The 71,453-nt window shown below is 45.9% G+C and overlaps 3 protein-coding genes across 6 annotated transcripts; 2 read left to right on the top strand and 1 right to left on the bottom strand.

Annotated features, from left to right (window-relative positions):
- Nucleotides 1-11,279: 11,279 nt before the first annotated feature.
- thrap3a (thyroid hormone receptor associated protein 3a) lies at nt 11,280-27,271 on the top strand. Of its 2 annotated transcripts, XM_056591503.1 has the most exons (12): nt 11,280-11,577; nt 17,065-17,242; nt 20,145-21,110; nt 21,574-22,212; nt 22,821-23,005; nt 23,529-23,637; nt 23,910-23,994; nt 24,631-24,815; nt 24,922-25,108; nt 25,259-25,396; nt 25,647-25,713; nt 25,747-27,271. In XM_056591503.1, exons 2-12 carry the CDS (start codon nt 17,091-17,093, stop codon nt 25,878-25,880), a joined length of 2,847 nt encoding a protein of 948 aa, XP_056447478.1. In that variant the 5' UTR covers nt 11,280-11,577; nt 17,065-17,090; the 3' UTR covers nt 25,881-27,271. The 2 variants fall into 2 exon arrangements, with proteins under 2 accessions (XP_056447478.1, XP_056447479.1); XM_056591504.1 differs by lacking the exons at nt 11,280-11,577; nt 17,065-17,242 and adding an exon at nt 17,253-18,490.
- A 199-nt stretch (nt 27,272-27,470) lies between these two features.
- Nucleotides 27,471-39,661, top strand: sh3d21 (SH3 domain containing 21). The gene is made up of 17 exons (XM_056591505.1): nt 27,471-27,779; nt 28,466-28,623; nt 28,767-28,821; nt 29,710-29,819; nt 30,833-30,923; nt 31,061-31,122; nt 31,229-31,274; nt 33,120-33,214; nt 33,782-33,880; nt 34,285-34,336; nt 35,253-35,300; nt 35,407-35,515; nt 36,282-36,417; nt 37,104-37,178; nt 37,492-37,628; nt 37,928-37,991; nt 38,320-39,661. Exons 1-17 carry the CDS (start codon nt 27,776-27,778, stop codon nt 38,350-38,352), a joined length of 1,374 nt encoding a protein of 457 aa, XP_056447480.1. The 5' UTR covers nt 27,471-27,775; the 3' UTR covers nt 38,353-39,661.
- Nucleotides 39,662-39,790: 129 nt separating this feature from the next.
- On the bottom strand, nt 39,791-53,768 carry eva1ba (eva-1 homolog Ba (C. elegans)). Of its 3 annotated transcripts, none has more exons than XM_056591506.1 (4): nt 53,462-53,765; nt 45,119-45,250; nt 43,246-43,334; nt 39,792-43,035 (listed from the first exon to the last, which is right to left on the bottom strand). In XM_056591506.1, the coding sequence occupies exons 3-4, from the start codon at nt 43,310-43,312 to the stop codon at nt 42,578-42,580; spliced, it is 525 nt and encodes a 174-aa protein (XP_056447481.1). In that variant the 5' UTR covers nt 43,313-43,334; nt 45,119-45,250; nt 53,462-53,765; the 3' UTR covers nt 39,792-42,577. The 3 variants fall into 3 exon arrangements, with proteins under 3 accessions (XP_056447483.1, XP_056447481.1, XP_056447482.1); XM_056591507.1 differs by lacking the exon at nt 53,462-53,765 and adding an exon at nt 46,654-49,965; XM_056591508.1 differs by lacking the exon at nt 45,119-45,250 and having other exon boundaries at nt 39,791-43,035; nt 53,462-53,768.
- Between the last annotated feature and the right edge of the window lie 17,685 nt (nt 53,769-71,453).

The raw sequence follows: 71,453 nt of genomic DNA, 5'->3' as shown, positions 1-71,453 counted from the left end.
GGGGAATTGGTTAGCCTAGCGATTGTTGTACTTGCCCTTGGTTCTATGAACATCCTTTCTGTACCGACAGCGATATATTGATGCACTTCTTATGACAAATGTACTTATTGTAAGTCGCTTTGGATAAAAGCGTCTGCTAAATGCCCTGAATGTAAATGAGAGGAGGAGGAGAGGAGGAGAGGGGGAGAAGAGAAATAGAAGAGGAGGAGAGGAGGAGGAGGAGGAGGAGAGGGAGAAGGAGAGGAGAAGGAGAGGAGGAGAGGAGGAGGAGAGGAGGAGAGGGGGAGAAGAGAAATAGAAGAGGAGGAGAGGAGGAGGAGGAGGAGAGGGAGAAGGAGAGGAGAAGGAGGGGAGAAGGAGGCGAGAAGGAGGGGAGGGAGGGAGGAGGTGAGAAGGAGGGGAGGGAGGGAGGAGGTGAGAAGGAGGGGAGGGAGGGAGGAGGTGAGAAGGAGGGGAGGAGGTGGATGCAGGTTAGAGAGCGCAAAAACATGTGTGTCTGTTTGTTGGCTTCCCTTCAACCCTTTAACATACACACACACACACACACACACACACACACACACACACACACACACACACACACACACACACACACACACACACACACACACACACACACACACACACACACACAGTATGTGTGTGTGTGTATCAACTCGAGGAGGAGGAGGAGGAGGAGGAGGAGGAGGAGGAGGAGGAGGAGGAGGAGGAGGGGGAGGAGGCGGAGGAGAAGAAGGAGGGGGAGGAGAAGAAGGAGGGGGACGACTAGAAGCTCCTGCGCTTGGAGCGCTCCCAAAAACCACAGAGTGATTCTGGATCCCAGACCCGGCTGGGACATGCAGTGGTCTAGAACAGAGGTTCCATTCAGCGAGCTCCCCTGGCATCGCGCTGGCCAGCCCTCCGCAGAATCTACAACACCCAAATGGAAAGAATACATTTCCATCTTCCAACACGGCCGCCCAGGTTATTGTTGTTCTGGGGGGACGGAGGGAGGAATGGAAGGAGGCAGAGTGTGGCAGAGAGGGAGGGGGGGGGGGGGAAGGAGGCAGAACGAAGAGGCTTGCGTTTGATTCTGTGGGAAATGAAACTCACTTGGTTGTGCTGGCCCTGGGTGCCTTCTGGAAGTGGAGGAGATGAAACTGAAGAGCTCTCACTTACACTTAATCTTATCTCATTTCCCGACCCAGACAATTTCGATTCCAAACCCTTCTCCTCTTCCTCGCTAAACGTCTCGGAAACGAGCAGGAATCACGGCAGAAATGGAGTAAGAAATAACCTCGGAAACAGCCGGCTGCCTTTGTGAAGCGAACTGATTATCGTTCCCACCAGATAATCACAACACATTATATTGTTCTGAATGTTATAATCTGCCATATTCTCCCTGCAGAATTGTGATGTGGGTAAGGCAGGAGTCACCCGCTACATCATTGATACCCCAGCTGACAAACAATAGGCTCACTACCCCACGGCCTTTAACAAACCCACAATTAATGGAGAGAGTCCATCTAATAAAGATTAGATAAGATATTACCCCTCCAAACCGACTTGTTTCTATCTGTCATCTGGTAACAGTGTGACGTGGGGGTTGTCTTTGGTCTGATAAATGATATCTCTGGAGTGAAGTGACTCAAAGGCAGATGGGAAACTCTGGATGGGATTCAGTTCAGGAACGCCTCGAGGAAACAAGCCAGTGGATTTAGTTTCAAGTCTTGCCTGCCGTGTTGAAATCTCACCCCTGATTGGCAGTCGTGTTAAAGCCCTTCACGGATTGATTGATTGACAAGCAGTCTTCTGCCAGTGACAAAGAAATGCACGATAAGATAAGATAAGATAAAGGAATGCCTTTGTTAATCTATGCTTTAGGAGCACTGCTGTGAAACCACAAAATACTGCAGTAGTCACACTAAACACTGCAGTACAATCACAAAGTACTACACTACACAAACACAAAAAATGACAGTAGCTACGAACGATAACCCTAACAACTCAGACATTGTGTCTTTATCTAGTTGTTATCTAGTTGTTATCTTGTCGTATCTTGTAAGTTGTCTTCACTCTGTGTGGGGAGCTTCATGCTGGAGAGAGAATTCTCCATCTGCTTTCAATTAAATCCACAAATACAAAACCACAACAAGCATTGCATGCGTCGTCTGTCTCCTTATATGTTGGTTTTGATTGAGGGGAAAGCTTTTCATTTCTTTCATTGACACGCATCCCTGTCAGGGAACATCTCAGTCCTAAGTCCTACAACCATCAGAACGCTTCCAGCCACTGCTGAACCAATCAGAGCCGACCTAAACACGTTCAAACCGTTTCTGTTTTAGATGACTTGGAAGATCCTTTATCGACGTCTCCAGGTCTCTCTGTAGCTCTTCAGCATCAGCCGTGTATCTGTGTGTGTGCGTGTGTGTGTGTGTGTGTGTGTGTGTGTGTGTGTGTGTGCACTGTGGCAGCCAGCTGAATGTGTGTGTGTATGTGTGTGTGTGTGTGTGTGTGTGTGTGTGTGTGTGTGTGTGTGTGTGTGTGTGTGTGTGTGTGTGTGTGTGTGTATGTTGTTGTTGTTTTGACATCGTCTGGCCTACCGCACACCTGGTGTCTGCTCAGGAGAAATAAAAAAAACGGTCTCTCACGAGAGAAGAGAGAGAGAGAGAGAGAGAGAGAGAGAGAGAGAGAGAGAGAGAGAGAGAGAGAGAGAGAGAGAGAGAGAGAGAGAGAGAGAGAGAGAGAGAGAGAGAGAGAGAGAGAGAGAGAGAGAGAGAGAGGGAGGGAGAGAGAGAGAGAGAGAGAGAGAGAGAGAGAGAGAGAGAGAGAGAGAGAGAGAGAGAGCGGAAGAGAGAGAGAGAGAGAGAGAGAGAGAGAGAGAGAGAGAGAGAGAGAGAGAGAGAGAGAGAGGGGGAGAGGGACAGAGAGAGAGAGAGAGAAAGAGAGAGAGAGAGAGAGAAAGAAAGAGAGAGAGAGAGAGAGAGAGAGAGAGAGAGAGAGAGAGAGAGAGAGAGAGGGGGAGAGGGACAGAGGGAGAGGGACAGAGAGAGAGAGAGAGAAAGAGAGAGAGAGAAAGAAAGAGAGAGAGAGAGAGAGAGAGAGAGAGAGAGAGAGAGAGAGAGAGAGAGAGAGAGAGAGAGAGAGAGAGAGAGAGAGAAAGAGAGAGAGGGAGAGTTGGAGCGGAGAACTGGCTAGACAAAGAGAGATGGTGGGGGGGAAGAAGAATAAGAGAAAAAGCTATTGATGGAGAAAGATGAAGGTTTAGATTTAAAGGGAGAATAAGAGAGTGACGAGGCGTGATATAAAGAGAGGTGGAAGGAATGGAGGAATGGAAGAGACAGAGACAAGTATACATGTGTGCAGCACATGACGAGACGTCTGACGATGAATCAACCATTCAACTCATCTGAAACGAATGTCCTTGTGGTAACGGTTGCCGATGGCGATATGGTCATGTCTAGGCATAGAGAAAGAGAAGGGTGTCATGACGGGCATCACCTGATGCCCCTGAGCAAGGCCAGCATCATAGTCCCCCTGCCCCCTATAAAAAACAAACTGGAAGGCTTCACGAGAATGACCAGAAAACTGGCGGCCATTTCTTGCCATTGTTATTACCTTTATTTTATATGCCTAGTGTTTTATTTGTTTAATTATAGATAAATACATGCTCGAGTTTGACCCAGCTCCATATTACGACATTTCATGACAGTGTATGCTTTGTTGTTGCCTATATTGATCAGTGTTTTGCAGCCAAAGCTGTTATTAATTCATTGCTTGGCTCTGTTGCAGGTAGCAAGCTTAGCAGTGAAGCATCTAGCATAGCGATGTCAGCGGGTGGACCATTTTCGTTGACACAGAGAGAGAGAGAGAGAGAGAGAGAGAGAGAGAGAGAGAGAGAGAGAGAGAGAGAGAGAGAGAGAGAGAGCTAGCGAGAGAGAGAGAGAGAGAGAGAGAGCAGGGGAGAGAGAGAGAGAGAGGGGGAGAGAGAGAGGGGGAGAGAGAGAGAGAGAGAGAGAGAGAGAGAGAGAGAGAGAGAGAGAGAGAGAGAGAGAGAGAGAGAGAGAGAGAGAGAGAGAGAATGTCTTGTCACTCCGGCAGCTCCGGTGGAAACACCATTCCAATCTGCGGTGAAAACATCACGTGCAGGAGCGCCAGTCCTGCGTCAACCCAGGTCGGTTGCATCCATGCTGGTTGGTGTTCTGGAGTGAGGCATACCTCTGTTCAGGTCAGACAGCGAGACCAGGGCTACTGGAAACACCGTCTACACAGCACCAGAGAACATCAGTAATGATCATGTTACGCAACCAAAAGGAACACGCTGCCTTCCACGGACACTTATACGATTCTTATGGCTCCTGATTTGTTAATTACCTTAAAAGTCAAAAGCCTTAATGAATCTGTATCCCTAGGCTACTATGCAGTTTATTTGCATGACGCAGTAATTTAATGATACATTTGAGTGTCACCGACATCATTGAACTATTATACAATTAAAACACCTTTCACAATTGTTCGTAAACGATCGTGAACATTCTCATGTACTCATAAAGACTCGTATTTAAGGATACTACTGCTTCCTATGTGTGGAGGGTGGGGACAAGAGGAGTGGACAGCGTGCGTCGGTCGGACTCCAAGCGACCAGGCCGCCACAGCCAGTGGACAAACACGTCCATCCCCTCGCTCCGAAAACACACACCCGTAATACAAACATCACCACAGAAATATAACATAACTGTTTTTCCTGGACAGCCCTATAGCAACATCCACCATTTTTATTGCCTGTGTTTCAGGGTTGCGTTCAAGTCCATGGGTGGCTACTAGACGGGTTGAGGTTTTCCAAAGGCATTCTTGCGTGTTCCCTTCTTCCTGCTGGAAAAGCGTTTTCCCTTCTTCTTCTTTAGTGACTGGCTCTCAGGAGAGGAAGCCACAGAAGCAGAAATGTGTTTTCATGTGATTGCAGGTCACAGTTGCAGCCACTGCCAAGCCAGCTGCTTCCAATTTTGCGTATTTATTCCAAGCTTTATAAAGCGTCTGTTTGTTTGCGAGTGCTTTCTTCTGACATAGCATTTTATTATGTTTGCTGTACTTCTCAGAGTGAAGAGAAGGTTGTGTAATGTTGCATCTGCCTCCGTTTAGTATGTAGTCTACTCATCTCTATTTCATTGCGCCTGTGTGTATACATGCCCCCTGTGTGTGTGTGTGTTAACCTGTGGCATCGTGTCTCGGCGGTGAGAACATCTCGTTCCCCGCTCGCATATCTCACAGGTTTAGTATGTTCTTAGTAGCTTGTTCTTTGGGGTTCCTCAGTAAACTCCGTAGAGTTCTCCGCCCTGGATTCAGAACCGGAGACAGTCGTTTATCCACCATTCCCTGGGATCTGGTTTCAAACCACACGATAATGTGTCTATAAAAGGTAAATAAAAGATTGCCATGTTCCTGTTCCATTCCTCTGATCTGTCACAGATGGTTCAGTCCAGGAAAACTCTGCCCGTTGGTTCCAACTCAGACTTTCAAGAGTCACCAAATAAAGTGAAAGTCTAAGGGGGAGGTGATGGCGCCGAGTGATGTCACTTCCTTGGCAATTCTCCTTCGTCTCTCGCACAAGACCACGCTTCATTGACTCATATCATCGGAATCGCCAAAGTGGGGATAAAGGGTTATATTACCACAAAGATACTTGGAACACGAACAACGATTGACTTGATCTTCCAGCAAAAGCTTCCTTCCTGAAGATGGTCATTTCAATTTCACCGTTCACCCTCGCTAGGTCCAACATCCAGAGTCCTGTATTCTCTGTGGGCGCGACATGCCCCTTTGGGAAACCGTGCTCCAGCTTCTGGCCGTTGAAGTGATGTCTTGGCCGTTGAAAATAGTTTGCAGGGCCATAGCTCTCCGAGGTGAAACATCACACATCTTACCGCTGTTAGACGTGTAAACCTCCCCCAGACCAGTGTGATCGTGTCTCATATTATTGTAAGTGCTTTGAAGCTAAAAGTGTCCATGTGATGGTTAGGACTTTTAATCTTTCAGATTTTATTTGCTTGGCACAAACTAGAATTAAATCATTTTCAGATACACATTTTTCCTTTCTTTTTATTTTTTACTCAAAATAAACCCTGTTTCAATTTGGTATTGCTGCATCTGTTTTCCCCACAGAGAAGGTGTTTGCTTCTGTGTTCTCTGGATTCACCGCTCGGAGGGGAGCAGTTTCACAGAAAGGTCTTACATTTGTACCGGGCTTGCTCATGGACACTACAGTAGCTGGGATTATGTCAGGATGGTGAACAAGCAGGAGGGGGGGGGGGGGGCCTAAAGCCCTTGGAGACTGTAACTGTGATTAAGGGCTTTATAAATACGATAAATGAGAAGGCCTTTGGAAATATCCATCATAAAACCTGCTTGGAAAATATCTCCAGATAGAGCCGTGCCGCCTGGTGTTGGTTTCACAGTTGTTACGCGGCCATTTTGTGTGTCAGGGGTGTCAGAGATGAGCAACACAATCTGTTTTATGCACTTTTCATATCTGCTGCCCTCAGCAAGAAACAGGAGGCTAAGTGTTCGGAGAGCAGCCAGACATGAGCGGCACTTTAAATGTTGCTATTTCGAACCGAAACGTTTGTTATTCCACACGACGCTAAGAGCATTTAATTGTCCGCGTCTCCTCCTCCTCTCCTCCCTCCCGGCTTCCCCCACCAGGACCCCTCCGGGACCGGGACGTCCCCCAAAGCCGCCGACTCCGATGTCGGGCCAACGCCGAAAGCGAAACGTTACGATTGGAAACCTCAGTGGCCTTTATATCCTGCTGCTCCATCTCTGGCCAGCGCGGTCTCGGGTTACCACGGCGACACTGGAACGCGGGGTTGGTAAGCGAGACCCCGTTAACAGCCGGGGGGCCGGGGCGACACGGCGGGGCCGATACGGTCGCCCGTCCGGGGTTAGGTGGATTTACCGGCGCACTAATTTTACCCACAGTGCCGAGGGGAGGAGGGGGTGGGGGGGGGGGTTGGTTGCACCTGTGTGGGGATTAGTGCAGATAGCATATGGTGTGTGTGTGTGTGTGTGTGTGTGTGACGTGTGTGTGTCCTCGAGAAGTGCACGAGGGGGTGAAGTGTCACTGGTGACGTCCCCCCTGATCCGTCCTGGCACAGGGTGGGCGGGGCTTGTTCTGTTCCGTACCTGCACATCCTGCGCTCCCACACAGCAGTGTGGGGCGGACTGTAAAGTTGAACCCTTCTGTCTTGGTTTCCACCCCTACCCTGAATCAGCCGATTTGACGTCTTTACAACTCCCTCCGGGCCCCGTGACCACCGCGACCACCTCCCGATGGTTCCCTCCAAACTCTGGAGACTGGATTCTGTGTCTCTAGGAACCGGAGTTTAGTTCCTTATGAAAATGTAGCCACCCATTAGCCACTGGAGACCCGGCCAAGGTATTTCCACTGGAAGGGTTGTGTGGATGCTGACAGGCTCTCAGCAGCAGGCCCCGGAGTGGGTCTGCTCTTCAGGGGGGAAATCCTGGGGGACTTCGGGGGCCCTGGTGGTGCAGCTGGGCACTCAGGAAAGTTATTTTCTCCGCTGCCGTTTTCCCCTTGAGTCTTCCACAAGCCAAAATAACACGCACAAAGACCGAGAAACACACGCACCCAACGCACACGGGCGTGTCAACTAAACACACACGCATGCGGTTTGCGCACGCACAAACACACCGAAACACACTCTCGTACAAACGCACTCACACCAGTCATACAGCAACTGCAGTATGACTGGTGTGAGTGGATGCTAATATATTAGCATCCGTATCATTCTAGTCATCTCTGTTGCTAGACCAGGTGTGTGTGTATGTGTGTGTGTGTGTGTGTAGACACTTCTTGAGAAGCCCGCCGACTGTTCAGTTGAACCCATCTCTCAGTCAGGGACCGGGAAACCTCGCATGTCACGTTCGAGCGTCGCAAGCCACACATCTGTCCCCCTCCACTCACTGCGGCAAAAAACACACCCTCAAACACCGCCGTTTCCCTGGCGACCGAAATGCCAGGGCCCATCCATCACCAGTCGACGCGCCCGTCTCTCCATGACAAGAAGCGCTGCACCGGCTCTCGAAAGCACCTGATCACATGTCACAGCAGAGGATTCAAAGAAGGAGCGGAAGGGTCTTGAACAAGCCGGTGTCCCATTGCCCCGCCGTCCCCTACACTTTCCTCCTGAGTTGACGTTCTTATTATTCATTACCGTCTTCCCAGGAGACCCTTTGAAAGACGTTAGCAGATGTACCCTGCAGAGTTCAGGCTCAAACAACAGCGAAACCAGTCCCACGTGGTGTGCAGGCTGTTTACCGCCAGACTTGTGATACCCGTGTCCCCTACGTTCTGCTCAGCCCCCCCGGTCTTTACACCAACTCGACCGCCTTCCTGCCGTAGCATTATCGACGCCGTGTGACATGATTTCAATGGAAGGTCAATATTGATCAATATTGTAAATAAGAAACTGTTCTTAATGTTTTATCTGGAAAAATAAAGGTTAAAAAAAAAATTAAAAAAAGGTTTAGAAAAGGTTTTTGGGAGTGAACCTCACTCAACACACCGATTATTAGGGTTTCTGTAGCTCTTTGATTGTATGTTCATGTCAGGGGGGGGGGGGGGTCAGGGTAGTCTAATGGTTGGTCAGTCTGACTCACAGCTGAAGAGGTCTGTGCCCAATGTCCCCAGCATAGGCATCGTTGAGCCAGATGTCCCCTAGCCACCAACTGCTCCTAATGACATGTATCTGAATACACTCTAAGTAGCTTTGGATTAAAGCGTGATGCATGACTCAACAGTAAATAAAGTTATCGTATCATCCGGTGTGTACTTGTAAGCACATGCGTGTTAGTCCTGGTGCCTCTCCCCTCTAACTAGACCTACCGAGGTTCACCCCCTCCCTCTCCTTCATCTGAAGCTCTGAAGCACTCTCAGCGATAAGGTTGAGGCGACTGACCTCGCCGTCGCCCCTTGTGTGTGAGAGCGTTTCTGTTTTACGATCGAGCCGTGCTATTTCGGTTCTGTTGGCCCACAGGGGGGGAGGGCTATCAGCTCTCTGTCTTTCCCGTTCTTATACAAGACATGCTAGCAGCAGTGCTGGTCTTATACAAGACGTCTTAGCAGTCACACTATTCTTATTAAAGACATGTTATCATTTGTGCAGTTCTTATTCAAGACATGTTAAAAAATGATACTGTTCTTATGCAAGAGATGTTAAAAATTATACTGTTTTTATGCAAAACATGTTAACAGTCATGCTGTTCTTCTGAAAGAGATGTAAACAATTATTCTGTTCTTATGCAAGACATGTTAACAGTCATGTTTTTCTTATGCAAGACATGTTAACAGTCATTCTGTTCTGATGCAATACATGTTAACAGTCCAGCTGTTACTATGCAGGACATGTTAACAGTCCTACTGTTACTATGCAGGACATGTTAACAGTCATGCTATTCTTATGCATTACATGTTAACAGTCATGCTTTTCTTATGCAAGACAAGTTAACAGTCATGCTGTTTGAGTTATATACAATACATGTTGGTAGTCATGCTGCTCTCATTCAACACATGCTAGCAGTCATGCTGTTGTTCCGCGACACATGAGAGAGATAAGATAATGAGGATGCTTTGATTATCCCTGAGGGGGAATATGTTGTGGCAGCAGCGCACAATATGAAAAATATCAATATAAAACCGCGATTACTTTAACAATCTGCATAAGAATAGGTTGAAAAACAACATGTATCGTGGCCATTAGCATGACATTTTCAGTGAATCTGTGGAATTTTCCAGTAGAAATATTTAATATTTCTTACCGGATACCGTACACTTAAATAAAAAGATCTCTTGGCTTCTTCATTTTACTACAACTCCCATCATGCAACGGCCTGTTGTCAGAACAGAGACGCTGTGGGTCTCCATGACAACTGGTTCCCCATCAAGAGGCCGCCCTTGGAGTTGCTAATGGCATCTGGATGAGGGGTCGCAACCCCCCGTGGGTCCCCCCGGCAGCTGCCTGCCTTACACTCCGATCTGGTTCAACCCAGTCCTGACCGCAATAAAGGCTCCTTCGGACCCCCCATGGAGTCGGATGACTCGACATTTATAGATAAGAGAAGGGTGAGGACAATTCATATCTGGGACATCTCCACTGGAGCCGCTGCCAAGCCCACAGTTTACAAGTTGGACATGTTGGACGTTGTTAAAGTTGGACGTTGTGTCGAAATGAACTAACGTTGCATCCCAGAATACAATGCTCGTAAACACCATCTTACTCTGATATTGATAGGAGCGATGAGTGATTCACAACATGACGAATTTATATCACAGCGAATTTGTAACACAAAACCAATCTCCAACGGTTTGCTTGTGAACACACTATTCGTTTAGCTCTGTCAGACAAGTCTCAGTCTATTTATGTGCATCCATTGATTGGTGAAAACCAAAATCTATTTTATTTGTTTAAATTCTAACATGTATTGATGTATATTAATGTAAGATTGTGTGGTGGCATATATATATATATATATATATATATATATATATATATATATATATATATATATATATATATATATATATATATATATATATATATGCCACCACACAATCTTACATTGCACAACATTTTGCATGTTGTAGTAGGCTGTTTCAGACTTGTACGTTTGGAAAACTAACTATCCTCTAAAACTAGAGGATGGAAAAGGTCGGCTGGAGTGGAGTCTGAGGAGCAAAATGGACGGATCTGACTGCTGAGAGAGAGAGAGAGAGAGAGAGAGAGAGAGAGAGAGAGAGAGAGAGAGAGAGAGAGAGAGAGAGAGAGAGAGAGAGAGAGAGAGAGAGATGGATCTCTGTTATCCAGGAAAAAGGCTCATTCCTTAAAATACCTCCATATATCTCTGCCAAGGACAACTGTGCCAGGGCTAGGGAAGGCCTTGAACGAACCAGCCAGGAGATGACCTGGAACCGGATCAGAGTGGATCTGGAGCAGGACCATAGAGATGGAGGAATAAGGACATCTGAGAGAAAAGGGATGCACCTCTACACCTCCCCGACGTAGCAGCAGGAACATCTGGCGTTGGCAGAGTTTCACATAACGTATACGTTCAATTATAATTGTTCTGTCTTATTCTCTTTCTAGCAATGTTTCGTTCGTCCTTTCTTTCCATTATTTTTTTATTGAATAACTTTGAGACGGAGTTAAATAATCTTTGATTTGGAGGGCGGTGTTATTAGAGCGCCTGCGCGTGTCTGCGCGGTCACACCCATTCGCCCAGTTTACGCATCTGGTGCGCGCAGGCACGGGCTCTCCATCCGATGGGATTGTCAACCAAACTCGTCGTTGGTCGCACAGGAGGCAGAACTATGACTTTGCCCTCCACCCAACAACACACTGGCAATAAGGAATGAAGACTCCGTGATTTGGATGCTGGCAAATACTTTGCCTGGCAAACCTATTTATGCACAAAAAGACATCCCAGTTACGGTGACATTGTTTTCGTGTGACTCGATTTGGACGTCAGAGTCCCTGTCTCTCTTGAAAGAAGCTCACATCTTGATCTTGAAGCCGACTGAAAAAGGTACGTAGCGTAACACACGTGTAACATAAGTTATAGGTTAAATATTTAGACATTGTGGAGTCTGATGTGCTAACGCCAATGAACGCGTCTCTACGTTGTTGAATGAACTAGAGATGCGTCAGCAACAGTTTAACTGAGAGCGCATGTGTGAGCTCCTCTCACAAGGATCTCTCCCGCTGAACAAACACTTCAGCAAACAAGGACGTGAGGCAGAACTAGGAGCGTCAGGAGTCACACACATTTTTTCACTTTTGACGTGGATGTGTGTGTGTGTGTGCATGTGTGTGTGTGTGTGTGTGTGTGTGTGTGTGTGTGTGTGTGTGTTGCGCGTGCGAGTATCTGTGTTTTCTGCTGTTTTCAGAAACATTTTTCCTGCTTCATTCTCAATAGGAATAAGATTCATATGTAACCTTATTATAACTTGGCTTCCGAGATTTCCAGGGACAGACTCGCTCAGGTTAAAACAACGCGAAACTAACACCACACACTGAGGGCTCACCGCAGGAGACCAAAATAGAGAGGACCTTTAGATGAGGTGATGTCAAACTAAGAGATGCAGAGAGAGGAGATGACAGCCGTTTGTCATCCCCTTGTTTTTCATCCCCTTGTCCTTCTTCAAACAGACAGGACTAGTAGTTGAACAACCAGTGAAAAGGAATGTTTGTCATAATTATGTTTGTTCAACGCTATACAGTCTGGCTCTATTACTGTAAAATGTATCATGAAATTAGGATAGAAACACAGCCGAATTACACATTGAGATGTATGCATGGTACAATGAAGTCAGGATCAACAAATGACAGCGTTCTAACCAGGGGCGTAGCCACGTGGGGGCCATGGGGGGCCACGGCCCCTCCTGGTCAGAGGACGTCCACCCCGCTGCCCCCCCCCCCCCAGTATATATATATATATATTAAAAAAAAAAAACGTTTCCTACACGGAAACGGTCTAAAGAGAGCTGAAACATTTGCATTATTAATTTGATCTAACTTTGACTTATCATTCTTATTTAAAGTATTATAATCCGACGTTATGAATAAATATTGCACTTAAAATACCCCCCCCCCCCTCCTGGCTACGCCCCTGGTTCTAACCATAGGTCATACCACACTGAAGATTGAATTGTACTGAATATCATCAGAATCAGAAAACTTTATTAATCCCAGGGGGGAATTGTTTCGTTCCAGGTGCTCCGAACAAAAGTAAATTACAAGCATAGAAGATAAGACTATAAAATAGAAAATTATAAATAAAATATATTAAAATAAAAGTAAGACTAAAGTAAGAAGTGGACATCTCTAAGTGGAAGTGGACATCTCTTAGTGGGTTATATTCACTCATTCATAATATCTTATCCCCACTACGGAATTGCAGAACATATTGTATCGGCATCGGAATAAAATAGTATCGTGAGGTCCCTGCAGATTCCCATCACTACTAGCCCGGTTGTTTCAGCGCTAGTATGGTTACTCTGCCTGTCATAGCCGGTTTATAAGCCTGACTACTAGCCAAGTTGTTCTAGCATAAGCCTGGTGACTAGCCTGGTTACTAGCCTGGTTACTAGCCTGCTTGTTCTTACTCTGGCCTGGTTATAAGCCCGTTTACGAGCCATGTTGTTTTAACGTAAGCCTGGTTATTAGCCTGGTTACTAGCCTGGTTACTAGCCTGGTTACTAGCCTGCTTGTTCTTACTCTGGCCTGGTTATTAAGCCCGGCTACGAGCCATGTTGTTTTAACGTAAGCCTGGTTATTAGCCTGGTTACTAGCCCGGCTGTTCTAACTCTAGCCTGGTTACCTACCAGCCTGGGGTAACAGGCCAGGTTACGGGCCCAGCTGTTTTAGGATAGTTGTGTGAAATCTCTCGAGGGATAGCGGTGCTAACAGACGCTGCGCAGGGCTGCCAGCCAATGATGACAGTTGGTGTAGCAGCGTGGCAGAGGGACGGGGAAGTTTGTGTGTGTGTGTGTGTGTGTTTGTACATGTACTCAGTGTGGCATGAAGAAAGCAAGTGGGATTCCAGCTGTCTCTGTGGAATGCTAGTCTGTATGCTAGTGGAGGCGATGTTAGCAAGATGCTTGTGACGGTAATTGATTGTTGAGTTAGTGAGATGCTAGTGTAGATGTTGGGGTTCAGCCTTAGTGAGATGCTAGTGGAGATGATTGGGTTTAGCGTTAGTGAGATGCTAGTGGAGATGATTGGGTTCGGCCTTAGTGAGATGCTAGTGGAGATGATTGGGTTAAGCCTTAGTGAGATGCTAGTGGAGATGATTGGGTTCGGCCTTAGTGAGATGCTAGTGGAGATGATTGGGTTCGGCCTCAGTGAGATGCTAGTGGAGATGATTGGGTTCAGCGTTAGTGAGATGCTAGTGGAGATGATTGGGTTCAGCCTTAGTGAGATGCTAGTGGAGATGATTGGGTTCAGCCTTAGTGAGATGCTAGTGGAGATGATTGGGTTCAGCCTTAGTGAGATGCTAGTGGAGATGATTGGGTTCGGCCTTAGTGAGATGCTAGTGGAGATGATTGGGTTCGGCCTTAGTGAGATGCTAGTGGAGATGATTGGGTTCGGCCTTAGTGAGATGCTAGTGGAGATGATTGGGTTCGGCCTTAGTGAGATGCTAGTGGAGATGATTGGGTTCAGCCTTAGTGAGATGCTAGTGGAGATGATTGGGTTCAGCGTTAGTGAGATGCTAATGGAGATGATTGGGTTCGGCCTTAGTGAGATGCTAGTGGAGATGATTGGGTTCGGCCTTAGTGAGATGCTAGTGGAGATGATTGGGTTCAGCCTTAGTGAGATGCTAGTGGAGATGATTGGGTTCAGCCTTAGTGAGATGCTAGTGGAGATGATTGGGTTCGGCCTTAGTGAGATGCTAGTGGAGATGATTGGGTTCGGCCTTAGTGAGATGCTAGTGGAGATGATTGGGTTCGGCCTTAGTGAGATGCTAGTGGAGATGATGGGATGTCGTCTGGATGCTGGCTCTGGCGATGTGCTGCTACAGGTGATGGGAGTTACCTGGATGCTAGTTCTGGTGATGTGAGAGTAAAGCTAATTGTAATGAGGGTTAGCCGCATGCTAGTGCAGGGGATGTTAGCTTGATGCTAATGGAGTCCATGACATCAGCGTCATTGGATGGCGTCAAACAAACAGGAGGCAGAGAGCAGCTGTTTCTTAAGCTCCATCACTGTGTCTGTGTGTGTGTGTGTGTGTGTGTGTGTGTGTGTGTGTGTGTGTGTGTGTGTGTGTGTGTGTGTGTGTGTGTGTGTGTGTGTGTGTGTGTGTGTGTGTGTGTGTGTGTGTGATGGAGCCCGGGAGAGTATTTTTATGTGTCTGTGTGTGTGTCAGTGATTGATCCATGAGGTTGTGAAGCATATGTTTGTGCATATCTGATTGTCTAGTGGCACATGTGTGTGAACATGTGTGTGTGTGTGTGTGTGTGTGTGTGTGTGTGTTTGTGTAACCCAAGTAGAGAATGATTACAGAATAAGGCCGCCTTGTTTTTTATAGACTCCATCACAGTGATTAGGGAGGCTTGATAGCAGCTGCCGCTTGCTAGTTAGCTACCAGTTCGCAATGTTACAATTTTCTTGGTTAGCAGCTAAATGCATCTGAACCAATCTCCGGTGTTTAGTTAGCATTACTTCATATATAGTTTTGTGCTGTAACATTTTTATTGCATTACTCAATGTCTATTCTCTCAGTGTAGTTCAACTTTGTTTCACCCAAAGCTGCCTTTAAGAGCCAATAAAAGTGTCTAAAGATGTACTTTTCAGTCTCTTCTAATGTACTTTTGGCATTTTAAAGTTTTTAACGACTACCTTAACAAATGGCAGATGAGAGCAATACAATAGTCTTCCTAACAACACTGCTTATATAATGCCCGACTGTGTGGCGAGGGAACTTTTATTTACTTTGCCCCGTGCTTCACGAAACCCCTCTGTAAGCAGAAAATCTGTTTCAATGAAGGAGAAGTCCTCAGGAAATTATTCTTCTGGAGCCAAACACAACAAGCCAGCTGGAATGAGGAGATGGAGGTGGAGGAGGAGGTGGAGGAGGAGGAGGGGGAAGGACGGATTCATTTCAATACGCTCCAAAATAGTAGCCTGAATACACAGTGGGACCACCATGTGTTCTCTACGCTTAGCATGTCCTCTGATGTTGGTTCCTCTCGTCAGAGGAACTATAGATGCCGTGACCATCAATTGTCATACTTTAACTCGGTGCAGATATTCGTGAAATAAATGTGTCCGGTCTAGTCTCGTCTAGTCTGGGTCGAATCGTAGAGAGAAGAATAGTGTCAGAGGATGTGACTGATGGGACACCCAAAAATTCCGGTCTGGGATTGATCAAGTTCTCTCCTAGTTCTCCTCTTGAGGATTTTTATTTTTTTATGTCAAATTACATTACTGTTCTGTACTGTCTGCTGTGAATACGAATTTCCCATCTCAAAATCAAGAGAGAACAATCAAATTTCATCCTCTCGGCTTAGTATCTGAAACGTGGTGAGGAGATCTCTGGAGATATCGTGTTATTCACGCCGACATTGTTTACATGCGTTCATGGAGCAGACTAATGTGAGCAGGGCCGGTAACCAGATGACAAATACAGATAACCGTTTACAGTTCGATATTCATGAAGGATCGCTCAAAGCACGTTAACACCAAGAAATGTGAATATTTGAATAATCATGAGTAATAAGCATATGTACAACTTGTTTCAACTGCACTGGGAAAATGTCCGGCCCACAGGTTCTTCTTCTCCCGTCTGGGTCCCAGGGGTTTTGACGTTCTTTGTGGTCTCAGGGTTAGGGGATGTGGTCCAAATGTGGACCACATCCAATAACCCATGAACTGTATATGGTTAAATTAAAGTTGACCTGAGCAAGACTAATTCTGCCCTATATGTAACTGAGCAGATTGGTATATAAACAGGTTACATATAAGTATTTACAGTTAGATAAAGTACAGTACTTCTACTATCTAACTGTAGATAGAGTTAGTCAAATGTAGTCGATACAGGATAATACTGGTAAATACAGGTAGTTAAAGATTGATATAAATGGTTACAGGTGGCAGATACAGGTGGTTACAGACATACACAGGTAGATAGAAGTAGTAACGGATAGTTACAGGTAGATAAAGGTAGAAACAGGTAGTGAGTTGTGGGTGGTTACTTTCAGATGGTTACACAAAGTTAAAGATAGATACAGACATATACACATACAGTAGATACAAGTAGATACAGGCAATTGGATTCAGATAGTTAGTTTCGGTGGATACAGGAAGAAGTAGGTCAGGTACAGCTTCCTCAGTTTCTGGTGCTGCTACTTCTACTTCTACTACTACTACTACCACCACTACTACCACTACTACGATTACGACTGCGATTACTACTGCAATCACTACTATTACTTTGATCGATGTGCCGGATCCTTCCTGGTGTAGTATGACTCTGGTCAGAAGCCTCACCTTCCAATCTCCTGGTTGTCTTTCAGCTTGACAAGGCCCCCTCTCCGCAGTGATGTCAAAAACCACCAGATCAGAATCCAAGTCCTGCTCACGGTCTCGCTCCAGGTCAAGCCAGAGATCCCGTTCAAGGTCTCGTTCCAGGTCCCGTTCCACCTCACGGTCCAGGAGTCCCTCCAGGTCTCGGGGGAGGAAGCATCACTACAGGTGGGTGGGTCCGAGGAACCAGAGGTCGAAGAACAATTCGTGGCCTCAGGCCTTTTGGTGTTCGTGATTGGTTGTGCGATCTGCTGTTGTCTTGTCTAGTTGTGTTGCTTTGAACTGATTGTGGTACGTTGCGCTCTGTTGTGTTGTGTTTTTGTGTGTGTCATGTGTTGTGGTTTCCAGTCTCCTCTTCATTGTGTATCTCTGACCATGTATGAGTTTGTCTCTGTGTTGCGCAGCAGAACTCAAGTCAGGAGACGGAGCTCATCTGGTCTTTGTAGCTCGATTCACTTATTTTGTTTAGTGTGATTTTTTCACTGCCTTGTGTTCTATAAGGGGCTAAGAACTCGATGACGCACGGAAATATATTTTTAAGATAATCTGTTGGTTTTCTTTGGAGGCCGAATGGAAATTTATTGGCGTGGATATCTTCCACTGGCCGTGATCACTCACTCCCAGAGAAGCGACTGGTTTCACTGTCTCGACTGCAGTACTGGTATACCGGTGTACCGTCACTACTACTGAACTACTGGTGCACTGTGGTTTAATCAAAAGCACACAAACACACACCGATGCACTCTCCACACACACACCCACCCACATGAAAACACACCCACTTAAACAAACATTCTCAAGGATATTCTTATAACTTGATGACTCACGGTTCCTGATTGATCTTCAAATATTCTGCTCTCACCTCAGTAACACAAACTCTCACTAAGTAGAAATAATACATTTATTAAGTAGCCTAATTCATACCACATATTTTCACAAACTACATTACGTTTATAGAAGATACTTTACTCAATGAAAGAGGGAGAACAGTTCCGATTTTTAGCCCGTCAATTTGATAGGACCAAGTTACAGCAGGTCTAAATACAGATCCGTGTGTAAAACGCCTCTAAATAATACCATCAGTGGTAACAGCCTGAGGCGGCTGCTAGATATGTTTGTTGAACGTTTTTTGTATCTCTCCGGATATTTCTAGCTTTAGTTCTTAGTTATATTCCCGTTCAACACTATCATACCTCTATAATGTCTGGTTGGCGCTTCAGTCTTGGCTGTGTGTGTAGTTGGCACCGGCACCTTGGCGTTGTGGTAGCGGAAGGCTGAGCTTTCTCCTCCCGGCCCATGTGACCACAGGACGGGCTACTGGTACTCAGCAGACTCGCTCTCAGATCTCACTCCGACGTGCGTTTCGATGCGCTGCTGTCTTTAAACCCTCTTTATTCCGATGAAAAAACGTGCCCGGTGAGTTTTCCACGCCTTTTCGTTTTATTTACGTGGCAAATATGCTAGTATTTTACAAAGTGGATATTTTTCATTTCAGACAGTGTTCCGAATTACATAGCCTATGTTCCTCTTGTCCTCAAATAGTAGGCTATTGAGATGTCGGTCTTAAACTAAGACTGGATGCAGGTAATTTTGAATTGCATTTTATTAATTTAAATAGTTTTAGGTTGGAAATCAGTAGACTGAAATTAAATCAGTGTCAATGGAAACGGAAAGTATCGGTCATTAAGGAAGCATGATGCATGTTGTGTAAACGCAGCGAGTTCAGTGGTAGACCTGCATAACGCAACGCTTGTTTTTGATGGTCGAATAAAAACTCAAAATAGAACTTTAAATAGAACTTAAAAAATGCTGTGGAGAACCCGGCGACCCTGACTCATGTATAGTCCATAGAGATGGAATGGCATTAAACTTGAGTGAGCTTTGAAATAATTTCCAGCGATGCGCCAGTGACATCATGTGGTCAGAACTGGGATGATTGGTTCATTTTAGCCCATGATTGTAATTCTTTTTTAATCGTTTCTACTTGGTAACATCCGTGACAATTTGACGATTTCTTATCCTTCCGTCACTGTGCAAGTCTTTGAACCTAGTGCAACATTACTCGTCTATCAGGTGTTTTTATTCTTTAGTCTGTGTTTTTGTGCAACTCACCAATTAGCCAGCAGGTGACACTCTTTATTAGCACATGCAAGTTACGTTCATTAGGAAATTTAGACTTCTACCTTCTGAACTTTAGTTTAATCTCAGTACCACTCAGGAAAAGTTCAGTGTCTTTTGTTATGGTCGAGCTGGACATTGAAGGGGTCTTATTGTTTTTGATTTTCCTTTGTTGACCAGAGGTCCCTTGATTTATTCTTATTTATTATTTATATATAATTATTATTCATCATTAATACACTCATCTTGTTGAAATGTGAAAAGAAATGAGGAATCTTTAATGATTAAACCAAAAAAATTAACTAAATCGTTTTTAGATCTCCTTTGTACACATTCTATTATCTGTATTTCATATTACAGTTGCTGCATTTTATCATGTGTGAAGTGAAAAAAACTCACTTTCTGACAACATATACTGCTGATGCATCACCATGTGTTGAACATAACTTGTGATTCCTTTCTACCATGTAATGGTCCCAGTGGTTCCTCAACCCTCCCCCTGCATCCCAAACCTCTTATTGTTCATGGATCTGCTTCCCCCACACATCGTTTTAATCCAAAATCTGGCTGTAATATGAGTGTCCCACTGGATTTGGTCACATCCCAAAAGTAATAGTTTGTGGCTAAGTCAATCATTATTCAGTCTGTTCATATTGACAGACCTTCCCTCGACATCTGCATTTTTATAAGCTAATATACATAGCTTATAAATCAGGCAGGACTTCCCTGGCTGATTCACAGACCGTCCTGGCTGATTTACAGACAGGACGTTCCTGATTTATAAGCTATATCTGCTATCTGATATTAGCTATCCTGGCAGGACCCAATACGCATATCAGGGGACCACAAGTGAGACCTCAACCCAACGGTCATGGTCACCCGCACAAACAGCACCCGGTCGGGATGCATTGGGCGCCTTTCCGAAGTTTTTCCCTTCTTCCTCTCTCCTCAGCTCCAGATCCCGGTCTCGCTCCAGGTCCCGATCCCCCTCCTCCAAGCCCCGCGAGCGGAAGTACGCCAAGGACCACCAGGCCCGGGGCCCGGGGCCCCGCGAGGCCCGGGGGTACCAACACCGTGGCTTCCAGAGGCCCTTCAACTTCAGGGGCCGAGGACGGGGCTTCTTCCCCCGCGGGCGATTCCAGCGGGGGGGCGGAGGAGGAGGAGGCGGCGGCGGCTGGGGCTACAACCACCACAACTTCCGCAACAACTGGAGGAACTTCAGACAATGTCCGCCGCAGAGACAGCAGTACCCCCACCCCCAGTGGCATCAGCAGCAGCAGCATCAGCAGCAGCAGCAGCAGCAGCAGCAGCCGCCGCAACAGCAGCAGCAGTACCCCCGGGGGCGCTCTGCCAGCCCCCGTAAACGCCCGGGCGTGACCCCCCCGAGGGCCGTCCCCCGCTCAGACCACTCCTCCTCCTCCCCCAAGTCCAGACGCTCAGCTCGCTCCTCCTCCTCTCACTCCCCTTGCTCCCCAAAACAGAACGCCACCTCTGAGTCGGCCAATAAGATCCTCTCAAGCAATGGCAAGGAGGAGCTGCTGGCCTCCAAGGAGGCTGGAGAAGAGGAGGAGGAGGAGGAGGAGGAAGAGGAGGAGGTGGGAGGAGGAGTTAATAAAGATGGCGCTATTGCAGGGAAGTGGCGGAGTTTGAGTGTCTGTAGCTCTGTAGTGAAGAAGTGTAATCCACCAGAAAGTTCTGCTGATGACGGTCAGATGACTCTGACGTCTGCTGACCAGTCCAGCCCTGCCCACAAAATCACAGCCAGTGGGGTGAACAGCGGCGCCCCCTCCTGGCAGGGAGTGGAAAACAAAAGCCCACCTCAAAAAAACACCAAAGCCGTTATTTCTGGTTTTGGAATCTTCTCTAAAAAGAACAACCTGGATGGAGGTAGTTCCAACATCCCTGCTGCCTTTAGAAAGTAAGACTTTCATCTATTTTAATCCTGAACAAACTCGTACTGAAAAGTGTTTTTGAGGATAGTTTTCGACCTAATTGTTTTCACATGGTTTCTTGTTCTTTCATTTGCCGCTAAGAAGTCTAGCTCACGTTTCATTCTCAAACCACACATTTTCTGTATTTTCCTTCCCCATTCGCCCTCTGGGAACATGTGGCGGTCGTCATAACAGACTCAAATACGAGGAAGAAAAAGACCAATAAATACTAGATTGGCCCATTTGCGCAACCGCCTGGCATCACATGCTGTGCCAGATATTATTTAGTCGGTCGCTCAGATACTTAAGTGCCATTTATAGTATAGTATCCTTTGTTTATTGTTATAATAATAAGCGATGGAAAGCCTCTTCATACACATGGTATAATAATATGTCCTTGTGTTAAATGTGTGCCTGGACTCCTAAAGTGCGATTCTTTGGTACTTTCAGGTTCCTGGAGGACCAGAGTAACGGGTCCGGGCTGGGCCGGGAGAAAGGGTCTGAGGCGAGCGGTCAGGTCCCTCTGGAGGGCGGGGCTAACGGGAAGACGGGCGGCTGCGTCTCCAACCCATCGCCGCGCCGAGCGAGCGCCGAAATGACTCTGAGGAGCTTCTTAAAAGCTTCTCCCTTTCAGTCCGGCACGGACGCTCACGAGGACGATGAGGAGGTGGAGGCGGAGGAGGAGGAGGAGGGCGGGCCTCGTGCCAAGCCCCAGAAAGGGGAGGAGCCCTCTAAGACGAAGGTGAAGACCTCGGCGCTCGCCGTGTTCGCCGAGCGCCTCAGTCAGTGGGAGAGCGCCGGGCGCCGGCCGTTCGTGGCCCCGAACCACCCCGACCTCATACAGGTGTACCGCGGCCAGGACCCAGGCGCCGCCGCTGCGGGGGCCAGACCCGCGGGGGGGTTCTCCTCTCCGGAGAAAGACCCCGGGAGGTTCACAAGGACGGAGACGCATGACTCCTCCCCCCCCGCCGCCAAGAGCGCCGCCCCCCGGGAGATGCTCAGAGGGGAAGGGGCGGCGGCTTCCCCCTCTGGCTCCAGGGAGGCCAAGTGTAGCGTTGTGATGGACTTCCTGAGGGATCGGATGACCAGGTGAGCATCAAGAACACCCCCTTCCATGATGTGTGAGCCTAGCATGTGACTCGCTGTGAGCGGTTCTGTCTCGACCAAAACCTCTCGCTAGTCCATCTAGATCAGGGGTTCTAAGAGTTTTGACAACTGAGGGCCAATTTAGGAACCCAAAATTTGACAGAGGGCCGCCAAAGGAAAAAACAAATTGGCGGGAAACGCCGCCAGCATCCCAGTGTTAAAAAAAAACATTGCACCGTGGACCTCCGGGAGTGAGGTCAAGTGAGGTCTAAATCACGAAACTGAGGTTCAGCCTTTCAAAGTAATGTACAGTCGGATTAAAACTAACAAATGTAAAAGGGTTTAATTGAAAGCTAGAGAGAGTCAACTTTTCTCTTTGCATTCATTTATTTTTGTTTAAATTAATATTGATATAATAAATAAAATAAAAAAGATGTATGTATGTATGTCATTGCGGGCCGCCAGGAATGATTCCGCGGGCCGCCACTGGCCCGCGGGCCGCACTTTGAGAACCAATGATCTAGATTGACAAATTGCAGCATACACCGCCTCCTGAGGTGGTTTTGACCGCGATCCAGGTGTTTGAGCTGTCCCTGCACTGCTATGAATAGATCTGCTCCCAGCTCGTCGGATGTGTTGGCGGGGGAGCGTCAGCTATCCCAGGACCTGGTCCAGTCCTGCAGGAAGGAGCAGGAGTTTCGCTCCATCTTCCAACACGTGGACACCAGCAAGGTCCAGAGGAGCCCCTCGGAGCTCTTCACCCAACACATCCTCACCATCGTACACCACGTCAACGGTGAGCGATGACTCCCCCCCGCGCTGTCACCCCCCGCGCTGACTCCCCCCGCGCTGACTCCCCCCCGCGCTCTCGCTTCTCTCTCGGTTTTCACTCTCTTCTCACTCGCCCTGCCGGTCGTCACTAATCGTCTCTCTCCTCGCCCCGCCCTCTCTCTCTCTCTCCCCCCTACGCTTTCTTTATGATCTCTCCTCTTCACTCTCTTTTCTTCTCACTAGTTGATCACTTCTGTGCATGCAACGTGACAATTTTTTTCCTCAAGGCCTGTATCTGTATGACCCATCCAGATACAGGTCTTGAGAAAGAAATGAAGCACTCGTCATTCAAGGCCTTGAGAGAGGCTCAAGGCCTTGATATTAGCTTCTCTCAAGAGCTTGACTCTCTCAAGGGCCTCTGGTTCAAAATGATGCTACACTGTTTCCCCCCACCTGCATCACTGCGTATACCCATTGCTGTAAATCTCCAGTAGTACCCTGTGAAGCTAAGTGGCTAATGCTAAACTGACCCCTGACCTTCCGTGCAGCCCAGTACTTCCCGTCATCAGGAGGAAGTCTTAGCGAGCGCTTTGCGACGTACCAGCGAAACGCCGCCCAGCAAGGGGAGAGGAGGAGGAAGAGTCCGGAAATACACAGGTAGCTTGACCTACGACCTCTCTGAGAGGTGTGACCTCACCTCGGCTGGTTACCAGGTCAAAGGTCAGGCGGCGGTGTTGCCCGCTCGCCTGATAAAAAAAAAAAAGAGCTACTTGGCTTTGTGTGTCGATGGGGTGTGGTTGGTGGAGGTCAGGTGATTCAGCTATGCATTTGTTCATTCAATCATTTCTTTGTTCGTTTTCTATCTAAGATTGCGTCTTCTGATTGTACCGACTGCGTTAATAATCAACTTTTCCTTTCCCCCCATTCAGGAGAATAGATGTTTCCCCGAGTGCCTTTAAGAAACACTCTCATCTCTTTGAGGCCATGAAAAGCTCGGAGGAGGGCAGTTACAAGGTGACCAAATATTTTGCAATATGATGCATAAAATGGGGAGAAAACAGAGCACCCAGAACGATGGGCTGAGCCAGCCAGACGTCTGTAGACCGCTGACTTGACCGCCATCAATGGCACAGAGTCTAAGGGAGTCAAACTCATTGAGTATGTTGTGAGTTGTGCACCCCCTCCACATACGTTCTTTAAAAAGTGGCTACCTGGGCGCTACAAGGCTAATCAATCACATAATTTGAGATCAATAATGGAAGCGAGAGTTGCTCCCGTGCCCACGCTGTTCGAAGGACTCTGAAGGTTCATAGTAAGTATTATTCTTCTCCAGATAAGGAACAGAATTTATCAACCGCAGCCCCAAATGAATCGTGGCTCTTCTCCCATTTAACTGTCTTTCCGATATCATTGTGCATGGTAACCAAAGACTGACCAAAGCCGACGTTAAAAGCAACTAACTCAAACTAGCATCTCTGTCCATGCTTGTTGTCTAGCGCCCTGGGGAGATTCTTCCAGCTTCACACTCCGAGTCTTAACCACCTCCTAAACGTCTCCAAACATCCCCCTCAAATCCCTAAACGTATCTTGGAGTGCACCTCTATGCAGACTGGAAGTCCACAGCGCGTTCTTCTGTCTCGTTTTGCTCAGGACGGGGGAGAGAAAGCGATGAAAGGTGACCCGTCCGACCTTCGCTTGGACATCGAGCGCCGTAAAAAGATCTCCGTCGGAGAGCAGGATTGTGATCAGGACAAGGAGAAGGGCACAGGGGATGCACCCCTCCCTAGCAAAGGGAAAAGTTCGGAAAAATCTTCCAAACGTCACAAGAAAGCCAAGTATGTTCCAGCGATTTCAACACTTTGAAACATGGTGTTTAAACTGTCACCCCTCCCCTTGGTCCTCCTGCCTGTTAAAGAGCTTCTCTTTCTGCACTCCTTCAAGGAAAAGGAAGAAGAAACGTTCTCGCTCCAGTTCCTCCTCTTCTTCCTCATCCTCCTCGACCGTATCCAAGCACAAGGCCCATTCTTCCTCCCAGAGCCGGTCTGCTGACCAGGACTTCAGCAAGCCCCACCTGGCCCAGAGAGACATCTCTCAACCCCCTGAGGGAGAGGAACAACAAGGAGGATTTGTAAGTTGATTAATATGTTTTCTTTAAACCATTTGTTTTTGAAAGGAGAATTTTCAGTTCGCCTACTGCTTTAGACGGATCCTATTCAGATTTCTATTCAGTTGATCCTCTCAAGATGTCTGCATTTCTTCTTCTCCTCCTTTAATGCAGCAGTTCACTGTTCGGGGGCGGGGCTGGAACGGGGGCAATCACCATGGAAACGGCGTCCATAGCCAGCCCTCAGCCACGGCAACTCATAATGAGGACTGGGATCCCGAGTTCACTCCTAAGAGCAAGAAATACTTCTTGGTAGGGGGGAAAGAACCACAATAGAACCACAATAGTCGCGCAATAATAACAGACATTACACAACACTAGTGGTACTATAGTGCAGCATAGCAAACATTTCGCTGTCGAGTTCTACAGCGCAGTACAGTATATTACACTGTGTCACGGCGTGGTACAGAATTGTACCACTGTTTTACTTTATATATAAAGTAAAAGAGCTATACAACAGTACCTGTGCTAATGCCGGCCCTGTCCCTCCTTCGTCTCGCAGCACGACGACCGCGAGGGCGAGAGAGAGAGAGAGAGATGTTCGTCGGACGCCCGGGGACGCGGCGGCGGCGGCGGCGGCGGCGGCGGCGGCGGCGGCGGCGTCTTCGCCCACGGGCGGCCGCGCTTCATCATCCGCAGAGCGGTGCAGGGCGGCAACAACCACTTCCAGCTCAACGGGAAGCCAAAGGTCGACGAGGACGCCGAGGCCGGACGCGAGCACGCCGACAACACTTAACCCCCGGCGCTGAAGCGACGCTTAACGTTGCCACGCAAGCACAAAGCCTTAATGTCCCCTGTACTTTAAACAGAGTTGAAACTAGCGTCAGACACAGGCTAAATGGCAAACTCGAAGCTCCGCATTGGGCGTCCATTGCCAAGCCTTGTCCCGATGCGAATCCAGGCATTAAAACGTACAGCAAGCACATCAAAGTGACTATATTGTACCGCTACAATGGCCGGGTTCATCTGCAGTTTGACGGTCAATGCAAACATGCCGATTTCGGCTTTGTTTGAAGTACACTGAGGCGAGTAGGCCGTTCAACACCTTCTCAAAATCACAACACTTCAATAGAGGAAAATCATTTTGAGATGTTACAGTTAATTTCAGGGCGTAACGTCAGGGATTGACTTTGTTCTGTAGTAAGTACTGCTAGCAGTACGTCACCTTCATGTTGTTGGTAGGGAGGTAACTCGGAGGGCGGAAAACCTGACCGTCTTGTGGTGGTGGGTTTGTGTTGGTGTCTGTGTTTTTATATTTGAAATGATTATGAATAGAACGCTGCATCTCACCTGTACTAGATCATCCAGGTAACCAGACAACCTGCTGTTGATTTTCTAAAGGCGCTTGATATGAAATTATAAATATTTTTAAAGACTTTTGAATGAATGTATCTTAGTGCTAGGTAACCAATCATTAATAAATTCAGATTCATTTTGAGGTGTATCCCACTAGGTAGGCTATGCAGGGAGATTACAGGTGTTCCAGTTTACAACGTCACAGTAGCGGTTAAAATATGTGTTTACTGCCAGAACTATCTTCGAAGCAAGCAGCAAAGAATGAAATATTACAATACATCAGTGATGTATTAGGCTCCGCCCCTTCTCACCACGGGACCAAACAACAACGCGCTAGGAAACAACTACTTATGACGTGAACTAGCCTTATAATTGACTGTTCATTTAGTTTTTTTCTGTTGACGAAACATTCTAACAACAGTCTAGATGTTAATATGAAACGACAGCCTCTTGTCGGCTACTAAAGAAGATTAAATATGTGATATGTATTTGTTGGGAAGTAGGAAAGGCTAGTCATTTTAAAAGTTGATATATGTGTGTCCTTTTATGGGAACGTTTTTGTCTGTAAATAGTAATCCATATGATGCACTATATACCTGGTGTGCCTTGATGTATGTGTGTTTGTGTGTTAATTGTACAGTCTGGGTGTGTCGATTCTGAATTGCGAATATTTTCTCTTAAAATCACCTGCTAAAGTGAAATGGCTCTTTTTTTTAATAGTTTTCATCACTGAAAGATTTCCTAGAGATTGTACATTTGAAAAGATACTGTAATAAATTTGACATTTGCTGACTTTATTTTCTGTCGTGGACATTCTTATTATTACTCTGAGTATTTAGAAAAGCGCTATAGGCCTATAGGTTAAATGTATAATAATAATAATAATAATAATAATAATAATAATAATAATAATAATAATAATAATTATTATTATTATTATTATTATAATTATATTCCTCTCACGTTCATTGGTCATCCGCCGTGACCGCTCAGTCACGGTCAAATGCTGAGCACACAACTCCCTGCGGTTATGAACAGGTCTCACCTGTTTACCTTCTATTCTTATCCTCCTGCACCGCTTCTCTGTTCTTTACTTGATCCCTCCCTGTATGAATACTCTCCTCCTCCTCCCCTCATCCACATGACCGCAAGAAAAAGTTGCCCAATCTTAAAGTTGGCGACAAGTCGTTTCATGAGTCTAGTGTCCGTCTTTAGCAACAACACAACACAACCGCTACCTTTCTCACTTCTCCTTTTGCACTAGTACATAGACGAGCGGCAGAAGCTGTTGTACCTGCCCACCTTCTGAAGGAGTTTGAAGATCCAGGAGACAGCATGGGTGAGTCCCTTACCTTTCCCCGGGCAGGTGCGCTCCGTTTTTGTAGGTGTTCACCGTCTCTTCCCGGTGGCGTTGCTCCCGGCATCCGACCACCCACACCATAGTTAACCCTTCTCTGACTTGTTTCGAGTGACTCAATGTCTTCACAGATAAACCCTTTTAAATGACTGAAGTTATTGAAGGTCACTTGGTGTTTGTAAATCTCGCTAGAAGGCTTATGCTAGCCTCGTAAAGTTTAATAAATGACAGCCTGCTGGGACTTAGTACTCTATTAAGAAAAGCACCTTGTTAAGTGCTGAAATGAACATGATGTTAAAGAGAATACGAATGTTTTCTTAGTTTTCTTCATCATGGACTTCCTAGCCAGAAACGCCTTCCGAGGATACTTCCAAATACCAGAGCATATCTTGTCAAAACACGCAGCTCGCCTGCTTCCTGCGATAGGAAGCAGCTTGTGTTATTAACAGCTCGGCTGAAGCAGTTCTGCGTTTCGGTGCACTCAAGCCTTTCGGTAGAATAATGTACTCACAATTAAGTCACAAAGGGCTTCACAGACCCTTATTATTAGAGGCCTAAAGTGTCAAAAACGGAAGGAAGAAACCTTCAGAGGAAATGGTTACCAGGAGAACTAAAGGTGTCAGCTGGAACGATTGTCCCATGGTGATGTGGTTGCTATGGCGTTGCAGAGGTTCTGGTGCTGATAGACTTCGAGGGCACGCTGGGCGATGAGATGACAGTGCGGACAGGAGACCTGGTGAAGAAGGTGACGAAGGCCTCGGAGGAGGGCTGGCTGGAGGGGGAGCTTCATGGCCGCAGGGGCATCTTCCCCGCTAACTTCGCCAAGGTAACCTGTCGGCGTGTGTGCGCGTGCGCGCACGTCACGAGCTAGCACTGGTTCTGATGGCTTTCATCCACCTTGAACGCGTTTTGCGTTTTTTGATTCACCTTGATCCCGCTGTTGTGGTGTCTGTGATGCTGCGTTCACAGGAAGTCCCCGTCTACCTGATCGGAGACCACAAACGGGAGCCAACTCTGAGGAAATGTAAGTTCCTCCTCTCACCCCTTCTGTGCTCTACTCTAAAACCTCTACTCTTGTATACCAGGTGTGTTGGCTGTAGTTGAGGAGATTAGAAAGGTGTAGACAGAGGATGTGTTCAGAGTCTCCTGTGATTCTGTGGCCAACAGATTAAATCTGATCCCGTGCAAACGGAAGATGACACAAGGGATTCTCCCTTGGCGCAGCCCTAAGCTCACGTAGCACCCAACAGTAAAGCAGATATTTTCTGTATCTTGTATCTGCTCTACACCTACACAAGTACAGCCGTTCACCTGTCCCGGAGCTCTGGACTCTGTGATCCAGAAGCTGAGCCTCACCTTGGACCGGTGTGGTCCGGCTCCCAGCCACACCGGTTGTAATTACAACCTGGAGGATATATCAACAAACACGGTCCCTTTGAGGCCTCCTCCGCTCCCCAGACACGTGGCGCTTCTGCCGCCTCTGCCTTATCCCTCGGCGGCAGGCCTCCTGAGCCCCCTGTCACGCGTGTGTGTGTGTGTGTGTGTGTGTGTGTGTGTGTGTGTGTGTGTGTGTGTGTGTGTGTGTGTGTGTGTGTGTGTGTGTGTGTGTGTGTGTGTGTGTGTGTGTGTGTGTGTGTGTTTTAACCAGCCGATGCGTGCGTGTGTGTGCGTGTGTCTGTGTGTGTTTTAACCAGTCGATGTTTGTGTTTTTGTGTGGGTGTGTGTGTGTGTTTTAACCAGTCGATGTGTGTGTGTGTGTGTGTGTGTGTGTGTGTGTTTTAACCAGTTGATGCGTGTGTGTGTGTGTGTTTGGGTGTGAGTGTGTGTGTGTGTGTGTGTTTTAACCAGTTGATACGTGTGTGTGTGTGTGTGTGTGTGTGTGTTAACGTGTCCATGCCTTGTGTGTTCCCAGCCAAGATGATGAAGCAGCAGAGGAAGTGTGAGGTGTCGTTCTCCTACACGCCGCTGAACGAGGACGAGCTGCAGCTGAACGTCGGGGAGACGGTCGTCATCCTCAGAGAGGTGACGTGTAGGTCGTGTTGAGGGCGGAGCCTATGTTGTGTTTATGTCATGTTGGAGAACCGCGAGTATAGTTCTTAAAGTACATGAAATGCTTGAATTATGGCCATCCTTAACTGTGGAACGGTCTGGTATCAGTTATCAACAAAGAGAATTTATAAAATAAGGTAACATATATATATATATATAAAATATAAATAGTGTGGTATAGGTATACTCTACGTATACGTAAACAGTGTTTTTATTTTTTAACTATCTTAGTAGTTTTAATTGTAGCTGTAGTATAGGTATGAAGTTAGATATTAACATACAGTAGTTAGTGCTTGGTAGTAAGAACGTTTTCATTGACTATAGTAGTTGTAGATTTGATGCCTGCACAACATTATAAGACATAAGATCCTCATTTAAATCGTGCTCTTGACGGACTGACTTAACCGGTTTCTTTGGCTGGTTTTGAAAGTTTGCTTTTCAAATCAGCTTTTGGCAACAGCTTACCTCCCTGGAGGATCTTGCTGATTAAATTACCTGAAGTAGCTCTGGCTTGTTACTCATGTCTTGGTCATAGTACAGAGAAGGCAGTATACTGTTGAGCTGTGTGTCGTCATTACTAGGGGTTGGAATCTTTCAGTAACGCCCGATTCAACAGCGATTCTCCAGTGCTGATTTCCGGGTCTACTCCAGTCCACTTTGTGCTAAGAAAGCGCCGCGCCGAATAATGGCATAAAGAAGAGTACAGCGTCTAATGCCATTTTTTTTATTATTATTATTATTTTTAGATAAACTGATAGCAATAATGCAAACAAAGGCAAACCTAAGAATGATTTCTGGGAGTTGGGAATCCATTCAACATCCTAAGCGATAAGAATTCTTAAGTGAATAGATTTCTTCTTCCCCCACCCCTTGCCATTTCAGCTGTTTAAGCACACTGGTGTGTGAACTTCCTTCCTCTTGTGTCCCTCTCATCACTCTTACCCCCTGATGTCTCCTTCTCCCCCCCTCTCCTATCCTACTGATAGATAGAAGACGGTTGGTGGCTGGGCATGAAAGATGGGAAAGTCGGAGCCTTTCCGTCCAACTTCGCCAAAGAGATCTTCGCTGGTCCTAAAGGTGAGAGTCCTTACTGGGATCTGTTGGAGTAATTTACAACAAACCCCGATGGAAACCAGAGTGGAGACTCATTCGATTTAGCACAGATGGATGAGGTTTTATTATGTTTTTAATTTCATTCCGCCATTATTTAACAGAGGCCAAGAACAACGAGGGCAAGACGAGACCCAAGCTCACCGACGCAGTGTTCACTAAAGAGGTACGCTGATCATACATTTAACCTACACGCACTGAGTTGGTATGCAAACCATCAGCAATAAGGCCCGCCAAACAATTTACATAAAATGGGTTTAATCTACCTGCAGAGCAAACTGCCGCAGAAAGCGAGTGTGAGGAGAAAACCAAAGGCTGGTAAGTTTTAATTAAACATAGAATATTTTAATTTGTTTCAGAATGTTAAAACACAGACCTTTTTGTGTAAACCAGATTTAACAACAGGGCATGACTCGCGTGAGTTCACATAATTAACCGTAGTCGAACCCTGCCCTACAAACATTAGCTTTTGTTGTCTGACTCCAGCTGCCTTAATATAGCTCTTTCACAGGGCATCGTCGTTGGTTAAACAGAGGTTTCACTCATAACACTAATGATGGGTCTGCTCTTTCACTGGGGCAATGGTAGTAGACTCAAATATTAAAGGCTTCTTCCCTGGCTGGTCTATAGAGGAGAAGACCCATAATTAATGTTATGAGCGTCACCTTTGGGAAACAATGTCTAAACTAAATGTACAAAGTGTGTTATGTCTCCTCGCTGGTTGTTCTGGAACATTCAGAAGCACTTTGTTATGCGGTTGTTGTGAGTGTTACAATAAAGTGCCATGGACAATATTAAAAGGCTGAATAAAACCACTAACGCACTTTGCTGCACTGCAATTAGACTTTATTTTACCTGGTAGATATCAGGATATCAAACTGCTGACAACATAAAACTGCCACACCCAGTCAATCAAGGAAAAAATCGGATGAGCAAATATTGCCATTTTTAGTCTAGCAAATCACATTTTTCATTGTCGAACTTTTATGGATAATCTATAACATAGCTTAATCACAGTTTGGGTATTGTTGACTATTATAACTCCTAAATTGAACCTTCTTCTACATGAAAAAGTTCTAAACATCTAATGCGTCTTGGCAATGTTTGCCGCACTAATCAGCAATGCTCCTTCTGATTGCCATGAAGATGGAACATTAAATTTAAACCAACACACACACACACACACACACAGACACACACACACACACACACACACACACACACACACACACACACACAGACACACACACACACACACACACACACACACACACACACACACACACACACACACACACACACACACACATTACCTCCACTATACAACCGTCTCTCTGATAAAGCGTAGGATCCGACCACACCTTGGAACAGCAACACATTGCAGGTCAACTAATGCCCTGTCACCTCACCTCACTTACCTGAAATGACGTTAGTCATTCATGAAGGAAGACACAGCCTGAGCATTAAGCTTATCAGAGTTTATGCTAATTGAGCTAAGATGAGATATGAAGGATCTCTGTTGATGTTTGACAGGAAATCCGGGACATATACTATACTCTGCCTACGAGTAACAGTAGGCCAGGGGTCGGCAACCCTAGGCACGCGTGGCACCACTGGCACGGGGCAGCATAATCATTGGCACACTTTAAAAAAAAAAAAAAATGCGGCAGCATAATCATTACTGCCGTTTTTTTTTTTCACCTTTATTCCGTTTTGGGCGTTTCCTCCCGGTGCAAATATGTTTAAATTAGTTACAGAAAGCAGAATTCTGAAATGGGATCAATTTAATCGTTTTTAAACCTAAATTCAACCTCCTCTACATGAAAAAGTTCTAAACATGAATTATGTTGTGTCATAATTCAGCTTAATTTTTAATCTAGTGTTGCTTAAGGCACACTCATTAAAGGAAAATGTCAAACTGGCACTGCATGTTCAAAAGGTTGCTGACCCCTGCCGTAGGCAATAAGGAAATTAAATGAAGAAATGCATTATCATCTGTCCTTTTTAATAGTTCTCATAATCGTCCATTTATACTGCAGTGTAACTTATATGTGCTTATTAACAGCCGGTAGAGGAATTTGTTTCCCATAAATTTATAATACTCTTAATTACTACTATTATAATACGCCCTGATTCAAAACAGTCGGTGTTCTCTTTGTTCAGACGCAGAAAGGGCTCTTGTCATGTTTGACTACGCCCCCAAGACCGAAGACGAACTGGAGCTCAAGAAAGGAAACATCGTCTCCATCATAAACAAGGTCTGTGTCGGTCTCACAGCCCTAAGATACGGGTTTTCGATCCCCGATGTCCTCAGCCTCCCTCTAGATATCCTTGAGCAAGATGGCCCCTACCTTGGCCTCCCTACCTTGTTGACGTCTACATACTGCATTCTCCAGTACATAGGGGTATTCACAAGCACACTGTATTTGTTTCTCTTTCAAAGTCTCCCATCTGAGAAGTATGTTGCGTAGCCCGCCAAACCTGTTGTACCCTCCCCGCGAATGCCTCCGCTCAAGTCAAAACACTAGAACACGGCCTGCCAAAATGATGTGACTATGACTGTGACTCCTTCTTGTACTTGACTATGACTGTGACTCCTTCTTGTACTTGACTATGACTGTGACTCCTTCTTGTACTTGACTATGACTGTGACTCCTTCTAATGGCCGCCGTAGCGGCCATTTTGAACATCTCACAAAGATCACCGACCGCAGGTCGAAGCAAGTGCAGTGTTTACGTCGACCTCTCCGCTACCTCTTTAAGAAGGGTAATCACGCGTCCCGGCGGGCACTGGAGACACTAATCAGTCGTTTCAATCTCCTAAAGGAAACGGAGGACGAAGGCTGGTGGGAGGGAAAGCTGGACGGACGCCAGGGATTCTTCCCTGACAACTTTGTCATGGCGATACCACCGCAAGACGCACAAGTGAGTTGAAGTCACAACGTTTTTCTTGCTGCTCTCCAGAGAGAAGAGAAGCTAGCTTTTTGATCTTAGCTAGCTCTCTTGTCTGCTCACAGCAGTGAGGTCACTTGTCTTTCTGCTGGAGCTTTTACTGCACGGTTGCTGGTGCAGTTATGAGGTGTACGTTGTCGAGACCTCTTGTCTGCAGCTGGGCTGGCATCGGGGCCCTTCCTGTTTCCGTCCTCAAGTATTTTCTGTTTCTTGACGTCGTTGGTTGGCGTGACTCATAAGTGTCTTATCGGTGACGGGATCTTCCCTCAGTGGTACTCGGTGTGTGAAGTGAGACGAGGTGTGTTTTGGTTGTGCGGTGGAGTAGTGTAACTGCATCTGTGAACGTGTGCGTGTTTGTCTCTCTCTTCTCTGCGTAGTCGGACGCCGTGAGCGACCCACCCGCGCGTAAAGAAGCCACCACGCCGCCAGGTAAGATCCAGACAACCGTCCCATCAGGATGGCCGTCACTGGGTTATCGGCGGGTTTAGTCTGGTTAAGGGTTGGAGATAGTCTGGACTCATGGACGGTAGTTAGAGCAGCTTCAGTTGTGAGTGGAAGAACACTGGGGTGTCTTCACCAATTGATCATCTCTTGCTCACTCGCTCCCTCACTCCCTCACTTTGTCTGGAAGGACTACTTCCTGTTTTGCTGTAAATGGTATACATCAGAATCTATTGAAGTACCGCATAATGATAATAATAATAATACTGTAATAATGCTTTACTGAGGTATTAATCTTAACAACTGAAACCACTTTTATAAATTATAATAATTTATATTATAACGTGTGTATATATATATATATATATATATATATGAGTATATTTTGTACTACATATTCTGACATCATTATGTATTCATCCAATCAATGTAGCAGTTAGAAGTATGCTTTATGTTATATTTTTGAAGATTCCTTTGTTGGTGAAGGATGTGGTCACACGTGGTGCAGTGATGAGGGGGATGTTAGTAGCTTTGTCTTAATCTGAGGAGTATTTGAAATAAGAAGCTTCTTCTACTCATCATCTCCAAACCACCATTAGTTCCCAGTTGGGACACTTAGAGAGCTCGTGAATGGGATTGTTGAGGGTTTGCATGTTGTCAGCTTGAATCCTGCATGTTAAATGAGTTCATGTTTTTATCAACAAACAGAGTCGCTTCCACAGCTCTTCCAAGCTTGCTCTTTGAGGTGCTGACACACTTAAGCAACCTCACAGGAAGTCTGATATTGCAGCAGGGTGCAGAGTGTGTGGCATGGGCTGGGGATTTCACTGTGTTCAGGGGGGCTTTGGCGGAAACAAGTTGAGCGGTTTACGTTTTGTTTTTTTAATTTCTCTGTGAATCACAGCTTGTCCAACGCCAGCGATGGACAGAGCTGTTCCTACCAAGACCAAAGGTAAAGAACACAGCAGATTATCAAAATAATTGTGTTTCCTTTATACATCTCAATGGCACCGCGCTGCATGTTTCCCTGTTACATGAAGGAGTGATGTGTATTACAGATGAGAAGCCGGACCTCCGCAGTAACCCCCCCGTCAAGGTGAAGCTGCCGTCTCTTGTCCGGCCCACCCCACCCCCTGTGAAGGACAAACCTGGCAAGGTGTCACAGAGGTGAGAGACAAAACATCTACCACACAACTGAGCTAGGCACCTTTACCTACAGCACAACACACCTGAGCTCCGCAACTGAGTTACAACACACCTGAGCTACACAACTGAGCTAACTCACAACTGTAGCTACCACAGGCCTGAGCTACACGCCCAAACGTCGCGCTTAAACTAAACACACACGCCACCACATATCCACCTGCCATTCATAGTTCAACGAAAAGATTGCTTTGTTATGGTTACTGCATAGTTTGGGCTAAACTAAACTCCAAAGTCTAGCGCGGCACCTTCTGCCCTCCTAGATTAAGCTATTTAGCCCCCTCTGTTGTTGCTCAGGTAGGATGTTTTAGTTTAGCTTTTGTTGGAGGCAATTGTCTCTTTTGGCTTCGGAAGTCCTTCGAAACCGTCATAGATGGTGTGTGTGTGTCCAGTGTGTGGGTCCACTGTGTGTGTGTGTGACAATGTGTAGCTAAGGTTATTATGGTCTGACGGCCTCTCGCGGAGACAGGCGTTGCCACAGGAACCTTTGAAAGGTTCCCGCTGAGTGGTGGGAGACTCTGCGCGCACACACACACACACACACACACACACACACACACACACACACACACACACACACACACACACACACACACACACACACACACACACACACACACACACACACACACACACACACACACACACACACACACACACACACACACACAGCATGAATTGGGACGACGTGTGATTTGTGACGGTGTGCAACGTGTATTTTCTCCTGCAGTAAGAGCAACGGTGATCTGCAAACAGACCAGTTTGATGGCGTCGAGCCAGCCCCCGAGAAGCTGAGCCACCCCACGGCGGGTCGGGCCAAACCCCCTGGCCGCAGACCCCCCTCTGGTCTGGTTTCACCCGGACCGGTACCGCACCACTAGTGCCACAACTCATTCAACTGTTACTACTGCTGGTGTTCGGACTAAATACTATTACCTATTTAAACAAATGTTGGTACTAATGCAGACTGAACTAGTACTTATACACACCAATACTAATACTAAAACACATTCATACTTGAACCTAGCACACTTATACTACAAACTATAGATGATATAGTATATATATTTAGTACAAATAGTACATATCTATGGTTTATGTGTATCTATGTATGTATGTATGTGTGTGTGTGTGTGTGCGTGTGCGTGTGCGTGTGCGTGTGTGTGGTGTGTATACGTATATATATATATATATATGTATATACATACACACACACCAACTCCGAACATTAGTGCTATAAGAACAGATTATTGTTGTGTAACCGACAAGAAAAACAAGTGGCTAAATGCGTGTCACAAGCTGATGCTACAGCACTGCTGATAAACTCGACGTCACCTTTTATGAGGTAGATCAATGAGGTATGGCTCCAGGTTTCTGTAGGACTCGGGTCTCTTCCGTTCACATTTGCTTCCTTGATAGGGTGTTAGAGGGGAGGCTAGCAGCCTTTGTGTTTTAGTTTGACAAGCGGTTTGATTAGGACTGAAATTGGCTGAGGTTCTTCGCTAAGACGTTAGACTGGGTCAGTAAGAACAAGTCTAATTCTTCTTTACAGGATACTTCTGAAGAACCAGAGCTATTTTCTCCGTCCAGAGTGTCGCCTCTGAGAAAGTCGCAAAGCATGTCAAAGGTTTGATGTGTTTTCATTTGATTCAATGTATTAAATTTGGGATTTTAGAAGGGATTCACGATTGACCCTCGAGAAACGGGGGCCATTGGCATCCAACCAGGGATAGTGGTAGAGTGCGAAGAGTCTGTGTTGCCAAACCGTTTTTACACAATCTTGTGCTCGATTACGGTGATAACCACACAGAACGGGTCAAGCAGACACAAAAGCTTTGCCACTTCCGGCATTATCAGATGATTTTTGCTTCTGTGGGGAAAAATCCCCTTAAAACAATGTAGAAAACATTGAATTGAAGATGTTCCCTTAAATCCTACAGGCGTCAGACAGTAAAGCATCAGCACCCAGGCCAGATCCCGAGGCGAGGACCCCGCCCGGAGAGCCCTCTCTGGAGGATCTGCAGGCCGACATCAGGGAGCTCAGGATGGCACTGGAGCTCCTCAAGACTCGGCAAGAGTGAGTGACACACCTCTGGCATGTAATGTTAAATGATGTAATGTACTGCAGGCGTTCTATCAAGATGCCAAAATGCTTCTGGTTGATAGTGAATAGTTAATAACACGGCTAGAATTTTTTATGCGAAATTATACTTTGTGAAATGAAGTGCTTATGTTTGTTGTGGAATGGTGTACAGTTATGTTGCGGTTTTGTTGATTAATGTTGGGGTGTATTGTATTCGGCTGCATTATGTCATGTCCTAATTATGTAATTATCGGAAGCTAACCGTTTGCATCTGTTGCCGCCGTCTCGCTCAGACAAGACATGAAGGAAGTGAAAGAGGAACTGAATCAGGAGAGACTGAAACGGACGATGCTTCAGGTCAGTCATGTCTCCTGACCCAATCGACCAAGTATACAACTACAAGCCCCCTCAAAGGTGTAGAAACATGAAAATTGGTATCCCCCCTCCAACAGCTACAGTCTCACTGGGCATCACAGGTCCACTTGAGATGTTTCCTCCTGTATATTAATCGTTCTGCACTGTGGAGGACTGCTGCTCGTACAATTAATTTACAAATGAGAATAAAGTTGAATGGAATGAATAGGTGTTCCCACTCAGCCTCACCCCTCAGAAGCACGACATGCAGTGAACTTGCTTTATCTGAGAGAGGATTACTGATTCTGACTATCTGTCTCTTTTGTCCCAGGAGGAAGTACACAGTCTGCGGATGAAACATTGATAGTGTCTGGATTATTCTTGGCCTCCCTGCGGTAGATGAGACCAAAGAACTTTTCTTCGTCTGTCGGGAAGTACAAAAAGATCAGAAAGACAAGTGACCTCACTGCTGTGAGCAGACAAGAGAGCTAGCTAAGATCAAAAAGCTAGCTTCTCTCTGGACCAGCCTTGTATTAAAAGGTTAAATACTATACCTTTGTCATTGTACTTGTGGAGCTGTATTTCTGATTTCTGGAAGCCTAATATGTATATTTTTTTATGTTTCTTTTTTTTAAGAAATTTTGCTTTGTTCATTATTTTGTAAATCTCACCCAGTTGCTGACTATGGGATTGGTTGGCAAAATAAGGATTTTTTTTTTTTTGTATATTGAAACAAACCATAAATGTATATAAATGCATTTAATGGACGTTGCTGGTTTTTACTCCTGAGGTAAAATAAAAAAGATTCGAATTGTTATCAAAAAGATGATATAAATTCCAATTTGTTATATTGGAATTTCGATCTACAAGCTTTGTTTTTCAACTGCAGTAGTAAAATAAACCTGTAGAGGGCAGTGACGGTCTGTTTCTGTTTTTTAACTGGCTGTATCTGACGTAGAGTTTCTATATTACATTCGTCCCAGGACGGAACCATGTATGTTACAGTTTATCAATTAAATTTATTTTAATTTATCATTTAAAGAAAAAAGAAATCTGTTGATATATTGAGCCTGGGAGGGTAGGTTCAATATATCTGCTTGAAGAAAAAAACAAGTTCTGTTGATATATTGAGCCTGGGGGAGTTAGGTTCGATATATCGCTTGAAATAAATATTTTCATCGAGATTCCCTATCGATATACTGAGCCTTGGGGGGTAGGCTCAATATATCGCTTGAAGAAAAAAAGAATTTCTTCAAGCGGGGTAGGTTCAATATATTGCTTAAAAAAATACTTTTAAAAATCTATAAAGCCTATATACAATATATGTATTGAACCATGGGGCGGTAGGTTCAATATATCGCTTGAAAAAAATAAATAAAATCGGTCGATATATTGAGCCTATATGTTCAATATTTTTCTTGAAAAATTAATTAAAAAATCTATACAGCCTATATATACAATATATACAACACAAAAAAATCAAAGTAGCCTATCGATATATTGAAACTACCGTCCCAGGTTCAATATATCGATAGGCTATTTCGATTTTTTTGTTTTGTTCAAGCAATATATTGAACCTACCCCCCCAGGTTCAATAAATCGATAGGCTACATTGATATTATTTTTCTCTTCAATCGATATATTGAACTTACCCCCCCCCCCCCCCCCCCCCCCATACATACAAACATAAACTGTGACTCTGAATCAATTATAATTAATTTTGAAATTCCGAAGAACTGTCGATATATTGAGCCGTGGGGGGGGGGGGCGGTCATTTATCTTTAAGCCCCCTAGTTTCAGAATTGCTGTAAGACACGAAGATCAGTATGTCCCATGGGGAGTGAAGGACTTAGGGGTTAGTATCTAGACTTGCACTGTCCAGCAGACCTGATGTAGTCTAAATACATCCAACAGCCTCTGATTAACGGTCTAGTAGTATTGTCTATGTCTTTAGCGCTAGCACATTTTGCCCAACTGTCTGTCTGTGTGTCTGTGTTTCGTGTATCTTGACACGAGTGTGCTGGAGACTGGTTGAGTTGCGATTATGTTAGCCCTATTATCTCCACTAGAGGTTCCCCATAAGCAATAAACCTAGCAAAAATATTTGCACCATTTATATTCATCTATATCCTATTCAGAATTTATTCAATCTACTGTAGAATGAATAGGAATTGTCATGAGTTGTCTCATGAATGTTAATTGCATGAATGATAGTCTGTAGCACTAGTTACAAGTTGGCTCATATTCCTTTGCATCAGCACTGTTAAATGTCATCACCACTGGAACAAAAAAAAGACTGTCTTTTTCAGATCTCTAAGTATTGTGGTCAACTTCAACTTGAAACAGGACCGTCCCGTGCCGCCTCTATTTTACAGACGGCAGAACGGTAAAATAGAGATTATAGGAGGGAAAGTATTCCAACTTCTTTGTCTTTTCTTGGGACCATATTCCTGGTCTATTTTAAATCTGGTTTCAGATCCTGACTGTGTCTCTGCCGTGAAGTCTGAAACAGGACTAGCATACATGCTCAAGAACACATCTGGAGAGCATCTGGACTTAGTTATAGAGAGGAGGCTTCCGAAATATCCATGGGAACTTACACTATTTTTAAAATAGTGTGGGGGACAAGTGTTGTCGAGATTTTCCCACAGGATGCAATAAATATAGCTAATATCATGTTTGTCTTGTCAGCAAAGTTTTAGTTTATTTTATGTAAGTTGATTGGACTATCAATCACAAAGAATATAATTCATATGACTAAATTGTACACACTTGACTATTAAAAATAATAGTATTTCTCCCACCGCAGGGATAGTTCATACGATTGAAAAATTGTATAAAATAGCACATTGCTGATGGTAGGGATAAGGTCATTGGTTTAGGCTGTGGAGCTGGCTGTCATGGCTCTTTGCTATAGGAGTTCTTTGTTTAGCAAACACAGGCGATTACAGTGAAGCTTGGTGAATGCCTCTGTAGTTATTTATGATGCAGGGTTTTCTAGGATCAGCCAGGGAACCATAAATTATAGTTTACCCTCATCTTGGATGTTTGTTTGAGGATACATTTCCCACATTCTGAATAGAGACACTGTAGTCCTGTTTCCAGAGGTTGTACGAGTCGGTTCCGCCTCCCTGTGGAAATATTTGTGAGTTGAGAGTGCTGTTTATTCATGCTTAATCGCTCAAAATGGCAACCTGTAGTTACCTCCTAGTCAGCAGACCACCTGCAAACAAACCACCTTCAACCCTCTTGTCCTCCTCCAAAGTGGGTTGGCTAACTAGACAGGAAGTCGTGGACACACAGACGCCCCCGCATGGTGAGGTCAGAAACCCGAGCCGTCAGCCCCAAGCTGATCTGTTTAATCAGCACATCGTATGTTTGCCTAGAGTTTTTTTGACGTTTAACAAAAGGTTCCTCTCAACGATGGACAGATTGTGGCATGCGTTGGTGAATTATTCATGAAACAGCAGAATCAAAACCTGTGGACACAAGTCATACATTTATTTTTTTCTCCCCTTCCTTAGTTGAAGGACAGCGGCCAAAAGCACCGAGCGACATGTCATCAAATGGAATGCAAAACGTGTGTTTCATCAAGAAAGTCTATATCTGTGCACAAAGTACTGTAACCGATAGCTCTCCTCAGGCCGGGACAGGATATGACTTTCATACCGATCATCAGACATCACCGTTTATATCCTCTGTCTTTAGGGTTCCTTAAGGCGTGCCCACAGTTACTGTTGCAACGCCAACATTTAACAATTTTCACTAGTTAATGGCTGTTTCTAGAAACCTGTATCTGCTCAACGATTTAAAGCACTCATGGGAGCCATGAGAAGAAATATAAGCTGAGGGTTCTTCCTCAAGCCTCTCTCTGGTGTCCTCTAAAATACTGTTGAAATAGTCTGAGGTTCGGCATAAAGAATACTATTCTCTGTCTAATACTTTAATTCTCTCTTTTCCTCTCTTGAGTTTAGTTTCAGTCCAATTCAAATACAATTTATACTGACACTTTGAAATTCCTCATTTTAAATATTTCAACGATAATCTTTAAAAAATATATTTGTTTTGTAAAATACTTCATCCTTATGTCATCTGTGGGTCATTATGAATTATCATTTTTGAATACATCAACTTTAAGAACTTTGTGCTTGGTCCCATTTAGCTCCAGGCGACGTTAATGCATCAGATGATGATCAGATGATTAAAACAATGGTTTGGTTCATATTGCAACTCTGCCGTTATGGCGGGAATGTGTCTTGGGAAGAAGGCCTCAAGATGGCCTCCGTACACTTGAAGGGCAACATTACACCGTTTGTCACGTGTCAGTTAAAGACCACGGCTTTATCAAGTGGATCCCAGAGTTACTACAAAGGAGTTGGATTTTATGTTGACCGAGCTCACTTCACTTCTTTACAAAGGGTTCAAAATGTCTGCGGATCAGAACCAGGAGAGAGCCCAACATGGACTCACGTGCATTTTCTCACGTGCACGCTCATTGTGCTGTGGTAGTGTGTGTCTTGCGGGTCAGGACAGGGGTCTTCTAGTCTTCATGGCCCTCTCTCAGACCTGTAGCACCGGTAACAGTGTATTTAGTAGTAGTGCACGCGTCCAATAGTTCCTGCTCCTGTCCCCAGAATATCCGGTTGGCCGTTCCTCCAGATCTCCCGGATGATTCGCTCCCTCTCCTCCAATCGCTGGGCTCGCTCCAGCTCCTCGGCCGACGTGAAAACATTCGGTGCGCCGTCCAGTTGGCTGTGGTGGTGGTTGCCGACGGTAACCTCAGTGCTGGTGGTGGTGGTGGGGGTAGTCATGGGGGGAGGGGTCATCGCCACGATGACCTCGTCTTCGTCGTCGTCGTCGTCGTCGTCCTCGTCGCTGTCGTCCTCGTCTTCGCGGCTGGCGTCCTTCAGCCGTTTGCTCTCGAGGGCTGCGGGCGGGACGGCGATCCGAGGCTTGCAGGAGATCCGGATCACCAGGAGACAGAGTGTCAGCACCAGCCCAAAGCACACCCCGATCACAAAGTAAAGACCGAAGCTCTCTGGGTTTGCTGCGAAGGGGAGACACACCAAATGTCATCTGGGGTCACACAGTTAGGGGGTCGGACATTGCATACAGAAAGACAAGGGTGTGGGCTTGCTAAAGGATCTTGGCCTACAGGTGGCGTTTCATTGGGGATCGAACCCAACATCTTTTGACTGATGAAATTCTGAACATGAACCAGCATAACACATATTGCATCTCAGGACCACACGCTGACCTTTAATGTGAGCGAAAGCGGCGATGCTGTTGCTCAGGAGATCCATCTCCTTCCTCTTCACGTCCATGGTTGCTCTTCACACCTGGAGACTGAGACATACATCAGCGTTAGCTTTGGTCAGACAAAGCCGAAAGTACCCAAATATTGGAGGTTGGCGGAAACCAGGATACCTCGAGAGCGAAACCCCCTCTAAGTGACCGCCACTTGGTTTCATGTTCCCAAACCAACACACCCCCACCTCCTCCTCCTCCATGTGGTGGTGGAGGAGGAGGAGGAGGAGGTGGTGCGTGGAAACTTTGAAGCGAGACCACCAGCCAACAAACGCTCCTCTGTGTCCTCGAAATGTTCCCCACCTCCACTCGGATCATCTGGCGCATGCTGCCTGACCTCTCCGATCTCAACTCTGAACCGGAACCGACCCGCTTTGGAAGGATTTGGCTCTCCCCTGGTGTAGACCAACAGTCTACACCAGAGTTGTAGAAAAAAAACCCCTCTGGTCTGTGCTCCCCTCTAGTCCAGTCCTCGACGGTTTACTACGTGGGTGTGGGTCTACATCAGCTCATCTGGAGTGACGCTAGCGCTACGTCCTGCTAGTTTCCTAACTCTGAAAGAAGCTATTGTTGGTCTTCCTAGACAGGTCTCCTCCCACCGGTTGTGACTCCTCCAGGATTCCGAGGAAATTTCACACTTCCCGCCCAAGAAACCACTCGCCCAAAATTGTCCGGTTCCCCACGTGCGTAATCCAACAGATCCTTGTTTAATTACTCTACTACAGGGTAACAACAGATAATGTTGTTGTTGATTTGTTTCTCCTGTTGTGTATTTATGAGGACATCCCCCCCCCCCCCCCTGGTTGATGGCCTCCTTCATGGCTGATTTCCTTTCTGAGGGACGCAAGCCGATTCCACTCAGAGTTAATCTGAGTTGCATAGAGCATTGTAACGCCACCCCGCCAAGTCTCTAGCAGTTTATGCTGACTCTAGGTTATTGTGGTCATTGTTCCCCTGACCCCTCCCCTAACTTCCTCCAGGCATAATGTCCTCACAGCGCTGGACTCGGGTACGAGGATGCAGCTGTTGATGGATTCAGAGAGCAAAGGAAAGCCCAACAAGCAGGGGTACCCTTTAACAACCCTTAACCTTAACCTACCATTAGCCTATCTCTAACCCTAAACAAACAACCAAAAAAAGATAAGAGTGCATTATTCTCATTCTTGGGTTCTAGGTTCTATTTCAACAAAACCTCTAACCCATTGACCTAACCCTTAAACCCTGAACCCTCAATCGATCAGCCCTCCCATCATTAGCCCTAGCTCTACCCCTATCTGAACCCTAATCTAACTCTACCATCCAACCCTCAATTTACCCCAAACCTACCCTGCCCCGGAACCCAACTACCCTACCCCTTACACACCATGTGTCCTGTTTCATTGAATCATCAACCGTTTCCCGGAGGTTCAACATGTGCTTTGGGTTAGGGCCCTTTGAGGGAAAACAAGCAGCAACATTTAGCTGAGATTTGAAAAGACAATGAGTCTGTGAGCCGTTTAACCTGTAGCAGTCTCCCCCTTAATCAAACCACATGTACCTCTTCGCACAGATCACATGGATTCCCTGAAATCACCCGAACCCTGACCCTGCACCCTATGTGTATTTTCGTTTAGCGCAAAATGGCAGCCAGTCACAACCTGGCTGATGTTCAATGCTGACGTCGATGTCTCCACGAAGAATGCTGCAATCATCCTGTTTATGTGTTGATATGGGGACACATGGAGACCACATGTAGCTTGTGGAGTTTTAAATGCCTCTCTGGTCTTCCTGAGGAAGGTCTGAGAAGAGTGCAGATGAGGCAGTAAAGATCTAGAGGAACTCACCTCAAACTGAAGCTCTGTCTTTTAGTTCCAGCTCATAGTGAGGAAAAGTTGGTGGTCTCTCTCTCTCTCACTCTCTCTCTCTCTCTCTGGGTCGATGCTTGTGATCTTTGCTCCCCTGTTCGTTTGAACACCCTTAAGCAGAGAGCAAACACACACACAAACTCGTCAAGCTTCATTACACCAAAACCTATCCAGGCGTTACGTTTGCAAAGCACACAGTGACGGGGCTCATTCTGTTACCATGGGATACAAGATACAGCTAGCGATAAGCAGTCGATCTTGTATTTGTACAACTCCATCTGAGTGGATGTGGAGCAAAATACATAGGCCTAGATTAAGAGCTGCAAAGAAAATGGAATATGTACAAAATAAAATGTATGCAAACATATGAAGTCGACTTTAGCGATGTGTTCAGTAGAAGATCGCATAGAAAAGTGGAGAGACGAAGAAGAATCATGTTAAAATGATGACAAAATGTAAAAGGTCTGCTAACGCTAGCTGTATTTCGGTTGGTTCAACAGATCCCCTCTCTGCTGCCCATGACAGATTCTCATCTGTCTGGGCTTTGGGTTGATCCTCAGTGCGCTGCACTGCCTGACCTTTCAGGCTGACTGTCTGGCCGCCTGATCATTGTTTGACTCCATGCCTTGTGGGCCAGGGACAGAAGCTGTCTACACAACAACCATCTCCAGGTCAATCCCTCCCAACAACTTCGCCTTCCTGTTTAAATACCGGACAAGCCCGGCCCCTATAGCCCCCCCAGACACATACCTCCATGCTCCTGGAAGCTATTTGGTGATTCACACCTGCCTTCCAACGAGCTGTTTAGCGCTCCTCTCTGGGGTAACAAAGTAAAAGTCTTGAGTGACCCAGCTTTTCTCCTCGACCAAGGTCACCTCGCTGTGACCTCTAGTGACCTCTAGCCTGTCACTACCCTCGCATTTGTTGACAGACGGTTACGACAAGGGGAGCAGTTGTGGTTAGTCTTACCCTGCCTCTATTGTTGTGCTGTGTTTTATTTTTTGCCACAAGAGTGAAATGATTAACAGACATCCATCCCGCCTTGCAGGGCGCCATGACTAAAGCGTCCCGTTGACCCAAATTAGCTTTTCAAGTTGCAGATGTGACCCTTTTCCGAGCTCAAAGTTTTACAATAAAACGGTCGGTAAATATCTAGAATGAAAACCAGCCCTGATTAATGTAGCAGTTGGTCACGTGAAAAAATCTAACAGTTTCTGTTTGTTCTGTCATTGTGTTACAAATTGTATTCTAAATCAAAATACACTCTTAAACAAGACATTCTTTGTTTAGGCTTAGCCCATCTAAGTTATGCCCATTCATTCAATATGAAGTATTATATGCTAATCCTTCACTCTTTAAGATTTGTCATCTTAAGGTGAAATATGGAGAACACAGTGTTGTCACAGTTGGAAAAACATTTCCAGTCATCTGTCAAATTTCCACACTATCCCGCCTTGTCGAGATTTTTCTCAAATGAACAGTTGGTTCTTTGACTGAAAAAATGTCTAGCCCACCTTTCGTCAATCTGAGGTCCATGCATTCCTATTCCTTGTCGTTGGTTTCCAATGGCCCATATAAAAAAATGACTTTAATTTAACGACATGATCTCGGTTTTTCTAATCTATGTCTTGAACTACATCATGACTGATGTGAAAAAGCTTTACTGATAAGAACAAGACCAGATAAACTTCTGCAGTCAGTCGCAGAGGGAACTTCTTATTCCAGAGATAAACACTGAATGTTGTCACATGCCCCCTTGGAAGAGGTCAGACTATTTCTGTATTGTTTGGTTTGGAAGGACGGACGTGACGTAGGAGAAAACCAACTACCCCAAACCAAACGATCTTTTGACATTTCATCTGCTATCGGCATGAAGGCCTTCTTTCCTCGAACCAAATGCCTCTTTCCTCAGACGTCCGGACAACCAACCCCCTCTGGGCTAAGGATAGAAACCTCTCCATTGTCTACTCACTGCCGGGCTGTTATCTGGGAGACAGGTTGATGGAGGTGCTGTTGACCGCAACCGTGCTCGACCGGGGGGTTAGCTGGCCAACGCCGAGTAGGGCTTTGACTCCGAACCCGACGGAGTCTATTCATAATACTGTAATGACCACGGCAGAGGCGGTGAATGGAGTATTGATTAGACAGCGATTTATTAGAAACCTAATAAACCGTCGGAACGCGCAAGACCGGTAACCATAGCAACGCCGGTAAACAAACCCCGCGAAACCCAATCCAGGTCTTACTGAAGGCATTTAATGGTCAAAATATTATTAATAAATATTCGATTTTTGGGCAAAAGTAAAAGCCCTACCGCCGAGGCACTTCTGCAAACTGGTGGTGGTTCACCAGCGAAGAAACAGACCGACCAACCCAGGGGTCTGTGAAGAAAAAGTCCTGACCCATGTGTGGTAGTTTGTTCAGGTGCTATTTGAAATCCAACAATCAAAAAAATGTCCTGCACAAACAGAAAGTCAGACTTGTGTCTTAGTTATAATGGCACACATCGCACTGCACAGGGAAGAGAATATTTTTGATTCCTTGAACTTTTCTTCCTACGCAGAAATTCTTGGCAGGCGGCTTGGTTGCAGGAAAAAAGGGCCAGATCTTTAGTTTCACCGCATTTCATTGTTTTCCTGCACATACCCCCATACAAGCCCTGATGAAGGGGGTCTTTAACACTGATTTGTTTAGTTCATTAACTTTGCCAATGTCATCTTTCATTTAAATATTCTTAAATTTCCTCCTTTGATTTCTGAGCTGTTAGATGTGTCTTTAATGACCCGAGGAAACAGATCAACTAATCTGTGTAACCATTTCAGCATCACATGTTCCTCTAGGATAAATAAACCACATTACCCCACAGCTCCTTGGCTGGGTTTTCTCTTTCTCCTTATGTCTCAGTCTTGCTCTGCCCTTATCTTGGTAGCTGATTAAAGGGTAATGGCTTTTCCCAAGGTGCTCATCACCCCCTACGGAACGTCATACACAGGAAATGCAGATTTCTTGGATTGGTCTTCCTGCCCATATTTTCCGTCAAGGGTCTCTACTTAGAGTTAAACATATGCTTCTCATCCAATCAACAGGCTGTTACAGGGTTTTCTCTCCTAGGAATGCTTCTGGGCATCAACTGATTCAGTAATAAACCTGACCTTGTTCGTTCTTGCTGAAACCACAGAGGTGTCCAGCAATCGCCAACGTTTCCATGCAATTAACATCGACACCTTTCCAAACCACATTCCTTGGTCAAAGTGTCTGTAAAAGCGTTTAGCGAAAGGTACTCTCTCCCTTCACACACATCTCGCTTTTCCCTGGCATTCTCGACCCTCCTTAGGGTGTACTGATTTAGGGAAAGTAAAATATGTCTCCCCAGTTGCCTCTGACAGGAGCTGCAACTAGATTAAGCTAAAGTGCTGTTGGGCCTCGGTTAAGGCATGCCAGGTTCTGATGGAGAAGGCCTTGTTGGGCTTGGAAGGCTCACAGACATGTGCATGTCATCAGCGTACAGACGCACGGTCCAACGGGTTAACTCGACACCAAGCCTGAACCAGTCCAAAAGAGAAAGAAACGATCAAATACTTTCAAAGTTTCATTTAGCCTAAACTGTGTCTGTTTGTCCACCAGGCTCAGTGCTTATCTAGGGCTTAATCTGCCAATATACTCTGGATACGTCGTTATTTTTCAATACATTTACAATAAAAAATATTTACCCGGCTTTGGAAACACACACCTACCGTGACGCACGCGTGGTCTGGCACACGTTTTAATCATACCGGATATTAAAGTGTTTACAGTTCGGAAAGAAAGTTTCATTGGCAATTATTATGACATGCATTCAGGTTGAAAACGGGGATTGAAGTATTGTTTTTGTTTCCTACATGTTTCCTTATATAATGTTAATAACCATATAAAGCATCTCAAACACAGATCCTTGTTGTTGAAGGTCATCAGAGTTGATCACATGTGGCCAGCGTTGTCCCCAAACCAGAAATGAAGTCATGCGTCGTTGAATGTGTTTAAGATCTGAGTCTGAACGTGTTTCAGATGTACAATAGGAGGCATTGTGTGTACTGTCTCGAGAGCCACACGCGTTCTCCTCCATTCTCAACTTTTAACCACCCTTAATGTTTTATTGCAAGCGCTGTGTCATTTCTGAATAATATTCAGCTCAAGGCCATTCAGATGATGCTGAGGAAATTATTGAAATAACTTTCAAACAATAACTAAATGTTGAATGTTGTCTTTTGTTCACTTCTTACATGCTTGGTTATTTTGGTTCTACAATGCAGACTATTGCCTTGTGGGTTATTTCTGGTGGGTTTTACAGTGCTTGGGATCTGGTTGAAGGCAGCATCCAGTTTTTCCGGGTGAATACACACCAGCTGTCTGGCAGGCGTTCAGGGAAAAGAGGAAAACAAAGGAAAATTCCAAATCAAGCTCCGATACCATATTTGAAAAGAAAGTTAAATTAAATCAATGCCTCCAACTTTAAGCCCCCCTGCGGTCCAACACAGAGAGAGTCACGGTATGACCTGAAACCCAAATATAGATTATTAAACACATGACGTTTGGAAAGCTGCAGTCCCTGCAGATAGGAACAGAGCCAAAGTGTCCTGTGGTGCATGGTGCATTGTGGGTAATGTCAAATTCGGAGACAGAGGAGGTGTAGGCTAGCGCAAGTGGTTAATGGAGAGCAGATGTGCGAGTAAGATGGGAGACAGGGACAGGGTGAATTAGTGTGTAAATCTAGACGAGATGTTCCACAGCCTAATGCTGACTTCATCATCACAATCATCATAGTTACCAGGGATGTCCCGGAACCTGATGCCTCCCGTGTATACGACCGCCTGTGTTTACCCCCTGGTTTATTCAGTGTGTGCATGTGTGTGTATCCTGTGTATACATGTCTGAGTTTGCGGTGAGAGTGGGTGTGTGTGTGCATGCCTGAGTGCTGACAGTGCGTGCGTAGGTGTAGGAGTCTCCCCATTCAGCACGTTTACAGACAGCTGTGAACTTGTGTGTACACTTTTAGATTTAGAGGTCTTGTTTCTGTTGGATTTTTATTTTCTTGACACGCTGGAGTAGTTGGTTTTGTGCATGTGCTTAGTGCTTCTGTGTTTGTGTTTATGTGTGTAAACGTGTGTAAAGATTTACCTAAAGAGGCTTCATATTTTGTACTCTGTTATACACACACACACACACACACACACACACACACACACACACACACACACACACACACACACACATGCACACACCCTTTGCCATTGCTCCATGTTATCTGGAGCTCATTAAGGAAACACGAGGAGAACATGTTAACTTCACGCAGCGGGAATCAAACCCGCGTCTCGTGAACTGGCGATCATCAGCGGTGGCCCCCTCATGGGCCCTGCTCTCAGGGGCCTTCATGTCTGGAGCAGAACCAGGCCCGACCCGGACAGGGAGGGCAGGGTTATCTAGAGGTTAGGGGTTTGACTCCCAACCTAAAGGTCTGGGTTCCATCTCCCATGTTTGCCTTTTATCTGTAGGTATATATACTTATATATGATATCTTTCGAATACATATTTAGATTAAATGTGTGCGTGTCTGTGTGTGTGTGTGTGTGTGTGTGTGTGTGTATGTGTGTGTGTGTGCGTGCGTGCGTGCGTGCGTGCGTGCGTGCGTGCGTGCGTGCGTGCGTGCGTGCGTGCGTGCGTGCGTGCGTGCGTGTGTTGTGGTGTGTGTATGGGTGCATGCTATGGAAGCCCAAACTGGTCACACATGCTCCTCATTGTAGATGTGTATTGATTAACATTTTGGAGTTTATGCTTCCATAACACTGCATTTTAAGTCAAATGGGCCAATTCATTTTTATTGTTAATTCCTCGTAGTTATATCTCATAATAAGGGCAGAATCAGCCTCATTTGTTTGTCAAAAAACACAGTCTTCATGGTGTGTTAGCCCTCATGAAAGAAATGTGATTTGCGTTTTTTAACCACTAAAACTGTGCACTTTAAGGCATAAAGAAACACAGTAGGGTTATGAAAGCTTAAACGCTGAACTTTACATCAATCTTAATCAATCAACGACTACAATGAGGGGTAGTTGTGATCCCTTTCGTGCCTTCCGCAGCGTGCGGCCACACCTGAGTTCCTGTTCCCTTGTGCTGCATCACCTCCACATGGAGAGAGGCACCACGGCAGATCAGACATGTCAGGGGTTGACCTCTGACCTCTGGTTCTAGCAGACAGGTTAACAAGCCTCCCACTGAGACCCAGGCTATAGGGGAGAAGGAGGAAGGCGACATAGGAGACAAGGAGTTAAGATGAAAGGATAGAAGGAGAGCGAGAGAGGTCACACACAAGTCAAGCGTCCCCAAACATCCCCCAGGCACCTTAGCGTTAACACTTAGCCCTCGTTGGAGCTTATCTGATGGGCTTCGGGACTCACAGGCTGGGGCTAACCCTCGAACCCGGAGAGACCCCACATCCACCCTCTCTACACTGATAAGAGACAATAGAGGGAGAGAGAGGGAGGGAGAGAGAGAGAGGGAGAGAGAGAGAGAGAGAGAGAGAGAGAGAGAGAGAGAGAGAGAGAGAGAGAGAGAGAGAGAGAGAGAGAGAGAGAGAGAGAGAGAGAGAGAGAGAGAGAGAGAGAGAGAGAGAGAGAGAGAGAGAGAGAGAGAGAGAGAGAGAGAGAGCGAGAGCTATAGATAGGGGAACTCAACAGGGCTAAATTCCCCTAAATTTAAACATGCTTTTGTAGGAGATCGTGTTTGTTTGTTTGGAAGATCTTGTTTGTTTGTTTGGAAAGCATGTATGTGTGTGAGCATGTGAATTTCCGAACGGCTGAGAGAGAGACAGAGTTTCAGAGGCAGTCCCAGTTGATTGATGCTTATTCATGCGTATGTGTGGATTAATGTTGGATATGAGTGTGTGCGCGCGTGTGTGAACATCACATTGTCGCTACAGTTTTCTCCTTTCCTGTTGTCATTTGCCCTCAAGCCTCCCTGTCTCTAACCATACAGCGTGTAACGCACTCTCTAAGTTTCAGTGTGTTAGGGGTACATACAGGCTGAGTGGTAAGGTTGTATAACAGCAAGGTATAACAACAGCATGTTACATATGTATGTGTGTATGGGCTGTATAAGCAGTATGTTAGAGCAGGTATACAAACTGTGTTTCAGAGAGGTTAAATCAACAGTATATTAGAGGTATATGTGTTAGAGAAGGTTTATAAACATTGTGTTAGAGGTATATGTGTAACAGCAGGTGTATAAACAGTGTGTTAGAGGTATATGTGTATCAGCAGGTGTATAAACAGTGTGTTAGAGGTATATGTGTGATGTGCAAACCAAGAGCATTAGGGTGTTTGTTTTGCGAGGACGTGTGGTGAAGATCAGATGATGATACCATCGGGACGCCAGGGACAGATATACAGGGAGAGCTCTCTCTCTCTCTCTCTCTCTCTCTCTCTCTCTCTCTCTCTCTCTCTCTCTCTCTCTCTCTCTCTCTCTCTCTCTCTCTCTCTCTCTCTCTCTCTCTCTCTCTCTCTCTCTCTCTCTCTCGCTCTCTCTCTCTAAAAGAGGACTCGGCTCTTTGAGGGAAGAGGGAAGAGCTTCTCACAACACAAACACACTGAACTGATTTTAATGTTTTACGTCAGTGATACTGTCGTCAAAGAAACCCTCAGAATGCTCAAAAATGATATTCCTACATAGCATGAAGCTACATACTTCATGCATTCCCTTTTACTACGCCTCATCTAATACTTCATACTACTCATACTACTGCATGCATATACATCGTCTTTATTTTTTTTTACATTTTGACACGTTTTACTGCATAGTACACATTTTATTCAACACACTACACAGGTAATTCTGCATAATCGTTATTTTTATTTCCCATGACCTGCCTTTATACAGCTTATACTGACAGACTATACTCATATTACTACATATAGTCACTGAAAGTCCCTTTTGAAAAAAGCATTTAAATAACCTAAAGTTAATGTAGGGTATGTAAGTCATCAAGCAGGAAACCATGGTATGATTTTAAGATGTAGTAACCACTATGTTATGTATAGTGAGACCTCCACCACACATCATCCACATCAGAACATCCATATCCATTCAAACACACAGTAAAGGTTGTGCGCTCATGTCTAACATGATTTGTTTTAAAAACACCCAGACATACGGCTAAAACACACACACACACACACACACACACACACACACACACACACACACACACACACACACACACACACACACACACACACACACACACACACACACAATGTCGGCAATCCATGCACTAACAAACATGCAACTCACCAGGTAGTGAGGTCATGAAGTCCAAAGAGACGACTTTGGTCTCTCCCTGCAAACCGGGGGAAACCAGGCCGGCTGATCCAAGACCCACAACCCTACAGCCCGAAAGTCCTGCAACCTACAAGTTGGAAAGCTACACAGAGACTGTGTGTGTGAGAGAGAGGAGGAGGAGGAGTTTGGTGTGAGTGCAGGGAGAGTGTGTGTATGCGAGAGGGCGCGAGGAGTGTGTTTGACTGCAGGGAGAGAGTGTGTGCGAGAGAGGTTGTTACCTCCCCTCAGAGTTGGAAACTGAGTCACAGAGTCTCTCTCTCTCTCTCTCCCCCTAATTCCCTCCCTCCCTCTTAGTCTCGATCCCTCTCTCTGTTCCCCTCTCTCAGTCCCTCTGTCTCGCTCTCTCTCTCTTCTCTCCTCTCAGATGGAAAAAAGGAACAGCGTAAAAAGGGGGCGGGGAGTAATCGGGGAGGAGGGGGGGGGGGGGGGGAATAGTGAGCCTCCCTTCCTCCTCTCTTCTCCAACTCTCCCCTACCATCTCCTCTCTCCCTCTCTCCTCTCCTTCTCCTTCCTCCACTCTTCCGTTGCCAGGGGAACCAGGCACTCCTGGCCAACCGAGTGAGCTCAGTAGTGAGCAGTACTTTCCATCCTGACAACAAACACAAAAACACCAAGCTCCAAGCTGCACCTTGTACTAAACTAGTACTAAACAAGCACTAAACCAGGAATAAACTATTACTAAACATGTATCAAACAATGACTATAAACGAGTAATAAACGAGTACTTAACCAGGACTAAACTATTACTAAACAAGTAACAAACAATGATTATAAACCAGTAATAAACAAGTAATAAACCAGGACTAAGTACTAAACTATTAATACACTAATGTTAAAACATGAATCAACTTCTGGACTAAACTAGTACTGAACTAACTAAATAATAAGTTCTGCGATGCTAAGTATAACTGTGTGCATTATAGTAGATCGTATCTATATATAAGATCTGTGTTCGCAAGCAGCAATCTTAATAACAAGGAATAAATGAAGGTTCAAAAAACAGTACTCCATGTTTTACTAAAGATAGCATAATAACTGCAATACGTGTTTTCTACCCTTACTCCTGACTTCCTCTGACTTCCTACAAGGATGTGTGTGTGTGTGTGTGTGTGTGTGTGTGTGTGTGTGTGTGTGTGTGTGTGTGTGTGTGTGTGTGTGTGTGTGTGTGTGTGTGTGTGTGTGTGTGTGTGTGTGTGTGTGTGTGTATTGTCTATCCTATATTGAAACTGGGGCTGTAATCAGTAGTAACCATGGTAGGACATTATTATTTCACTACCGAAATACACAGTGAGACGTAATCATACGTTCCGGGGTATTTGGGGAACAGTATCTTCACGGAACGCAGTAAACATGTCATTTTCTCTCTGGTGAGAGAAACTGTTAATCGTTAACAGTCGGGAACAAGATTAGCAGTCACAGGCTTCTATAACATGATTAAATGTTGTTTATCTCCGTTTTGAGTCATATTCTGTATGTTGTGTCATTCATTTGGTTAATTAAAATACTTTGCTTCCCTGTGTTTATCACTGTTTACATACTTATCTAACCAAGTGCTGGTGAAGTAATTTTCCCATTACAAAGGATTGGAAAAATACAAAATGATAATTGTATACAACTAGGAGTATCATTAGAACAAGTATGAAGACATTTTGTTGCGCTGAAATATTATTTTGCTCAACATGAGCCACTGGGGGGTCAAGCTTGGTCATGCCATGTGTAGGGTGTGTCAATGTGTATGGATGTATGTGTCTGATCATGTGCAGTGGATGTGAGACCGTCCTCTAGAGGATCTATGTCCTGGGGTGTATCTAAGTCCTGTGTTAAACCCTGTGTTTAAGATGTGTTTGGTGGATGCGTGTGAACCTGTGCAGCCGTGTACAGAGCGTTTCACTATCCCACTTGTGCTCGCGAGGTTTCGGGATCCATGTTTTTATCCATCCAACAGGTTTTCCCCACCTCTGCTTTCCTTCCCCTCTAGGGGCAGAGTTAGCTTGCATTGGCTTGCAATCTCCGGGGCCACAACGCTAGCTTTATTAAAGCCATACGATTGGCTCGGACAGACGATTCTTCCCCGTTGCCCTCGCCCACGGCCTTCCCAGGAGGAGAAACCGGGAGAAGGATGAACTAATAAAAGGAATTAGATCGTTGTGTGTGTGTGTGTACACACACATTAGATCGGTTGAGAAATGGATATTGAACACGCAACGTTCTCCGGGTCAGCGGGTTGATGTTGGTCCTTGACTTAGGGGGGGTTGTGTGTGTGTGTGTGTGTGTGTGTGTGTGTGTGTGTGTGTGTGTGGGGGGGGGTGATGACGGTTATGGCGCTGGACCCTGCGGAGGGACGGGAGGAGCACACACGTCACTCGTCAACCATCTCGCTCCGTGCGGATGCTGGACCCTGACGAGGCCTGGGACCGAATCCCCCGATGGATTGTGATTCGGCTGGATTCAAACGGAGGGATGTTTGGGTGGAGTCCCCTTCATCGATTGGCTGCTCAGACCGTGGCTCCCGCCCAATAGCCCTTTGCTCTGGGTCCACAGGAACACCATGGAAATCCACCATGACCTAATTCTTTCTGATACCATCCTAAATTAATACCACATTCTCAATATATTTACTTCATGGAAACCAAGACATGTTGGAGTTTGGTTCTCTCTAGGTTGGTTTAACCTAGTGAATATTAAAACCATCAATATCTATATATGTATTGTACTTATACGATGTCATTGTATTGATGTCTGTTTGTGTGTCCTTGGTATGAACCCTGGTCTTGGTTGTTCCACCGAATTCTCCTCTCACCCTCGTTAAGATGATTGGTGAGAGAGAGCAGGAGCACCATCTCCCCTGGCTGTTCTCCAACTGACAGAAAGGATGAGGAGGAAACCATTGAACAGGCAACAGAGGTTACCAAACACTGGACTGGATCACACGGCCCTGGTACACCAGGACCGGATCACCAGGACCGGATCACCAGGACCGAACACCAGGACCGGAACAACCAGGACCGGAACAACAGGACCAAACAGCAGTACTGAACACCAGGACCGGAACACCAGGACCGAACACCAGGACCAGAACACCAGGACCGGAACACCAGGACCGGAACACCAGGACCGGAACAACCAGGACCGGAACAACAGGACCGAACTGCAGTACTGAACACCAGGACCGGAACACCAGGACCGGAACAACAGGACCAAACAGCAGTACCGAACACCAGGACCAAACAGCAGTACTGAACACCAGGACCGGAACACCAGGACCAGAACACCAGGACCGAACACCAGGACCGGAACACCAGGACCGGAACACCAGGACCGGAACACCAGGACCGAACACCAGGACCGGAACACCAGGACCGGAACACCAGGACCGGAACACCAGGACCGGAACACCAGGACCGGAACACCAGGACAGAACCTAGAGGCTGAGCCTGGGGCAGGCACTGCTTGATTTAACCAGTGCGTGCGTGCGTGCGTGCGTGCGTGCGTGCGTGCGTGCGTGCGTGCGTGCGTGCGTGCGTGCGTGCGTGCGTGCGTGCGTGCGTGCGTGGTGTGTCTGTTTGTGTGTCTAATATGGACAGGACAGAACTAGCCCAGTAAACGGTTAGCCGGGGTCGCGTGGGGCTACATGCTACCACTAGCCAGCAAAGCAGAGCCCAGAGACCCTGAGATTATTTCAACACACACACTCGGGTAAGAGTGTGGACCTGTGTGGGCGGACACTCACGCACACATACTTTCAAACTCACTCACAAACACACACAACCACACACACACACACACACACACACACACACACACACACACACACACACACACACACACACACACACACACACACACACACACACACACACACACACACACACACACACACAGACACATACACTTTCAGATACACACACACAGACACACGCACACGCACACATACTTTCAAACTCACTCACAAACACACACAACCACATGAACACACACACACACACACACACCCTTTCAGATACACACTCACAGACACACGCACACGCACACATACTTTCAGACTCACTCACATACACACACATTCACACGCACACATGCACACACATACAGACACACACAAGTGTGCACGCACGCACATGCACACACATAGATACAGACATTTTTAAATACTCATACACTTAGACACACACACTTGGACACACACAACCTTCACGCTTTACTGAGCGTTCAGAAACAAACGAGTGATCCCCCTCCAAGGCGACTAATCCCAGAGTTAGCGCCCATCGTTTCATCACGACAGGCTTCGCCTCAAACTTTTCTATACACGAAATAGACAATCTATTTTTTGCTGCGCCTTTATTGAATCCCGTTAGTCTATTGTACAAGAAAGAACCGGCCAAGACCGCAGCAGCAAACCCTAAAACCTACAGTGAACGACATAGAACAGCACCAAAGGAGGGCTATTAAGGACCACATATTACATGGCAGAGAAGAAGAAAGACAGTTAGGTTGACATTTGCCGGATGTTAGTGGTCAGGAGTTCACCAGCTGAGTGTAAGGCAGTACAATTATTCCCATTATCACTATAATTATCATGAACATCTGTCCCAAACATGCTTCCATTCCTCTGCATCCTTGGAAGAATAACTACAACATTTTCAATTCAAGTTTTTTTTCTGACGTTAGGTATCCCAGTAGAACCCTTATTTTCGTAGCTACTCCAATATTGCTTGTGTGCTTTGCTTTTTCTCAGTCTGACTTGTAAGTGTTTTCAGATGAAAGTGTAGTCTTCTAAATCACTACCCGTTAACTCGAGGGCATGAATCAGAACAGGGGGCGTGTGAGGAGAATCTTCTTCATGTTCCGTCAAGTCCTAAAGCTCTGGTGGTGAAGAAGCACTCATTAAAGACCTCAGCTAGATCCAGGCAGGGCCGGCCTCTGTCTTCAGGTGGGGCCCTCCCTGAAGCTGAAGACAGGGATGGTGGTGGAGGTTTCCTAACAGCCAGCTGGAGACGTCAAATCAACCTTTTACTACATTCCCGCTACGTTATCGCAGAACCTCATTTCGTCATTTGCGCGGGTAGATGAAGCTTTCAAGAAAAGTATTTCAACTGTGTTCTACAGTGGCCAGTCTACACTGGGTTGATTCGGAACCGTCCTGACACCGTTTTACAGTTTACTTCTGCTGTCGGTGTTTGTGTTTCGCAATTACATGCTTCCAGATCCACGCTTCCAGCAGCCTTATTGGTCGAGACTAATATGGAGCGAAAGATGGTGTTACCCTGCGTTCCCCTGGATTTGAGCTGGTCTGCCTTCAGACTTTATATATTGATCTACAGTCTGGTTTGTCAGACTGCATTCCCTCTGAAACGCAAAGGCAGAATACACTCTATATACACACAATCAATCACACACAGACACACACCCACACCCCCTCCAAACACACATGCACACACACACACACACACACACACAGATACACACACACTCACACAGACACACACACACACATACAGACACAGATACACACAAACACACACATACACGCACACACACACACACATTTGTGCGCACACACACACACACACACACACACACACACACACACACACACACACTTACAGACACAGATACACACACACACATATACAGACACAGATACACACAAACACACACATACACGCACACACACACACATTTGTGCGCACACACACACACCCACACACACACACACACACACACACACACACACACACACACACACACACACACACACACACACACACACACACACACACACACACACACACACACACACATACAGACACAAAACAGAACCATAGTGTGCCTGACTTTTTCACTCTGCACTTGGCCTTGCGAAACAGACAGCAAAGTCAGTGCTTGAGTGCGCTCTATTCTATTATTTGTGTTCTACTCTGCTATCTACTTTGCGCTGCTCTGTTCTGTTCGATGGGCTGGCCTCAACATGGTTTGGGTGGGGGTCGGGTCGGTGGGGGGGTGGAGGAGCAGTGTTGCCAGCTGCAGATTTTGGAGCAGAGGAGGGGTCAAAGGTTAACAGCTGGGGGAGTTAACATAAACATCTGGTCGCTACGGCAACCCCACATTTTCTGTCCCACTCGTGGGTATTTTGGAGCGACCGCGCTTGTCGGTGTCCTTCAGACACTGAAGCCCTTGTAGTCCAACAGAGACCGACTCTTTTCTGTTCTCTACACGATTCTGCTGACTTACAGTTCGGTGCATTTGTGACCGGTGAGAACTGGGGTTTAGATACGGGGTGTTTTGGGGTTCGGTGTTTGGGTTAGGTTTAGGTTTTGGGGTTAGCGGTTGGGTTGGGTCCTTAGCGTTAGGGTTTGGTGTCATTTGGATTCTACTGTGTTTTACTCCTGTGTGGTACTGCGTTCTCTTCTGGGTCCTAGTGCCCGTCGGCCATGTTTCCCCATGGAGCCGTAGACAGAATCTGACCGAGTCGGATCAGAGTGGGTTTTGGTTCGAGTTCCAGAGATTCTGCAATTTAGAAGAATCATTCATCAGGCCTCGAGGGCTCCACTTAGAGGAACTCCCCCCAGTCGGCATCACTGAGATGATATGCAGCTGTTCTGCTCGCATGCACAAATACATGCATGCACACGTGCACTAAAAACACACACACACACACACACACACACACACACACACACACACACACACACACACACACACACACACACACACACACACACACACACACACACACACACACACACACACACACACACACACACATGCAGTACTCACATGCAGGCTCACGTTGTCCTGAACACAACATACACTCTGTCCAGAGAGAGAACATGACTGAAACAGATTCCAGTTTCAACATCTGCAGAATACATCATCGTTCCATGGACCCAGTGTTCATGTTGCTCCAGAAAGATTTATGCATCCATATTTATTAGGACAAACAGTAGCTGTGTGTGCATGTGTGCATCCAAGACACAAACATTCATGAATGCATGATTGTCGATACAAGGAGGTAGGCAAGCTCACACACGCAATTATGGAGGCATGAACACACACTCCTTCCTCGTCTAGATAGCGAAGACGAGGACTGGTTGGCCAAAGAAAAAACAGAGAGAGAGAGAGAGAGAGAGAGAGAGAGAGAGAGAGAGAGAGAGAGAGAGAGAGAGAGTGAGAGAGGGATGCGACCTCTAACCTTTGACCTGACCAGTCTTGTTCGTCTAACATAGTTAGCTAAAACAACCAATGAATGGCCTTGTGTGTTTCCTGAAGTGCAATAAGTCTAGTTTGACCCGCAAGAAGACACCATGTCTTTAAAATGAGGTTCCGCCATTTTATAATGAGATTAAACTCCGTCTGCAAGATGGACGCCCCCTCAGAACCCCAACACGGACAGGAAGTCACATACTCCAAATTCACATTCCTGCTTCCCACAAGATCATCATGAAACCCTTGAAAATAAAAACATCACATGATTTTAAAGAGTCCAAATTATTCCCAAGACCACCAACTGGAATGCATTTAAATAAGTATATATATTTGAACAAATATGTAACCCTGTAACATATTCTGTTTAAAATATTATTAAAGATATTGAGCTAAATGCTTTTTTGCATTGTGTTAAACCTGGTGGTGTAACATAATGCTTTTTTATGTTTTAATTGTGCAATAGCAAACACCAATAGCTAATCGCATCACTCAACTCGAGCAGGGCTGAACTGTTTCCTGACTGGCTGGTTTGTCGGTTCAAGACTGCAGGCATTGACCTTAGTGGAAGACTAGGTCACGTCCGCGTTGTTCTGAGACGTTATCATGTGAGCACTTCCTGTGTGGAGGACATGAGGACGACAACAGTGTGTTTACCAGGATGAGAAGAAGAGACTCTTGTTGTGCTTGTGACGCGAAGCCTGGGGGAAGACAGGATGTGGATTATCCTCGGTGATGGTGGTGGGGATGATGACCCAGGAAGGAGAGAGGGAATAGCTACCGCAGTGTCCAAGCTGTGATTGGTCCTCCATGGATGCGTGAAGTGGCCAATCAGATGTAAAATCCAAGTGAGAAGTCAGGCCTCAGTGATGGAACATTGTAGAGATGATGTGTCATCTCTTTCCAAGGGAGTGATTGGAGAGGAAGAAGAGGGGAGATGAGGTGAAGGAGACAGTGATGAGGAAGAGGAGGTCAAGGAGTTGGAGGAAGAGGAGCAGGATGGCGCGGTGGTGGATGTGAAGTTGGGAGAAAAGGAGGATGAGGAGGAGGTGGAGGAAGATGTTAATTACAGGTTATGACACTCAGAGTGGAGAGAGGCTTCACCACACCTGACATTCTGTAGACACGAAGACACGACCCGACAGGTAGAGAGAGAGAGAGAGAGAGAGAGAGAGAGAGAGAGAGAGAGAGAGAGAGAGAGAGAGAAGGGCTGTGTGTGTGTGTGTGTGTGTGTGTGTGTGTGTGTGTGTGTGTGTGTGTGTGTGTGTGTGTGTGTGTGTGTGTGTGTGTGTGTGTGTGTGTGTGTATGTGTGCGTGTGCGTGCGTGTGTGTGTGTGTGTGTGTGTGTGTGTGTGTGTGTGTGTGTGTGTGTGTGTGTGTGTGTGTGTGTGTGTGTGTGTGTGTGTGTGCGCGTGTGTGTGTGGGAGGGGGGGGGAATAAAAAGAAAAGGCAAGAGAGAAAGACTGAGACAGACAGACAGACAGACAGACAGACAGACAGACAGACAGAGAGAGACTGAGAGGAGGGGGGAATATGAAGCCTTTAATTATTGAATAGTAGGATATTTGATCATTTACAGACATAAATACACAAACACCCACCCACACATGCAGGCCTGTATGTGTGAGTTAGAATTAGGGCGGAGTGTAGGGTTTAGTCACAGTAAACCTTTCCTCTTGGAATAGTAACTGCACACTGAAATCTATAATGCTTTGCGTTCTTGTTGTGCGTTGCCCACTGGCGTCAGCCATGGCTGTTCATGGACGTCCCCCACTCTTCATGCATCGCACAGTATGGCGATTGGCGAGTCCAACGGGGGATTGAGGCGTCAGTAGATAGGTCTACATTCTGAAGGATGTCATCGTCTACGACACCATCGTACAGCCAAGTCGTGTCAAGTTATGGGGTTCCTTAACAGATCCATAAAATTTATTTAGTCACTTTAGTTAGTAGTTAGTTAGTCTGTAAAACCAAAGGTCATAGCTTCCAAGTCATATAGCACTTATGATTATTCAATTAAAAAACGTGTCATCTCTAGAGCACTTCTGGGCTACTGTAGAAGCATGGCAGTGCAACATTGTGTACTCCCTGGGAGAGGACCCGCTTCGCAAGTTTTTATAAAGGGCTCTCTCTAAGGTAATGAAAACTCATTAATTATACACAATTTAAAACACCAATTAAAACAAATTCAAACAAACTTATGAATACTATATTAGGTTTCTACCAAGTCTGTTCCACTTGATGCTACTTGATGCTACACAGTGCATCTTCAAAGACACACACACACACACGCACGCATGCACGCACGCACACACGCGCGCACACAGGCACGCACTCACGCACTCACGCACGCGCGCACGCACGCACACACGCACGCACGCACGCACGCACGCACGCACGCACGCACGCACACACGCACACACACACACACACACACACACACACACACACACACACACACGGCTCTGCGGGGAATTGTTGACTAACAGATGATTAAAAATAACAGTTGAGACCATTTCCCTTCCCAGGGCCACAACTGACAAGAAGACGACTCAGATGACAAATCTTCAAAACCAATTACTAGGACTTCTAAAAAGGCAACAAGTTTCAGAGAACCGTGGTCTTCCGATGTAAACCTTGTTGAGCGGATTTCTAGCTTGTAGACTTTTCTTCCCTAAATAGACAGAATGATAATACAAATATTAGTGATAATAATAAACAGAAACACAACCGGTTCAGCATTGGTAATGGTATTCATTTCACTTATTTGAAGAGATTGAAATGATTATCTATCCCCATGTGATCCAGATGTTTGTTCTCGGAGGACCAGAGGATGTATTAGGTAGATCTGGTTCTTGTTTTCTAATTCATTATCACTAAGACCTACAGTATGTTGGCAAGGAACAGTCCTGTAGCACGGAGACGGATCCAGCAGTCTGACAATGCTGTAGCCCCACTTCTGGTCAGCGGGAGGCGCCCGGACTGATAACCCCCAAAGTGCAAGGGAGCAGAGAGACACACTGTTCCCGGATCTGTTACAGATAACTCGTTTGCGAAGTCAAGAATTTTCAGAAGACAATTGTAACAAATTGTTTCTACACTGGCCAGTCTACTACACAAGTCTGATTTCTAACCTTGACAGAGGCTTTGTCTAAGAATGTCGGCATCCAGATGGGAGATTATGGCCTGTCTTTCCACCGGCTACGGAAAAAGTTTAATGAACCAGTTGAGGCAGAATTTGTGCCAGATCTCTGATTATCTTTTTAGTTATCAGTCGGGGTGCAAGGTTGTGGGTCCAAGGTTAAAGGTCAGCCATATTGTGGTGGTTCCTCTGGTCAGAGCGTCTCCAGTAAAGACCCGTTCCATGAGATGGGAGTCCACGGCCCCCACCCCAGCAACAAGATAAGTCGGTAACACTTTATAATAAGGTGCCATAACAAATAGCAAACTAGTCATTAACTAACCCTTTGTTAATATTTGTTAATGATGCTAAAATATCTATTTGGCGAGTTGGCAAGTTAATATTTTTTTCATCATTAATTAAATATTAGTTGTTTGCATAACCCTAACCCAACCCTAACATACGACCCTAACCCTAAAACACGACCCTAACCCTCAAACACGACCGTAACCCTAACCCTAACACACGACCCTAACCCTAACCCTAACCCTAACACACGACCCTAACCCTAACCCTAACCCTAACACACGGCCCTAACCCTAACACACGACCCTAACCCTAAAACATGACCCTAATCCTAACACACGACCCTAACCCTAACACATGACCCTAATCCTAACACATGACCCTAACCCTAACCCTAACACACAACCTTAACCCTAACCTTAACCATAACACACAGCCCTAACCCTAACCCTAACCAGCGACACTCTGCGGTCAGTGAAAAAAAACGATTAACTTGTGCCAAATAGATATTTTAGTAACAATTAATAAAATATTAACAAAGGGTTAGGTAATGACTAGTTTGCTATTTATTATAGCATCTTATTATAAAGTGTTACCGATAAGTCCCAATACATTTGAAATAAAAATACAATGAAATTCCCCCTTAAACCACATTTGAGCTCATCTGCCATCGGACCTTAGATGTTAAACTACAATCAGCTTTGTGGGACTACGTAGGCCCCGATGAGGGAAGCCCTGACTATAGGGTCGAGAGACCCTCAGGTGACACAAGGAGAGAGAGAGAGAGAGAGAGAGAGGATGTGCTGTCAACCTCCCCTCAGATCTGAAGATCAGACTTCAGGATAAGGGGATGTTTAGGATTGCATCGGGCAGTGATGGAGAAGGAAGAGCGCTGCCAAACTCCCGGAGCGATGAATAACCCGTGTGGAGCGTGCTCCGAGGGCTTGCTGAAGCTTGTAGTGTTTAGCTGGTAGTGTGTCTGCAATATGTTGCTCTGCGGTGTGTGGCGTGCATCACTATTATATCCTGTGTTTATGTCAATGTATTTGCTCACTTGGTTTGATTATGTTTGTGTGTGTGTGTGTGTGTGTGTGTGTGTGTGTGTGTGAATGCAAGCTTGGTGCACATGTTTGCTTGTTTGTGCGTTGTTCAACTTCAGCTTCATGTCTGCAGCAGGCAGGCGGCTGACAGGGGGAATGCGGGTCCTGCCTCCTGGAAGCCCTCATTGCTCCGTGTTTACAGCAGGAGAGGAGAGGAGGATGAGGAGGTAAATTAATGACATTCCATGCCTCTATCTCTGGTGTCTGCAGACGCTCAGACCGTCAGGGGCTGATGACCTCGCACACACCAGCGGTCAGCCAACGCCAACAGCTCTCCTTCCTGACTCCGACGTCACGGAGAGCTGCTTCCTTTGTGGTGTTATTATTGGTGCTATTATTAGGAATATTTGTAGTATTCTCTGCTAGATCAAAGCACAACTAGTGTATGCTAAAACAAACATGTACTGCAACCAACCAATACTACAACTAAGTAGTACTACAACCAACGAACACTACAAACAACTAATACTACAACCAACAAATACTAAAACCAACGAAAAGTACAACAAGTGGCTTTGTAAGGTAAAATATTTGTATTGAATTGACATTGTTAATTAGATACATCAATAATGGATATCTTTTTTTTATTCAAGGCCTACAGATTCTCTGATATCCAAAGTGTATGTGTTCACATGATCGTTTCAGGGCTAACATAAAGTTATATTCCGAGGATATTCAATTCCATGTCAAGTTTGAAAGTCTTTAACATTTAAACTCGGGTGACTTGGTCCATGAAGGGGAGCAGGTTGTGCGTCGGAACATCCTGTTGTCTGTGCTCACAGAGTAGAGAGCGAGGGAGAATCGTCCGGATCTATGCCTTTCTGCTTCGCTGGCGAAAAAACGAAGCAAACATCCCTCCTGCAGACTCACATTCCTAGGCTGCAGCTGTGTGTGTGTGTGTGTGTGTGTGTGTGTGTGTGTGTGTGTGTGTGTGTGTGTGTGTGTGTGTGTGTGTGTGTGTGTGTGTGTGTGTGTGTGTGTGTGTGTGTGTGTGTGTGTGTGTGTGCGTGCGTGCGTGCGTGCGTGCGTGCGTGCGTGCGTGCGTGCGTGCGTCTGTCTGTCTGTCTGTCTGTGTGTGTGTGTGTGTGTGTGTGTGTGTGTGTGTGTGTGTGTGTGTGTGTGTGTGTGTGTGTGTGTGTGTGTGTGTGTGTGTGTGTGTGTGTGTGTGTGTGTGTCTCCCCCTCGTCTCCCTGGACCCCTAGAATACGTTAGCACATAGCGTAGCGTGCTCCATCTGTCCCTTATCACCTCCACAGAGAATGATCTGGAATCCATCCCTGGTCCATAGTGGGATGATAGCATCGCTGCGTTGGGGGAGAAACTTAAACAAGATGGGACTTCATTTTGGGGGGATGGAGTGCAGCAGCAACGTTGGATAAACTATGGGATGGTTTAGATGTTCTTCGGATGAGGGCTTAAGTAAAGTAAGAGATCAGCGATCACTCCTCCTGGTGGCTAAGTGTCGCTAGCAATATGAGCTATGACATAGCAGTTAGCATCACAGCAGAATGATACTACAGTGTGTTATCCTAGCTGGTTGGGACAAAGGGGTGGGGGCGGGGGGGTGGTACAGGGGGGGGGGGGGGGGGGTGGCGGGGTGGTAAAGGGGGGGGGGGGGGGGGGTGGTACAGGGGGTTGAGTTCAATCCAGGATACAGGAGTGGAAAAATAAACTATTACTGACAGACACACACACACACACACACACACACACACACACACACGCACACACACACACAAGCACACACACACACACTCACACACACACACACACACACACACACACACACACACACACACACACACACACACACACACACACACACACACACACACACACACACACACACACACACACACACACACACACAAAGCTCTGGTTTAAAGCTTAGCAGGGGTCCACACACACATAAACTCTCATAAACTTGTACACACACAAACTCTTGCCCACACACACACACACACACACACACACACACACACACACACACACACACACACACACACACACACACACACACACACACACACACACACACACACACACAACCCACATAAACACACATGGTCGTCAGGTGAATTTGCTTCATAGACCTTCATATGACCTTTGCCTTGTGACCTTTGACCCGTTGGTTTTATGGCTGCAGGCTGTTGATGGATACTGGACCACCCCCTGGGTTAACCTCCCTCCCTCCCTCCCTCCCCTTCTCTTCTTTCTCCCCCCTTCATCTCATCTCTTCTTCCCCTCTATCAACTCGCCTCTCTCTCTTTATTTCTCTTTTCTCCCCTCTGATCCCCATCATCTCCTCTTCTCCCTCCTGTTCTCCGTTCTCCCCTTGCCCCCTTGTCTCCTCTGTTCTCCTCTCTGTCACCTCTTGTCCCCGTTCCTCCTCTTTTCCTCCTCTCTCTCCCCTGCTCTCCTCTCTCCCCCCCTCTCTCTTCTGTTCTCCTCTCTCTCTCCCCTCTCTCTCCCTTTCTCCTCTCTTCCCCCCTCTCTCTCCCTCTCTCCTCTCTCCTCTCTTCCCCCCTCTCTCTCCCTTTCTCCTCTCTTCCCCCCTCTCTCTTCTGTTCTCCTCTCTTCCCCCCTCTCTCTCCCTTTCTCCTCTCCTCCTGGTTGTTTTCCTCCTCCTGCTGGAGCGAGACCTTCCCCCCCCCCCATGGTGGTACCAGTTGGAGGCAAGGGTGGTGGAGGACTGGGGTTGAGGAGGTGGGAGGAGGTGGGAGGAGGTTTAATAGAAAACAGAGGAAGCCCCCGATGTCCCGAAGCTCGTCCGACCATAGCGAGCTCCGTTTGCAGCAACTCGACCCAGACCTGCGCTGCCTGAATCCCAAAGCACTCTCCCAGATGGAAGCAGGAGTAAGGAGGAGTGAGTAGGAGTTAGGTGGAGTAGGGTGAAGTAAGGAAGAGCTAGGAGGAGGGAGGAATAGTCTGGAGGATTTAGGATGAGTGAAGAGGGACTCGGTTGTAGTCAAGAGGAGTTAGGAAGAGCTGGGAGGAGTTAGGAGACGCAAAGAGGAGCTAGGAGATTTCTTTCTTTACGACCCCTTGGGGAGCAGTCAGGAATTCGAAGTACAAATATTATCAAGGTTTACAATTCCAGCGACGCAGCTCTGTTATTTTCTTTAAGTTGATGATTCACCGTTTTCTGCCATGGCCTGTATCTCACGACATCACTGATTCAATAACTGATCGGATGAGATTGAAGATGATATAATTGATTCAAGTTTTAATTGAAGTTGAAGTTTACTTTAAGCTTTCCAAAACTGAGTTAGGAAAGCCCTTTGAGAGTGGAGTGTAACGGGCGTGCGTCTGGATTGCGTGGGTGTGATGCTGGGGACCTCGGCAGCAGTCTCTGTTATTTCAACACGTTGCGGTCGTTATCACTTCCAGAGTAATTACAAGGATACGGCTTTCTGACCACGTTTAGAAAAGACAGACATTATCTGAAGAGGAATGACAGACTTCCACAGACAAAGGGTCCAAAATAAGCAAGAAGAAACGTCAAATCTAAACTATGGTTGGAGCAGAGGATCTCAGATAGAAGCGTTTGATTTACTGTATAAGCATTGTATAAGTATTATCTTTCCACCATCATGTTTCAAATCCTTTGACAGGATGGTGTTTTTCGGAGTTCAGATCCTCTGAGAAGTTGTCTTGCCTGTAAAGAGAACCTAACCCCAACGGTTGTCTCGTTAAAAGTTTAAAAGGTCCATAAGTTAACGCTATCGGGTGCAAACATGCAGGAACACATTCATGAGACGGGTGGTCCTACTGAAATCAAACTCAAAATCAGATACACGAGCAGCTTTCTCAATCAGGTTTTTCCTCAATCAGGGGTTTACTGTTGTTTACTCAACCATGGGATGTCCAAAAAGGCATAATACAAAATTATTTATTCTGTATTTGGTGTTTTTATTTCTAGATTGTGTTTATATTATATTTCCAGCTTAAGCTGAGCAACTGTAACAAATAATTTAATCTGGCATTTAAACAAATCTGTGTATGAATCTGTTTGTAGGCTGTAGCTCCGCTATCATATTTCTTTATGTTAATATAATATTCTGTGCTATGATGGAAACCCGACAGTTTTACACCCAACTACATGTCAACCACTCAGTCACGACTGGGCGAGAATAGAAGTGGTTGGTTCAGTAATGACCATTCTGGCATCCCATAATAACCAGCTTCCATTTAACCAGGGCCTTGTGGTAAACAGAGAGCGCACTGGAGAGAGATGAACTGAAAGAGAGAGAGAGAGAGAGAGAGAGAGAGAGAGAGAGAGAGAGAGAGAGAGAGAGAGAGAGAGTGAGAGAGAGAGAGAGAGAGAGAGAGAGAGAGAGAGAGAGAGAGAGGGAGAGATGGAGAGAGAGAGAGAGAGAGAGAGGGAGAGAGGGAGGGAGAGAGAGAGAGAGTAGTTTTCTGCTGACAGGAAAAGCTCTTCTTGTGTTCTCTGGTCACTCGCTTCGGTTTCCCCTGAGATTGCGGTTCAAAGGGCAGCCACAAAATACACATTGCACTTCCTGGTTGAGATTTTTTATATCTATGTGTGTGTGTTACATTCAGAATGAATATACATGTTATATTGGTTACATATATATTTTGAAAGTGTGTGTACAGTATAAATGCATATACTTGTTATATAGACATATACATTCTCCATCAGGATGTGAGGCAGAGAAACGTACAGAGAGAGAGAGATGAAGAGAGAAACAGACAGACAGACTAATAGACAGCAGTACAGATGAAAGAGAGACATAGACTGGCTAAAATACAGAGAGAGAGGCAGACATAGGAAGAGAGATGTGTGTAATGTTTGCCACACCAAAGAGTTCTTTTGAAGAAAGATTTGAACCCTTTTCTCTAGAAGGGTGGGTAGGATGGGGCTGGGGGGGGTATCTTTGGAAACGGAACCACGCAAACCACTTCACTTCACTTCACTTCACTCATACACACGTCCTGTTACACAGTTTAGTCGTGTCGCCCGTTGTTTTGTGGTTTGGTGTTCTGTGTTGTCTTTTTATAGATACACTTTGTTTCTACATGTGCTTTAAATTGAAATTCAAAAAATCTTTATTGCCATGAACGACGCAAAAAAACGTCAGCACAATAAAACAATAAACAGAACATGGTGTTGAAAAAAATGAATCAGCTTGAAAATGTTTATGAAGTGTCTCTTATTTGATGACACTGTGTGACATACGATGCTGCCGGGGGGGGGGGGGGGGGGGGGGGGGCGTACTCCTGCTTCTCTCCCCACTGGAAGCCCAGTATCTCCTTGGTGATGACCGGAGCTCTTCCAACACCATGGAGGCCAACCTTAAGGAGTGAGGACGTGTGTTTAGTTCTCTCGGGACCCCCTGGCTCACACTGCCCCACTGACACTGCTCGGCTGGGAGTGGAGCCTTCCCGGGCCTCTCATTAAGGAGGTGGGCCAGGCACAGTGGGGAGAGGGCGGGTGGGAAGAGAGAGATGGGGGAAAGGGGAGAGAAGAGGGAGGAAAGAGGGAGGTGTACGGAGACGAGGTGACAGGTGGAGAAAGGAAGAGATGGATCGAGAGTGAGGCTGAGAACCCAGAGAGATGTACGGAGCGAATGGGAGAGAGGGGAGGACGTATGGAGAGATGGAGAACACCTGGAAGTGATGAAGAGTAATGAGCCGATAAAGGAGTCGATCTCCACCTGCCATAAAACCAGATAGCAGCCGTCTCCATGATACTAGCTAATTGGATAATTAGCATCTGTTAGCGTCTGTTAGTGCCTGTTCTCATCAACAGAGCACTGCTTTGGAAACACAATATATATTTAATATACCGGTGTGTTTACACTTACATACATATACATATTAACAGTTGAAAAAAAGTGACTGAACTTTTTGTCGGCATATGCTGAAACAGACTAGTGATATTATGAAAGAATTTCCAAAAAAGGCCATCACCCCGTCCTTGGACTGTGGGCCCTAATCTTGGAATGTCCCTGAGGTACTCCTGGGACTGTTGTCGTGGGAACCCAATCCCAGGGGCTCTGAGGACCAACAAAACCCTAAACGCAAACCCTGCAACCAACTGGTAGACCCTTAAGGCAAACTAGGTTATATATTAGATTCATAAAAGATTTGTATGTTAGCGTCTCTTTTAAACTATTAGGCGTATCTTGATCACTTTTTTTGTGTATTAGATGCAGATTTTGTCAAATAAAGATTCAAAAATCACATTCAA

Source organism: Gadus chalcogrammus, chromosome 6, assembly GCF_026213295.1.
Source record: "Gadus chalcogrammus isolate NIFS_2021 chromosome 6, NIFS_Gcha_1.0, whole genome shotgun sequence".
NCBI lineage: Eukaryota > Metazoa > Chordata > Actinopteri > Gadiformes > Gadidae > Gadus > Gadus chalcogrammus.
The sequence above is the reverse complement of the archived record's forward strand: the minus strand, read 5'-3'. Positions and strand labels throughout refer to the sequence as shown.

Bases quoted from the DNA above. Each gene is read 5' to 3' on its own strand.
- thrap3a (XM_056591503.1), top strand. From the start codon at position 17,091: ATGTCAAAAACCACCAGATCAGAATCCAAGTCCTGCTCACGGTCTCGC. The intron at 25,109-25,258 runs GTAAGTTGATTA...CCTTTAATGCAG, and splicing joins AGGAACAACAAGGAGGATTT to CAGTTCACTGTTCGGGGGCG. The intron at 25,714-25,746 runs GCGGCGGCGGCG...GCGGCGGCGGCG, and splicing joins CGCCCGGGGACGCGGCGGCG to TCTTCGCCCACGGGCGGCCG.
- sh3d21 (XM_056591505.1), top strand. The intron at 30,924-31,060 runs GTGAGAGTCCTT...ATTATTTAACAG, and splicing joins GATCTTCGCTGGTCCTAAAG to AGGCCAAGAACAACGAGGGC. The intron at 37,629-37,927 runs GTGAGTGACACA...CGTCTCGCTCAG, and splicing joins CTCCTCAAGACTCGGCAAGA to ACAAGACATGAAGGAAGTGA.
- eva1ba (XM_056591508.1), bottom strand. From the start codon at position 43,312: ATGGACGTGAAGAGGAAGGAGATGGATCTCCTGAGCAACAGCATCGCC. The intron at 43,036-43,245 runs GTCAGCGTGTGG...TCCCCTTCGCAG, and splicing joins CGCTTTCGCTCACATTAAAG to CAAACCCAGAGAGCTTCGGT.